Below are 72,089 nucleotides of genomic sequence, written 5' to 3' on the forward strand. Positions count from 1 at the left end.
ACAAAAGACATCTTGCTGACCCACAGGTGGCCCTGACCCACAGGTGATTCCTTCCTGATCAATAGATGAATCCTTCCTGACTAACACGTGACTTTTCACCAAACAGAATTCTACCTGGCCAAAAGGTGACCCCTGACCTACAGGTCACCTCCTCCTGACCAGCAGGTAACCCTTGACCAACAGGTAACTAACTACTCCTTGACCAACACATGCCCTGTCCTGACCTAGATGTCCACTTGACCAACAGATGACCTCTCCCTAACCAATTCGTGACCATTGTCCAGCAGGTGAAAACCTGACCAACTGGCAACCACTCTCTGAATAACAGGTTACCCCTGATGAACAGATCACCTCTCCCTGACCAACAGGTGACTTCGGAACAACGGGTGACCCCTGAACAACACATGACATCTGAATAACACGTCCCCTTCAAAAACACACTGGGGTGTAGGTCAATGGGGTGTAAGGACTTGTAGGACCGAATTGGTGGCCTGTTACAGTGCTGTTTGTCTAATTATAAAAATTAAAGAAAAACAGGTGACCCCCTCCCCAAGAGTTAACTCTCCCTGAGCAACAGAGTGAGGAGTCTGAGGAAATTTGAGATGTCACCAAAGACTTGCCAATTTCTACCGGTTGCATCGCCTGAGCTGCCAATACACAAGACAAGAAAAGGCAGCAGAATGTTGTGAACTCAGCCAGTGCCACCATGGGCATTAGTCCCCACTCCATCGAGGACATCTACAAGAGACGGTGTCTCAAGAAACCAGCCACTATCCTCAAGGACCCCCACCCCAGCCTGTGTCATCTTCTCACTGCTACCAATGGGACGGAGGTACAGAAGCCTGATGAACACCCAACAGCACAAGGACAGCTTCTTCCCCTCTGCCCACAAGAGCCCGATAGCTATTTAATTAACACTGTTCTGGAAGCTTGGGGTGGGGGGAGGGGGTGTCAGGCAGAAGGTTTGTGAACTACGACCACCTGCAACCTTGAGGCATGGCCTTGTGACCCTCGCTCTGCCAGTGCTGTCAGGCATGGGGTTGGCCATGGTTGGAGCATGCTGGGAGCAGCACCGTGCATGCTGAGAGCAGTGCCAGGCATTCTAAGGGCAACAAAGTGCCGACTGTGATGGCTATTTTTGTGAGAACAGCCTTCTACTCAAAACAGAGATGCTGCATGAGGGAGAGTTGAATGTTGAAGAGGTTTGTCAGTTGTCACCTCAGTGGCTGGCATATTCAAAGTGTTTTATTCTGTGTAACAAGGCAATAAACTGATAACATCTATGAAGAAGGCAACAGTATTGCGAGCCTGCATCATTTCAAAGCCTCTGGTTCCTTCTGGCTGCCTTGCCGACTCCTGATACATATTTTTACAGGATGCAACTTCATCCACTTCTGAGTGGTTCCCTCAATTCCAGATCTCTCAAGGTTGCCCTTGCAGGTTGATAGGATCGTTCAGAAGGCTTATGGTATTCTGGCCTTCATTAGTTGGAGATTGAGCTCAAGAGTTGAGAGGTCACGTTACAGCTAGAGAAAACTGGTTAGACCACAATTAGAATATTGTGTTCAGTTCTGGTTTCCTTATTACTGGAAGCTTTGGAGAGGGTAAATGTAAATGTTTCACTATCATCATGTAACACTACATTTAGAATGTAACATACATGAAATTCTTTAACTTTTTTCTACCGGAAGGCGGACAGAGTGTTGCCCATTTCTCCAGCGCCTCTTAGAATCCTACAGCACCGGGTGTCCCTAGGCAGTCTCCCCTCCAAGTCCTGACCAGTCCTGAGCCTGCTTCGCTTCCAAGATCAGGCAATCTCAGGCATATTCAGGTTATTAGGGTGCAGAGAAGATTTATAGGAGGTTGCCTGAACTGAAAAATGAGGCAAGCTTAACAGAGCTAGGGCTTTTCCCTTTGGAGTGAAGAAGGATAAGTGGTGACAATAGAGTCCTACAAGATTATGAGGGCATTGGTAGGGTGGACAGGTGGCAACATTTTCCTGGGGTGAGAGGAGCAAATACCAGAAGACAGAGAGGTGTTAATGAGACTCTTTCTCAGAAAGGATGTGATGTTGTTGGAGATGGTGCAGAGATTTACTACGATGATTCCTGGAATGCAGGGGCTGGCGTATGAGGAACATTTGGCACCACAAGGGTTGTATACGTTGGAGTATAGGTGAATCTCATAGAGATCTTTTGAATATTGAAAGATTTTGACAGAGATGTTTCCCTTGATAGGTGAATTGAGGACAAGGGTCATCGTCTTAAAATTAGAAATTATTCATAGAGGAGGAACTTCTTTCGTCAGAGGGTCGTGGATCTGTGGAAGTCACAGCCGCACAAGGCAGTGGAGGCCAGATCACGAGGAGAATTTAAATAGGAAATAGATAAGTATCTCATTAGTAAGGGTATCAAGGGACCTGGGGAAAAGGCTGGAAATCAGGAGTTCAGCTGAGTGTAAGTCATGGAACAGACTCGATGGGCCTAATGATCTGCTTCTGTCCCTTTACATTGTGATCAGATTTCCGAATGTTCAACAAACCATAGACACGATCTCATATTCTCTTCTTTTGAAAATGTAATTTATAGCAATATTTGCACCTATGATACTGCTGTGGAACAATAAATTGAGTGAAATGTTCATGAGAATAAATTCGGATCTGGATTCTGCATTGTTCCAAAACAAGGTCTAATTAATAGAGTAGAGATACATGCTCCATTTGTGTCTGGTGGACTTTGCTTATTGTTGTACACTACTCTGATCTCAAATGATGGATGCCAGTGTAAGTTTGTTGTCTGTCTCAGTTGCTATTGTATGTGTGTCGTCAACTTCCAAAATGGCTATCCCCATGGTTTGCACGCAGTCGCCGTTGGAGTTGACGTTAACCCTATCCGTCGTGCTCGGGCCCCCACTATGCTATTTTCCACGACTAGAAATGGGGCCAGAGGTGACACAGTCCAAGTTGGCGATGGCCGTTGTTCACATGAAGCACTGGAAGGGTAAGATCTGGCCTTACGCACTTATGCTTAGGGTCCCTTTCTTCCGCAGCTGAAACTGGCTGCGCTTCTGGCATGTCAGCTCTTTCATGGATGCTTTATCTGGGAGTGAGGTGGGTAGAAGTTGGGGAATATCTTTGATAGGGTTAGACCATAAGATTTAATGCATGCAGTTACCAGATTCTGGAGTTCTGTTTTGATTTTCAGAGAGATTTTGTGACCCTTTTGGCTGTGAAGTTCCTGCTGCATTTCAGTCAATGGAAATCATTTCTAGACTGGACTGGGGCTGTGCCAACAGAGAGGCTGGGTCGAGAGGAACTGTTCGCCCTGGAATGACAGAGGCTGGGGGGTGACTTGAGAGAGGCTTAGAAAATAGAAAGGACATGTGCCAAGCATAGAGAAATGTAATGTATTAATATGAACGTTACAGTCTGGTGTCCCATGACACACTTGACTCCAATCACACCCAATTAACCTGCCAACCCTGTATGTTTCGAAGGCTGGGCGGAAACCGGAGCACCTGGCAAAAAGTCACACAGGTCATGGGGAGAAAGTACAAACCCTTCACAGCCCAACCAGGGGACACAACACAAACTCTGCCCACGTCACTCTTCACTCTGTCCTTTCATTTACACTTGTGGCTGCTCTCACTCAATCCCTCTGTTCATTAAACAGTTCTCCTGTCCCATTTCAGATTCAAGATTCCTTTGTTGTAATATGGCACGAGATTTGCTTTAATCTGTCCTAATTCGCAGAACAGCAGTAATCATCAAGAATCCGCACCACCCAGCATACGCTCTTTTCTCGCTGCTACCATCAGGAAAGAGGTATTGGTGGCACAAGCCCCACACCACCAGGTTCAGGAACAGCTGCTCCCCCTCCACTATCAGACTCCTCAACGACAAACTCAATCAGGGACTCATTTAAGAATTCTTAATTGTGCACTTTATTGAGTTTTTCTTTTATTCTCTCTGGATTGCAGTTTGTTTACATTTATTATTTGCTTACAGTTAGAAACATAGAACACTGCAGCACAGAAAACAGGCTGTTCAGCCCTTCTAGTCTGTTCCAAAATATTATTCTGCTAGTCCCATTGACCTGCACCCAGTCCATAACCCTCCAGATCTCTCCCATCTGTGAATCTATTCAATTTATTCAAGAGTGAGCAGGCATTCACCATGACAGATGGCATTTCATTCCACACTCCCATCATTTTCTGAGTTCCCCCTAATGTTCCCCCAATTCCTTTCTCCTTTCACCCTAAAGCCATGTCTTCTCCTAATCTGTGGAAAGAGCCGACTCTCATTTACTGTCTATTCCCCAGAATTTTGTAAACCTCGATCAAATCTCTCCTCGTTCTTCGACGCTACAAGCAATAAAGTCCTAACCTGTTTAATCTTTCCCTATAACTCAACTCCTGAAGACCTGGAAACGTCCTAGTAAATCTTCTCTGCCCTCTTTCAATCTTACTGATATCCTTCCTGTAGTTAGACGACCCAGAACTGCACACAGTACTCCAGATTTGACCTCACCAACATATTATACAACCTCATCATAACTTCCCAACTCCTCTATCGATACTTTGATTTATGAAGGCCAAGAATGCCAAAACTTTCTTTGCAACCTTTAGTTCTTTACATGAGAACATTGAGTCCAGTTGTGTTTGCACGACCAATAAGTGGTAATTCTGCCTGACCCACAAAAAAAATGATCTGAGGGTTGTATGTGATGTCAAAAAGGGTTCAAGGAGGAAGCCTGGCAACTATCGGCCTGTAAGTTTGACGTCTGTGGTAGGTAAATTAATGGAGAAAATTCTTAGAGATAGTACTTATAAACATCTGGATAGACAGGGTCTGATCAGGAGCACTCAACATGGATTTGTGGGAGGAAGGTCATGTTTGACCAATCTGATTGAATTTTTTGAAGAGGTGACTGGGAATGTGGATGAGGGTAGCGCAGTGGATGTTGTCTATATGGACTTCAGTAAGGCCTTCGATAAGGTACCACATGGAAGGTTAGTTAGGAAGGTGCAGTCTTTAGGTATAAATTTTGAGATAGTCAAATGGATTGAACATTGGCTGAAAGGGAGAGGCCAGAGAGTGGTAGTGGATAATTGTCTGTCAGGTTGGAGGCCAGTGACCAGTGGTGTGCCTCAAGGATCTGTATTGGGCCCATTGTTGTTCGTTATATACATTAATGATCTAGATGATGGGGTGGTGAATTGGATTAGTAAATATGCAGACGATACTAAGATAGGTGGAATAGTGGATAATGAAGAAGGTTTTCAAGGATTGCAGAGGGATTTGGGCTGCTTAGAAAAGTGGGCTGAAAAATGGCAGATGGAATTTAATGCTGATAAGTGTGAGGTGCTTCATTTTGGTAAGAAGAATCAGAATAGGACATATGTGGTAAATGGGAGAGCATTGAGGAATACAGAAGAGCAGAAAGATTTAGGAGTGACGGTACATCGTTCCCTGAAGGTAGAAACTCACGTGAATAGGGTGGTGAAGAATGCTTTTAGTATGCTGGCCTTTATCAATCATTGCATGGAATATAGGAGTTGGGAGGTGATGTTGAGATTGTATAAGACGTTGGTGCGGCCTAATTTGGAGTTCTGTGTGCAGTTCTGGTCGCCTAATTATTTTCTTTCTTCTTTCTTTGGCTTGGCTTCGCGGACGAAGATTTATGGAGGGGGTAAAAAGTCCACGTCAGCTGCAGGCTCGTTTGTGGCTGACCAGTCCGATGCGGGACAGGCAGACACGATTGCAGCGGTTGCAAGGGAAAATTGGTTGGTTGGGGTTGGGTGTTGGGTTTTTCCTCCTTTGCCTTTTGTCAGTGAGGTGGGCTCTGCGGTCTTCTTCAAAGGAGGCTGCTGCCCGCCAAACTGTGAGGCGCCAAGATGCACGGTCCGAGGCGTTATCAGCCCACTGGCGGTGGTCAATGTGGCAGGCACCAAGAGATTTCTTTAGGCAGTCCTTGTACCTTTTCTTTGGTGCACCTCTGTCACGGTGGCCAGTGGAGAGCTCGCCATATAATACGATCTTGGGAAGGCGATGGTCCTCCATTCTGGAGACGTGACCCATCCAGCGCAGCTGGATCTTCAGCAGCGTGGACTCGATGCTGTCGACCTCTGCCATCTCGAGTACCTCGACGTTAGGGGTGTGAGCGCTCCAATGGATGTTGAGGATGGAGCGGAGACAACGCTGGTGGAAGCGTTCTAGGAGCCGTAGGTGGTGCCGGCAGAGGACCCATGATTCGGAGCCGAACAGGAGCGTGGGCATGACAACGGCTCTGTACACGCTCATAGGAAGGATATAAACAGAGTGGAGAGAGTGCAGAGAAGGTTTACCACAATGTTGCCTGGGTTTAAGCATTTGGAGTATGGGGAGAGATTGGACAGATTGGGTCTTTATTCTTTGGAGCGTAGAAGGTTGAGAGGGGATTTGATAGAAGTATTTAAGATTATGAAAGGGATAGACAGAATGGATGTGGATAGACTATTTCCGTTAAGAGGAGGAAAGTTTAAAACAAGAGGACATGAGTTAAGAATTAAGGGGCAGAGGTTTAGAGGTAACATGAGGGGGATCTTCTTTACTCAGAGAGTGGTAGCTGTGTGGAATGATCTTCCGGGAGAAATAGTGGCGGCGGAGTCAATTGTATTATTTAAGAAAAGGTTGGACAGGTATATGGATGAGAAGAAGATGGAGGGTTATGGGCATTGTGCAGGGAGGTGGGATTAGAAAGGGGTGTTTGGTTCGGTGCGGACTAGAAGGGCCTAATGGCCTGTTTCCGTGCTGTAATTGTTATGTTATGTTATGTTATGTTTTGTACTCGGACAATAATTCTGAAATCTGAATGTTCCTGACACTGGGGCTTTGAATTAAAGGAGAGGTTGGATAGACTGGGACTGTTCTCCTTCGAGTGTAGGAGGATGAGGGGGACCTCAGAGATCTTGAAATCTTATGTTAATTCACCTTTTTCCCCAACATGTAACACCAGAGGACATAGATTTAAATTGAGAGGGGAAAGATTTAAAAAGGACCTGAGGGGCATCATTTTCACCCAGAGGGCGGCGGGGCAAGTGGAACGAGCTGCCAGAGGAAGTGGTAAAGCCGGGGACTATTGTAATGTTTTAAGAACATTTACCCAGGTACAGATTCAGACGGATACGGGCTAAATGCAGGTGAATGGGACCAGTTGAAGAAGACAACTTGGGTTTCAGGGTCGAGCTGGTCTGAAGGGTCGGTCTCTGTGGATTACAATTCCACGAGTCTCTGATATCAGTGACTGTACAATCTCTTCCATAGAAAACTCCAGCAGAACAACAGGCCTTTTGGCCCTTTTAGTCTGTGCTGAACTATTATTTTATACAGATCAAACTGACCTGCACCTGGAACATAGCCCTCTCATCAAGGTACAAGCCCAAAGTTTTATTAACTATTAAAATCAAGCCGGCATTCACCACTTCAGCTGGCAGTTGGTTCCATTCTCCCACCACTCTCTGTGTGAAGAAGTTCCCCCCAAATGTTCCCTTTCTACATTTCACCTTTCATTCTTGACCCATGCCCTCTGGTTCTTATCTCACCTTAACTCAGTGGATAAAAAGCCTGCTTGCATTTGTTCCATCTACATCGCTCAGAATTCTGTGTCGATGTAAGCAGAACAGTGCAGCGGAAGCGTGCTGGGCCCACAACCCAGAGGGCGATGGATCTAGATATTCTTTGGGTGCCATGGTTGGCTTAGCAGTTATCACAACTCTTTTCATCGCCAGCGATTGGGCCCAGGGTTCCAATCACGTGCTATCTGCAAAAAGTTTATCCTGTGAGAGATGATGCTATATTTTATATTGGTTATAGATATGTTTTAAAATGAGATAAATTGTGGCAGGTTTTTTAGTATAGGTCACATACAAACACTTCAAAACAGATCTCATTTAAAATGCCAGAGCTCTGCTCAAGGCAGACAGTCCAGGCTTCGGGTGCCTTTGCAAAAACTTTGAAGAATGACTATAAGGATTTCACAAGTACGGGTTAATTCGAACTGCTGTGGAGTGATGGATTATTGTTTTGGAAAGCAGCAGATGAACAAACTCAGAGGATTAGCTCTGGTGCCGCAGTCTGAGTGCAGTTGGCTGTTCCCAGAGGGTAATGTGGTTTTCTCTGTGTGAGTGAGAGAGAGAGAGAGAGAGAGAGAGAGAGAGAGAGAGTTGAGTTCTCCAGATCTGCAGCAGCTGGGACTGGAACAGGACAAGGTGGCAGCTTGTGGAAATCCCCATTTGGAAGATGGGTTGGGAGTCCTGACTTCAGCCTGGTCAAAGCCCTTGTGGTCCACACAAGAGGCGATGTCTGGCTGTATAATGTTTCACTTGAAATAAGGGAAACATAAAAGGAACAGTGTGGTGACCTGTCTGATGATATGCTGCAGTAGCTAACTCGGCCACTAGGTGGCGTAGAGACTCGGCACCCGGCCTAATGACATCCATCTCTCTCTCTCTCCCCCTCCCTCTCTCTCATGACCCCCGGGACCACTGTAAACACAGCAAGCAGCCAACTAGATCTTTATGTGAGTGAAATCAAGCTGTGTGGCCCCAAACACTATTGTGCCTGTGTTTTCCTTTGGTGCATCCTGCCACAATTTTTTCCACTCACATAAAATTTGAGTGATCACACCCAAGCACGACGAGGAGATCGAGGAGGAGGTCAAGCCTTTCATGGTTCAGATGTGTGCGAGCCCCCCCCAAACCTGATGGACTTTGGCTCAGACACGGGGATGAGAGTGAGGACGGCAGACCCTCAGTGGACATCTACCAGGTAACGCCAGTCACCAGGGAGTCCCACATCCATCAGTGGAAGCGACAGTCCCCAGCCCCAGCACAATCGGAGCACTTAGAAATGAATCAACGGCAGCACTGGATGCTACGGCCGGAAAGCCTGGAACTAGACCCCTGAGACCCCTGCATACGCACGCATTTCAGTCGCTGCAGACATTGTTTCCTGAATCACAGTCACGTGCTGATGCCCACTGCCCACCCAGAAGACCTTTTCATGCAGCTGGTGGCCCAGCTGGGAGACCACCTGTACACATTAGTCCAGAACTGTGCCTCATACAGGGAGGCTATGGACATGCTCCAGTCCCACTATCTCCAAGGGGGAGGTGAAGTTCACACGAGACACTGTCTCCTGACCAGAAGACAGCAACCAGGGGAGTCCTTCTGGGATTTCATGCTCTCAGTAAGAGCCCCAGCACGGGCATACAACTTCTGTGCTAGAATACCACAGCAAATAGCACAGGACCTGATGAGGGACACTCTGGTGGCAGGGGTCCGGTCAAACAAAATCCGCCAGCGGCTATTAGAACAAAGCACGGTGTCCCTGGAAGAGACTGTTAGGGTGGCAAAGGCAATGGGAGATGGCTAGAAACAACCTTGGGGAATACCTTCCCAACCACAGCGCCAAGCACATCATTCCAACTCTGCTAGATTCGCTGACACCCCGCCAAGATCGGGCCGAGAATATGGAGATGACAACGGCTGCAGCAATGGCAGCTCAGCTAGATGTGACCTATAGATGCCAGTTCTGTGGCCAAAACCCCCACCCCTAGGACGCTGCCCAGCAATAGACGCGGACTGCTCGAAATGTAGAAAACAAACCCATTATGCTCGGGTCTGCAGGAGCCCATGGGCGACCACCAAGACACAATGTCATGTAAATAGGCGGCAGGATAGCTCTGGTTCTTCCCCAGGTCAGCCAGGAAGGAATGTCATGTGCACCCAGAGGGAGCAGCTACCTTGAACCTTGGATCCAGAGGAGGAACGCCACCAAGACGGAGATCTCGAGGAGACCGAGGAGAGCACAATGGATTCCCTGAGGATCAATCAGATGAGTCCACACAATTTGTCAGAGGCTATGGTCTCCGTGCGGCAGTGACTGTGACACGAGGTACAAAATGGGAAGATGGACTGCAGACTGAGTCTGATACTGTGACACGAGGTTCAGAGTGGGGAGCATGTTTAATGGTGATGTACGGCAATCTTTGCCAGATACTGTGACACCAAGTTTAGAGTGGGGAGAAGGGTCAACGGTGATGTACGACACCGGGTTCATAGTGGGGAGGTTTATCAGTGAAGTACGAGAAACTGGCATATACTGTGACACCAGGTTCAAAGTGGGCAGAAGGTTTAAAGGTGTTACACGATACATTTTTGCAAAACCAGTGACACCGGTTTGACAGTAGTGAGAAGGTTTAACAGTGATGTACGATAAACTGCAGCAGAAACTGTGATACCAGGATCGCAGTGGGAAGAAGGTTTAACGGTGATACAGGATACACTGTTGCAGAACCAGCGACACCGGTTTTACAGTGGGGAGAAGTTTTAACCGTGATGTATGGTAGACTGAGACGGATACTGTGAGACCAGGTACACATTAGTGAGACGGTTTCACAGTGAGGTTCAATGAACTGTGGCAGGTACTGTGACACCAGGTTCACAGTGCGGAGGAGATTTAAGGTGACACACGATACGTTGTTGCAGAAACGGAGACACGGAGTTAACAGTGGGGAGAAATTTTAATGGTGAATTTCGGGAGATTGAGGCAGATATTATTTCACCGGGTTCACAGTGCGGAGAAAGATTCACGGTGATGAATGGTAGAATGAGGCAGACACTGTGAAACCGGGTAAACAGTGGGGAGAGGATTTACCAGTGATATACAGTAGACTGAGGTAGATATTGTGACACCGTGTTCGGGAGAAGGTTTATCAGTGATGTAAGATAAACAGGGGCAGATACTGTGACAACAGGTTCACAGTGGGAAGGAGTTTTAACGGTGATACACAGGAGACTGAGGCAGATACTGTGAGACAAGATTCACAGTAGTGTGAAGGTTTAACAGTGATATACAATAAACTGTAAACCGAACACCCAACCCCAACCAACCAATTTTCCCCTGCAACCGGTGCAACCGTGTCTGCCTGTCCCGCATCGGACTTGTCAGCCACAAACGAGCCTGCAGCTGACGTGGACATTTACCCCCTCCATAAATCTTCGTCTGCGAAGCCAAGCGAAAGACAATAAACTGTGACATATACTGTAACACCGGGTTTGTAGAGGGTAGAAGTTTTATTTTTGATGTGACAGTCGATTGAGGCAAATAGTGTGACATCGGGTTCACAGAAGTGAGAAGGTATAACATTGCTGTTTGAGACACTATATCAGATATTGTGAAAACAGGTACACAGTGGAGAGAAGGTTTAATGGTGATATACGGTAGATTGAGACAGGTAATGTGACCCTGGGTTCACAGTAATGAAAGGTTTAATAGTAATTGACGAAAAACAGTGTCAGATACTATACACCCAGGTTCATGGTGGGGAGATGGTTAAATGGTGATGTACAGCAGACTGAGGCAGATACTGTTACACTGTGTTCACAGTGGGGAGAAGGTTTATCAGTGATGTGCAGTGGAGTGAGACAGAAACTGTGACACCGGGTTCAGAGCAATACAAAGGTGATGAACATAAAACTTTGGCATATACTGTGACACCAGGATCAAAGTGGGGACTAAGTTTAATGGTGATACACAGGAGACTGAGGCTGAAAGAGTTTACATCGGGTTCACAGTGGGGAGAGGGTTTAACGTTGTGTGCTGAGACAAATACTGTGACACCGGGTTCAGTGCAAAGAAAAGGTTTAACAGTGATGTACGATAAACTGTGGCAGATACTGTGAATCCAGTTTAAAATGGGGAGAAGGTTTATCAGTGATACAAAATAAACTCTGGCATATACACTTATACACGGTTCACAGTGAGTAGAAGCTTTAACAGTGATGTACGGTGGACTGTGATGGATACTGTGAAACCAGGTACACATTAGTGAGACGGTTTAACAGTGAGGTTCAATGAACTGTAGCAGGTACTGTGACACCGGGTTCACAGTGCAGAGGAGGTTTCAAGGTGACACGTGATACATTGTTGCAGATACAGAGACACAGACTTAACAGTGGGGAGATATTTTAATGGTGATTTTCGGGAGATTGAGGCAGATATTATTTCACCGGGTTCACAGTAGGGAGAAGTTTTAACGTGGTGTATGGTTGACTGAGGTAGATACTGTGACACCAGGTTCACAGTCGGGTGAAGGTTTAACGGTGATGTGCGGTAGAAAGAGGCAGATACTGTGAAACTGGGTAAACAGTGGGGAGAGGATTTAGCGGTGATATACAGTAGACTGAGGTAGATATTGTGACACCTTGTTCGGGAGAAGGTTTATCAGTAATGTAAGATAAACAGTGGCAGATACTGTGACAACAGGTTCACAGTGGGAAGGGTTTAACAGTGATACACAGGAGACTGAGGCAGATACTGAGACACTGGGTTCACAGTAGGGAGAAGGTTTAACAGTGATGTACAGTAAATGTTGGCAGATACCATGAAAATGAGTTCACAGAAGTGAGAAGGTTTAATAGTGATGTATGATTAACTGTGGCTGATACTGTGACACCAGGTTCAGAGTTGGGAGAAGGTTTAATGGTGATGTATGGCAGACTGAGGCAGAAACAGTTACATTGGGATCTCAGTGGGGTGAAGGTTTATCAGTGATGAATGATAAACTGTGGCAGAAACTCTGAAAACAAGTTTCCGGTGGAGATAAGGTTTAACGGTGATGTGAGATAAAGTGTGGCATATCCTGAGACACCAGGTTAACAGAGGTGAGAATGTTTAATGGTGATGTATGATTGACTTAGGCAGGTACTCAGACTCCGGGCTTACAGTAGTGAGAAGGTTTAACGGTGATGTACGGCAGACTGAGGAAGATACTGATACACTGGGTTCACAAGGCTGCACCATTTCATCGGATGCAAGGATCGACAACGAGATAGACAACAGACTCGCCAAGGCAAATAGTGCCTTTGGAAGACTACACAAAAGAATCTGGAAAAACAACCAACTGAAAAACCTCACAAAGATTAGTGTATACAGAGTCGTGGTCATACCCACACTCCTGTTTGGCTCTGAATCATGGGTCTTCTACCGGCGTCACCTACAACTCCTAGAACGCTTCCACCAGCGTTGTCTCCGCTCCATCCTCAACATTCATTGGAGCAAATTCATCTCCAACATCGAAGTACTCGAGATGGCAGAGGCCGACATCATCGAATCCACGCTGCTGAAGATCAAAGTGCGCTGGGTAGGTCACGTCTCCAGAATGGAGGACCATCGCCTTTCCAAGATCGTGTTATATGGCGAGCTCTCCACTGGCCACCAAAACAGAGGTGCAGCAAAGAAGAGGTACAAGGACTGCCCAAAGAAATCTGTTGGTGCCTGCCACATTGACCACCGCCAGTGAGCTGATATCGCCTCAAACCGTGCATCTTGGTGCCTCACAGTTCGGCGGGCAGCAACCTCCTTTGAAGAAGACTGCAGAGCCCACCTCACTGACAAAAGACAAAGGAGGAAAAACCCAACACCCAACCCCAACCAAGCTATTTTACCTTGCAACCGCTGCAACCATGTCTGCCTGTCCCGCATCGGACTTGTCAGCCACAAATGAGCCTGCAGCTGATGTGGACATTACCCCTTCATAAATCTTCATCCGCGAAGCCAAGCCGAAGAAGAAGACAATAAACTACAACAGATGCTGTGGCATCAGGTCAACAGTGGTGAAAAGGTTTAACAGTGATATACGATATAATGTGGCAAATATAATGTGGATTCACAGTTGAGAGATAAATCAACGATGATATACGGTAGACTGAGGCAGATACTGTGACGCAGTGTTCACAGTGGAGAGGTGGTTCATCAGTGATGTACGATATACTGTGGCAGATACTGTAACACTGAGTTCACAGCCATGAGAAAGGTTAACAGTGATGTAAAATAAACGACAGCAGATGCTGTGGCATCAGGTCAACAATGGGGAAAAGGTTTAATGGTGATGTACGATATAATGTGGCAAATACAGTGTCACTGGATTAACAGTTGAGAGATAGATCAACGGTGATGTACGGTAGACTGAGCCAGATACTGTGACACCAGTTACACAGTGGGGAGAAAGTTTAACAGTGATATACAGTAGACAGAGGCAGGTAATGTGACACCGTGTTCACAGTAGTGAGAAGGTTTAAGAGTGATGTACAATAAACTGTGGCAGATACTGTGACAACAGATTCACAGTGGGGAAGAAGTTTAACGATGATTCACGTCACACTGTTGCAGATTCAGTTATACTGTGTTCACAGTGTGGAGAACGTTTAATGGTGATGTACGGTAGACTGGGACAGAAACTGTGACACTGGGTTCAGAGCAGTGAGAAGATTTAACAGTGATGTATATACAGGATCACAGTGAGGTGTAGGTATAATGGGGATAGAAACATAGAAACATAGAAGATAGGAGCAGGAGTAGGTCATTCGACCCTTCGAGCCCGCTCCGCCATTCAACGAGATCAAGGCTGATCTTAAAGTTCAGTACCCCGTCCCCGCCTTCTCTCCGTAACCTTTAATACCCTTATACTGAAGAAATAGATCTAATTCCCTCTTAGATAGATTTAATGAACCTGCCTCTACTGCCCTCTGTGGCAATGAATTCCACAGATTCACCACCCTCTGGGTAAAGAAATTCCTCCTCATCTCGGTCCTAAATGGTTTGCCTATTATCCTCAAACCATGGCCCCGGGTTCTGGATTTTCCCACCATTGGAAACATCCCATCTGCATCCATTCTGTCCAGTCCTGCCAGAATTTTATATGTCTCTATGAGATCCCCTCTCAATCTTCTAAACTCCAGCGAGTACAATCCCAATTTGCGCAATCTTTCCTCATAAGTCATTCCTGCCATTCCAGGATTCAGCCTGGTGAATCGCCTCTGCACTCCCTCCATTGCAAGAACATCCTTCCTTAGATAAGGTGACCAAAACTGCACACAATACTCCAGGTGGGATCTCACCAAGGCCCTGTACAGCTGCAGTAAGGTATCCTTGTTCCTATGCTCAAACCCTCTTGATATGAAGGCCAACATACCTTTTGCCTTTTTAACCACCTTCTGTACCTGCATGCTCGCCTTCAGAGACTGGTGTACAAGTACCCCGAGGTCTCTCTGCACTTCCCCATCACTTAATCTATTGCCATTCAAACAGTAATCTGCCCTCCGGTTTGCATTACCAAAGTGGATAACCTCACATTTATCCACATTGTGGTGCATTTGCCATGTATCTGACCAGTCCCTCAATTTATCCAAATCACACTGGAGCTTCCTGACCCCCTCATCCATGCACACAACCCCTCCTAGCTTCGTGTCAAATTTGGAGATATTACATCCAATCCCTTCATCCAGATCATTAATGTGAAGTGTGAACAGCTGGGGTCCCAGTACAGATCCCTGTGGCACCCCACTGGTCACCGACTGCCACTCAGTAAATGAGCCATTTATCCCAACTCTCTGTCTTCTACCTGTCAGCCAGTTCTCAATCCACATCAATACTTTTCCCCCAAACCCATGAGCCTTGATTTTGGAAGCCAGTGGTTTATGCAGGACCTTATCGAAGGCCTTTTGGAAGTCCAGGTACACCACATCCACTGGCTCTCCCCCATCTATTTTACCTGTCACCATCTCAAAGAATTCCAATAGATTGGTCAAGCATGATTTACCTTTTGTAAATCCATGTTGACTCTGTCCGATCCCTTCTCTGCTAGTCATATGCTCCACTATTACATCCTTAATAATGGATTCCATCATTTTGCCCACTACTGATGTAAGCCTCACCGGCCTATAATCCCCGCTTTTTCTCTAATCCCTTTTTAATAGTGGGGTAACATTAGCTACCCTCCAATCCATGGGTACTGATCCTGAGTCTATCAAGTTCTGGAAAATAATTCTTAAAGCATCTGCTATCTGAATGTCCACTTCCTTAAGTACCCTAGGATGTAGATTATCAGGCCCTTGGGATTTATCTGCCTTCAATCCCTTCAATTTCCCCAAGACCATGTCCTTAGAGATACTGATTTCTTTCAGTTCCTCCCTTGCATTAGTCTCTATGTTTCCCAACATCCTTGGGAGGTTATTTGTATCCTCTCTTGTGAAAACAGAACTAAAGTAAGAATTTAATTGGTCTGCCATTTCCTTATTCCCCATTATATATTCCCCTGATTCCGACTGCAAGGGACCTACTCTGGATTTCACCAATCTTTGGGAAATATATGGGAGACTGAGGCAGACACTGTTACATTGGGTTCACATTGGGGAGAAAGTCTATGGGTGATGTAAGGTATATTGAGGCGGATATTGTGACTCCAGGTTCACAGTGGGGAGAAGGTTTAATGATGTACAGTGGGCTGAGACATATACTGTGACACTGGGTTTACAGCAGTGAGAGCTTTAACATTGTTGTATGATAAACTGTGTCAGATAATGTGACACCAGGTTCACAGCAGGGAGAACGTTTAACGGTGATGTACGGTGCACTGAGACAGATATTATGACAGAGGGGTCACACTGGGGAGGTTTATCGGTGATGTATAATAACCACTGGCATACACTGTTAGACCGAATTCACAGTGGGGAGAAGTTTTAAGTGTGATGTACAGGAGACTGAGGTAGATACTGTGACACCAGGTACAAAGTGGGGATAATGTTTAACATTGATATAGGATAAATTGTGGCAGATCGGGTGACACCAGTTTCTCAGTTGAGAGAAGGATTAATGGTGATGTACGGTAGACTGATGCAGACACTGTGACACCGTGTTCACATTGGGGAGAAGGTTTAATGGTGATGTACAGCAGAGTGAGAGAGAAACTGTGAAACCGGGTTCAGAGCAGTACGAAAGTTAAGCAGTGATGGACATAAAACTTTGGCATACACTGTTACACAAGGATCTCTGTGGGGACAAAGTTTAATGTTGTACACGGAAGACTGAGGCAGATACAGTTACATGGGGCTCACAGTGGGGAGAGGGTTTAACAGTGATGTATAATAAACTCTGGTATATACTATGACACCAGGATCACAGTGGGGAGTAGGTTTATTGTTGATACACGGGAGACTGAAACAGATACTGTTACATCGGGTTCACAGTGGGAAGATTTAATGTTGTGTGCTTAGACATACACTGTGACATCGGGTTCAAAAAAAAGAAATGGATTAAAAGTGATGTACAATAAACTTTGTCAGATACAATGACTGCAGGTTCACAGTGGGAAGAAGGTTTATCAGTGATGTATAATAAACTCTGGTATATACTGATGTACCGGTTTCACAGTGGGGAGGAGTTTTAACGGTGAAGTCCGGTGGACTGAGACAGAAACTGTGACACTGGGTTCAGTGCAATGAAAAGGTTTAACAGTGATGTACAATAAACTGTGGCAGATACTGTGAAACCAATTTAACACTGGGGAGAAGGTTTATCAGTGATACAAAATACTCTCTGGCATATACACTTATACCGGGCTCACAGTGGGTAGAAGCTTTAATGGTGATGTACGGTGGACTGTGACGGATACTGTGAAACCAGGTACACATTAGTGAGATGGTTTAACAGTGAGGTTCAATGAACTGTGGCAGGTACTGTGACACCAGGTTCACAGTGTGGAGGAGGTTTAAAGGTGACACACGATACATTGTTGCAGATACAGATACAGAGATTTAACAGTGAGGATAAATTTTAATGGTGATTTTTGGGAGACTGAGGCAGATATTATTTAACCGGGTTCACAGTAGGGAGAAGGTTTAATGGTGATGTACGGTTGAATGAGGCAGATACTGTGAAATTGGGTAAACAGTGGGGAGAGGATTTAGCAGTGATATACAGTAGACTGAGGTAGATATTGTGACACCGTGTTCGGGAGAAGGTTTATCAGTGATGTAAGATAAACAGGGGTAGATACTGTGACAACAGGTTCACAGTGGGAAGGAGGTTTAACGGTGATACATGGAAGACTGAGACAGATACTGAGACACTGGGTTCACAGTAGGGAGAAGGTTTAACATTAATGTGCGGTAGACTTAGGCAGATTCTGTGACAGTGAGTTCAAATTAGGGAGAAGGTTTAACGGTGATTTTCGGTAGATTGAGACTGATACTATGACACAGGATTTACACTAGTGAGAAGGTTTAACAGTAATGTACGGTAAATGTTGGCAGATACCATGAAAATGAGTTCACAGAAGTAAGAAGGTTTAATAGTGATGTACGATTAACTGTGGCTGATACTGTGACACCAGGTTCAGAGTTCGGAGAAGGTTTAATGTGATGTACGGCAGAATGAGGCAGATACAGTTACACCGGGCTCTCAGTGGGGAGAAGGTTTAATGGTGATGTACGATATAATGTGGCAAATACTGTGACACTGGACTCACAGTTGAGAAATAGATCAACGTTGAGGTCCAGCAGACTGAGGCAGATACTGTGACACAGGATTCACACAAGTAGGAAGAAGGTTTAACAGTGATGTACAATATAGCAGAATCTGTGGCACTTGGTTAACAGTGGAGAGAAGTTTTAATGGTGATGTACTGTTGACTGATGCAGATTCAGTGATACCGGGTTCGTAGTGGGCAGAAGTTTTAACAGTGATGTTTGGTGGAGTAAGACAGATTCTGTGACATCAGGTTCACAGTTTGAGAATGTTTTACAGTGTATGATAAATAGTATAAGATACTGTAAAACCAGGATCAAAATGGGGAGGAGGTTTAATTGAGATATATGGGAGATATACAGTAGACTAATGCAGATACTGTGACACCATGTTCACAGTGAGGAGAAGGTTTTACGGTGATGTATGAAATTGAGGTAGATACCGTGACTCCAGGTGCACAGTTTGATTCGTTTTAAAAGTGATGTACGGGAGACTGAGGCTGATACTATGACACTTTGTTCACAGTTGGGAGAAAGTTTAACAGTGATGTCCAAAAAACTCTGGCATATACTGTGACACCAGGATCACAGTGGGGAGTAGGTTTAATGGTGATATACAGGAGACTGAGGAAGATACTGTTACATCGGGTTCACAGTGTGGAGAAGGTCTATGGGTGATGTAAGGTATATTGAGGCAGATATTGTTACTCCAGGTTAACAGTGGGGAGAAGGTTTAACATTGTACAGTGAGCTGTGACCTACTGTGAGACAGGATTTACATTCATGAGAAGGTTTGACAGTGATGTTCTATAAACTGTGTCAGATACTGTGACACCAGATTAACAGTGGGAGGAGGTTTAACGGTGATGTAAAATAAACTGTGCAGATATAGTAAAACAGTGGGGAGAAGGATTACTGGTTATGTATGGGAAACTGAGGCAGATACCGTGACACTGGGTTCACAGTGGGAAGAATGTTTAATGTGATGTACGGATGACTTTGGCAAATATGGTAACACCAAGTTCACAGTAGTGAGAAGGTTTAACAGTGATGTACAATAAACTATGTCAGATATTGTGACACCAGGTTCACAATGGCAATAATGTTTAAAGGTGATGTAAATTAACTGTGGCAGATAAAGTGACACCAGATTCACAGTGGAGAGAGGTTTAATGCTGATGTATGGAAGAATGGGGCAGATACTGTGGCACCGGGTTCACAATGGGGTGAAGGTTTATCAGTAATGTACAATAAACTGTGTCAGATACTGTGACATCAGGTTCACAGTGGGAAGAATCTTTATCAGTGATGAATAATAAACTCTGGTGCATACTGATATACAGAGTTCACAGTGGGGAGTTTGTTTACATGATGTACAATAAACTGTGGCAGATACTGTGACACCGACTTCACAGTAGTGAGAACGTTTAACAGTGGTATACAATAAATTGTGGCAGATAAATTGACACCATGTTCACAGTGAGGAGAATGTTTAACTGAGATGTACGTTGAACTGAGACAGATACTGTGACACCGGGTTCAGAGCAGTGAAAAGATTTAACAGCGATGTATAAAAAATTCTGGCATATACTGTGTGACTAGGTTCATGGTGGAGAGAAGCTTTAATGGTGATGTATGGTGCAGTGAAACAGATATTATGACACCGTGTTCACAGATGGATATCCAACTGCACGAAAACCAACAAGGTTGGGTCAGATACAGCAATGAGCTCTCCGAACCCTTCTCCATTAACAATGGCGTGAAGCAAGGCTGTGTTCTCGCACCAACCCTCTTTTCAATCTTCTTCAGCATGATGCTGAACCAAGCCATGAAAGACCTCAACAATGAAGATGTTGTTTACATCCGGTACCGCACGGATGGCAGTCTCTTCAATTTGAGGCACCTGCAAGCTCACACCAAGACACAAGAGCAACTTGTCCGTGAACTACTGTTTGCATACGATGCCGCTTTAGTTGCCCATTCAGAGCCAGCTTTCCAGCGCATGACGTCCTGTTTTGAAGAAACTGCCAAAATGTTTGGCCTGGAAGTCAGCCTGAAGAAAACTGAGGTCCTCCCTCAGCCAGCTCCCCACCATGACTACAAGCACCCCCACATCTCCATCGGGCACACAAAATTCAAAACAGTCAACCAGTTTACCTATCTCGGCTGCACCATTTCATCGGATGCAAGGATTGACAACGAGATAGACAACAGACTCGCCAAGGCAAATAGTGCCTTTGGAAGACTACACAAAAGAGTCTGGAAAAACAACCAACTGAAAAACCTCACAAAGATTAGCGTATACAGAGCCGTTGTCATACCCACACTCCTGTTCAGCTCCGAATCATGGGTCCTCTACTGGTATCACCTACGGCTCCTAGAATGCTTCCACCAATGTTGTCTCCGTTCCATATTCAACATTCATTGGAGCGACTTCATCCCTAACATTGAAGTACTTGAGATGGCAGAGGCCGACAGCATCGAATCCATGCTGCTGAAGATCCAACTGCGCTGGGTAGGTCACGTCTCCAGAATGGAGGACCATCGCCTTCCGAAGATCGTGTTATGGCGAGCTCTCCACTGGCCATCATGACCGAGGAGCACCAAAGAAGAGGTACAAGGACTGCCTAAAGAAATCTCTTGGTGCCTGCCACATTGACCACCGCCAGTGGGCTGATATCGCCTCATACTGTGCATCTTGGTGCCTCACAGTTTGGCGGGCAGCAACCTCCTTTGAAGAAGACCGCAGAGCCCACCTCACTGACAAAATACAAAGGAGGAAAAACCCAACACCCAACCGCAACCAACAAATTTTCCCTTGCAACCGCTGCAACCGTGTCTGCCTGTCCCGCATCGGACTTGTCAGCCACAAACGAGCCTGCGGCTAACGTGGACATTATCCCTCCATAAATCTTTGTCCACGAAGCCAAGCCAAAGAAGAAGAAGAAGAAGAAGAAAGATAATAAACTCTGGCATGTACAGTTATACTGAATTCACAGTGGGGAGAAGGTTTCAGTGTGATGTACGGGAGACTGAGGCAGATACTGTGAGACCTGGTACAAAGTGGGGAGAATGTTTAACATTTATGTAAGAAAATTTGTGGCAGATAGGGTGACACCAGTTTCTCAGTTGAGAGAAGGTTTAATGGTGATGTTCGGTAGACTGAGACATATACTGTGACACCGCGTTCACAGTGGGAGGTTTGTCACTGATGTACAATAAGTTGTGGTAGATACTTTGACACAAGGTTCACAGTGGGTTGAAGCTTTAACTGTAATATACGGATGTCTGAGAAGGATACTGTGACACCGGTTTACATGTGTGAGAAGGTTTGACAGTGAGGTTCAATGAACTGTGGCAGATACTGTGACACCAGGTTCACAGTGCGGTGGGGGTTTAATGGTGTCACGCAATACGTTGTTGCAGGTACAGTGACACAGAGTTCACAGTGGAGAGAAATTTTAATGGTGAATTTCGGGAGATTGAGGCAGATATTATTTCACCGGGTTCACAGTGGGCAGAAGGTTTAACAGTGATGAACTGTGTCAGATACTGTTACACCAGGTTCACAGTGGGGAGAAGGTTTAACAGTGATGAACTGTGTCAGATACTGTTACACCAGGTTCACAGTGGGGAGAAGGTTTAACAGTGATGAACTGTGTCAGATACTGTGACACCAGGTTCACAGAGGGGAGAAGGTTTAACAGTGATGAACTGTGTCAGATACTGTGACACCAGGTTCACAGTGGGGAGAAGGTTTAACAGTGATGAACTGTGTCAGATACTGTGACACCAGGTTCACAGTGGGGAGAAGGTTTAACGGTGATGAACTGTGTCAGATACTGTGACACCAGGTTCACAGTGGGGAGAAGGTTTAACAGTGATGAACTGTGTCAGATACTGTGACACCAGGTTCACAGTGGGGAGAAGGTTTAACAGTGATGAACTGTGTCAGATACTGTGACACCAGGTTCACAGTGGGCAGAAGGTTTAACGGTGATGAACTGTGTCAGATACTGTGACACCAGGTTCACAGTGGGGAGAAGGTTTAACAGTGATGAACTGTGTCAGATACTGTGACACCAGGTTCACAGTGGGGAGAAGGTTTAACGGTGATGAACTGTGTCAGATACTGTGACACCAGGTTCACAGTGGGGAGAAGGTTTAACGGTGATGAACTGTGTCAGATACTGTGACACCAGGTTCACAGTGGGGAGAAGGTTTAACAGTGATGAACTGTGTCAGATACAGTTACACCAGGTTCACAGTGGGGAGAAGGTTTAACAGTGATGAACTGTGTCAGATACTGTGACACCAGGTTCACAATGAGGAGAAGAATTAACAGTGATGTACAGTTGACTGAGGCAGATAATGTCACAGTGGGGAGAATGTTTAACAGTAATGTATGTTAGACTTTGGCAGATAATGTGACACCGAGTTCACACTAGTGAGAAGGTTTAACAGTGATTTACGATAAGCTGTGACAGATACTGTGACACCATGTTCACCACGGTAGGAAGAAGGTTTAACGATGATGTGAAATGAACTGTGGTAGATAAAGTGACACCAGGTTCACAGTGGGGAGAGGTTTAAAAGTGATGTATGGAAGAATGAGGCAGATACTGTGACCCCAATTTCACAGTGGGGATGAGGTTTAACAGTGATGAACGATAAACTGTGTCAGATATTGTGAAATTTGAACAGTAATATACAATAAACTGTTTGATACTGTGACACCAGGTCTAGTGGTTTAAAGGGGGAGAAGGTTTAACAATGATGTATGGTAGACTGAGGCAGATACTAAGATTATGGCTTCACAACAGTGAGAAGGTTTAACAGTAATGTACAATAAACTGTGGAAGATACTGTGACACTGGGTACACAGCACTGAGAAGGTTTAACAGTAATGTACAATCCTTGGGTCGTAGGTTTTATATCGGAGTATACTTCTCCTATCCAGGTTGCTTAACCGGGCTGGAGAGGCCTGCCTCCCCTCTTCGGCTGAACCATACCTGGAGATCCATGGCCGCTGTCCTCAGTCATGGGGTGGAGCCCCCTGGGCTCGGCCTGATTGCTCTATGCTTCCAATCTATATTGGTTCTGCTTTGTGTTCCAGGCATTAATTAAATGGCCCAGACCGGGGCCTCCGCTTGCTTCTCTCTGCCGAGGCCGGGTCCACTGCCTCCACCTCCCCTCTGCCTGGACCAGGGCCGCCGCCTTCCCTCTGCCCGGACCGGGGCCACCGCCTGTCCCTGCCCCTGGCCCAGGGCCGCCGCGTTACACTGCACCCGGAACAGGGCCGCCGCCTGTTTCCTCTCTGCCGAGGCCGGGGTCGTCGCCTCCTCCTCCCCTCTGCCCGGACCGGGGACTCCGCCTGCTTCTCTCTGCCGAGGCCGGGGCCACCGCCTCCACCTTCCCTCTGCCTGGACCGGGGCCGCCACCTTCCCTCTGCCCGGACCAGGGCCGCCGTCTTTCCCTGTTCCTGGACCAGGGCCGCCGCCTTTCACTGCACCCGGACCAGGGCCTCCGCCTGTTTCCTCTCTGCCGAGGCCGGGGCCGTTATCTCCTCCTCCCCTCTTCCCGGACCGGGGCCGCCGCCTTCCCTCATCCCGGACTGGGGCCGCCGCCGTTTTTCTGCCCTGACCGAGGATGCCGCCTCTTTACTTCTGCCTGAACCGGGGCCTCTGCCAGCTTTCCCTCTGCCGAGGCCAGGGCCGCCACTTCCTCCTCCCCTCTTCCCTGACTGGGGTCACCGACTTCCCTGTGCCCGGACTGGGGCCGCCGCCTCCTACTCTTTGCCCGGACCGGGGCCGTCGCCTCCTTCCCGGTACAGGGAAGGTTTTAAGGCCAAACAAACTGCTTTACCTGCACGGACGGCCGCACGGGCGCCGCCATCGAACCATGGGTGTAAAGGGTGGGGCCAGTACTGCGCACACTGTACTCTACCTAAAAGCTCCTTTGCGCAAGCCCAAGGACATATCCACGTCCTCCCCTTCCATGTCCTACCCTTCAAAAGATGCACACAAGCTCAAGCTAGCATGCTGGAACATCAGAACCATGCTAAACAAGGATGACAGCTACCGACCTGAACGTCGGTCTGCCCTCATTGCTCAAGAACTCCTCAGACTTGGCATTGACATAGCCCCTCTCAGCGAAGTCCACCTTGCAGATGCAGGCAGCCTCCAAGAACGTGGCGCGGGCTACAAGCCTATGGCTGAATAACGCCTATCCGGTGTAGGCTTCCTGGTCAAGAACTCCATTGTCTCCAAACTCGAAAACCTCCTGACAGGCCAATCTGACTGGATCAGGTCCATGCGACTCCCCCTTCAAAACAAGCGACACATCACCCTCATCGGGGTCTATACCCCAACACTCCAGGCGGAGCCAGCAGAAAAGGACAAGTTCTACACTGATCTGCGCAACCTCATCCAACACACCCCAACAGCTGACAACGCTCGAGTCGGCAAAGACTCAGAAACCAGGCCAGGAATCCTGGGCAAGCATGGTGTCGGCAAGTGCAATGACAACGAGCGCCTCCTGTTGCAGCTCTGCGCAGAACAGTGGCTTGTCATTACGAACACCCTTTTCCAGCAGAGGGAAAGCCTGAAGTCTACCTGGATGCATCCCCGATCCAAACACTGGCACCTCCTGGACTACGTCCTGGTGCGAGAAAGAGACAAACAAGATGTGCTCCACATCAGGGTCATGCCCAGCACGGAATGCCACACTGACCACCGGCTTGTCCGCTGCAAGCTCAACCTTCGCTTCAAGCCAAAGTTCAGGAAGAGTAGAGCCCCCAGAAAGAGGTTCAGTGTTGGAAACCTGCAGTCAGACGAGGTGAGAGGAAACTTCCAGGCAAACCCCCAAGCAAAGCTCGAGGGTCCAAACTGCCTCACGGACACGTCCCCTGAAACCCTCTGGGATCAGCTGAAAACGGCCATACTGCAATCCACTGAAGAGGTACTGGGCTTCTCCTCCAGGAAAAACAAGGACTGGTTTGACGAAAACAACCAGGAAATCCTGGAGCTGCTGGCAAAGAAGCGAGCTGCCCACCAGGCTCACCTTGCAAAGCCGTCCTGGCCAGAGAAAAAACGAGCCTTCTGTCTCACATGCAGCCATCTTCAGCGCAAACTCCGGGAGATCCAAAATGAGTGGTGGACTAGCCTCGCCAAACAAACCCAGCTTAGCGCTGACATTGGCAACGTCAGGGGTTTTTATGAGGCTCTAAAGGCTGTGTACGGCCCCTCACCCCAAGTCCAAAGCCCACTGTGCAATTCAGACGGCAAAGTCCTCCTCAGGAAAAAGATCTCCATCCTCAACCGAAGGTTAGAACATTTCCAATCTCTTTTCAGTGCCAACCGCTCAGTCCAAGAATCTGCCCTGCTCCAGCTCCCTCAACAGCCCTTAAGGCTAGAGCTGGATGAGGTCCCTACCCGGGAAGAGACATGTAAGGCAATTGAACAACCGAAAAGTGGCAAAGGAGCAGGTATGGACGGAATCCCCCCAGAGGTCTGGAAGGCTGGCGGCAAAACCCTGCATGCCAAACTGCATGAGTTTTTCAAGCTCTGCTAGGATCAAGGAAAGCTTCCCCAGGACCTTCGTGATGCCATCATCATCACCCTGTACAAAAACAAAGGTGAGAAATCAGACTGCTCAAACTACAGGGGAATCACTCTGCTCTCCATTGCAGGCAAAATCTTCGCTAGGATACTCCTTAATAGAATAATACCTAGCGTCGCCGAGAATATTCTCCCAGAATCACAGTGCGGCTTTCGCGCAAACAGAGGAACCACTGACATGGTCTTTGCCCTCAGACAGCTCCAAGAAAAGTGCAGAGAGAACAAAACAAAGGACTCTACATCACCTTCGTTGACCTCACCAAAGCCTTCCTTACCGTGAGTAGAAAAGGGCTTTGGCAAATACTAGAGCGCCTCGGATGGTTATCCAACTGCACGAAAACCAACAAGGTCGGGTCAGATACAGCAATGAGCTCTCCGAACCCTTCTCCGTTGACATCAGCATGAAGCAAGGCTGCGTCCTCGCACCAACCCTCGTTACTATCTTCTTCAACCTGATGCTGAAACAAGCCATGAAAGACCTCAACAACGAAGACGCTGATTACATCCGGTACCGCACGGATGGCAGTCTCTTCAATCTGAGGCGCCTGCAAGCTCACACCAAGACACAAGAGCAACTTGTCCGTGAACTACTCTTTGCAGACGATGCTGCTTTAGTTGCACATTCAGAGCCAGCTCTCCAGCGCATGACGTCCTGTTTTGCGGAAACTGCCAAAATGTTTGGCCTGGAAGTCAGCCTGAAGAAAACTGAGGTCCTCCATCACCCAGCTCCCCACCATGACTACCAGCCCCCCCCACCCCCCACATCTCCATTGGGTACACAGAACTCAAAACGGACAACCAGTTTACCTATCTCGGCTGCAGCATTTCATCTGATGCAAGGATTGACAACGAGATAGACAACAGATTCGCCAAGGCAAATAGCGCGTTTGGAAGACTACACAAAAGAGTCTGGAAAAACAACCAACTGAAAAACCTCACAAAGATTAGCGTATACAGAGCCATTGTCATACCCACACTCCTGTTCGGCTCCAAATCATGGGTCCTCTACCGGCATCACGTATGGCTCCTAGAACGCTTCAATAATCATTGTCTCCACTCCATCCTCAACATTCATTGGAGAGACTTCATCACCTACATCGAAGTACTCGAGCTGGCAGAGTCCAAAAGCATCGAATCCACACTGCTGAAGATCCAACTGCGCTGGGTAGGTCACGTCTCCAGAATGGAGGACCATCGCCTTCCGAAGATCGTGTTATATGGTGAGCACTCCACTGGCCACCGAGACAGAGGTGCACCAAAGAAGAGGTACAAGGACTGCCTAAAGAAATCTTTTGGTGCCTGCCACATTGACCACTGCCAGTGGGCTGATATCGCCTCAAACCGTGCATCTTGGCGCTTCACAGTTCGGCGGGCAGCAAGCTCCGTTGAAGAAGACCACAGAGCCTACCTCACTGACAAAAGACAAAGGAGGAAAAACCCAACACCCAACCCCAACCAACCAATTTTTTCTTGCAACCGCTGCAATCGTGTCTGCCTATCCTGCTTCGGACTTGTCAGTCATAAACGAGCCTGCAGCTGATGTGGACATACCCCTCCATACCCCTCCAAGCCAAAGAATGTACAATAAACTGTGGCAGGTACTGTAACACCAGGATCACAGTGGGGAGAATATTTAACAGTGATGTACGAAGACTGAGGCAGATACTGTGACACTGGATTCACAAAAGGGAGAAAGTTTATCAGTGGTGTACGCTAAACTGTGGAAGATACTGTGACACCGAGTTCACATTAGTGAGAAGGTTTAACAGTGATGTACAATAAACTGTGGCAGGTACTGTTACACCAGGTTCACAGTGCGTAGAAAGTTTAATGGTGATGTACAGTAGACTGAGGCAGATACTGTGACCCTGGGTTTACAGTACAGGGAATGTTTAAAAGTGATGTACAATAAAATGTGGCAGATATTGTGAAACCAGGTTCACAGGGGGAAGAATGTTTAAAAGTGATCCACATTACACTATTGCAGATACATTGACAGTGGGTTCACAGTAGGGAGGAGATTTAAGGGTGATGTATGGGAGACTGAGGTAGATACTGTGACACTAGGTTTACAGTGGGGAGAATGTTAAACGGTGCTGGACGGTAGACTGAAGCAAATACTATTACATCAAGTTCACAGTGGGGAGAAGGTTTAACGCTGATGTACTATAGACTGAGGCAGAAACTATGAGACAGGATTCACATTCGTGAGGTTTAACAGTGATGTACGATTAACTGTGTCAGATACTTTGACATCAGGTTCATATTGGGGAGAAGGTTTAATGGTGATGTACGGTAGAGGGAGGCAGATACTGTGACACAAGGCTCATTGTATTGTTCATTTTTCTTAATTACAACATCTAATTTATATCTCCATTTTTTTTTGTGGCAACTTCCAAACATTCCATAAACTTCAATTCTAATCAGATTTTGTTCATTTAAATAGGTCACCACAAAAATCCCAAATCATTTGGTCTCTTAAGTACGCTGCACAAAATTAAATTCTTTACCTGGGTTTGGGTTCAACGGCACTTCAGTCTGTTTCATTATTTTTTCAGCCCCACGTTTTGTGCTTTCTGCTTTGCCCAGCCGATTCGCCAAATGAGCATCCAACTCTGTCTTCTCAGCTTGACCCAACATCTCCTCTGTAAACTTAAGCAAACCAAGATGACTAAAGTTAAAATTTTCACATCTGCATTTTCAAAAGCAAAAATCACGCTGTGACTTGCAGTTTCACATCATAATCCCACTTGCTAAACTTGCAAGCAACTACACCACATCTTACAGCTGGAAAATTGCAAGAAAACTGCTTGGTTAAAGCAAAGATTCCACCCAGTCACCCCATTAAAGGCCTCCAGGTTAACAACAGATAGCAACCTGAAAGTTAAATACAAAGATCTGTATCAGGAATATTAACAGGGTTTTAAAAAAAATCATGTACATTATTGAAAGAAAACTCCTCAGGGAACACCAGACTCTTGTTGAACAATTCCTGTTGTATTCCTCAAAATGGTTTGAATCTTGATTTCAAGCAGAGTCAGTTGGTGAGATTGTTGGTCCAGAAAAAACCCTGCCCACACATTCCCTTAAATACCTGCAAAGTCCTGGCTCAGTTCTGCTCCATGCTAAAGCTATCAGAGCTTTTCTGAAGAGATAACGGACTTCAGATCCTGGTACATTGAGTCAAAAACACCCTAATGTTTCCCTGAACAACACACCTCTCTCTGAAAAACAACAAGAACCTTCCTGAGCAGTGCTCATTTACCTTTCAAGCACCAAATCCTGGTGAACTTTATACATATATTTTTATTTATATCTATATATATATATAGGTCTTTATTCTTTGGAGCGTAGAAGGTTGAGAGGGGATTTGATAGAAGTATTTAAGATTATGAAAGGGATAGACAGAATGGATGTGGATAGACTATTTCCGTTAAGAGGAGGAAAGATTAAAACAAGAGGACATGAGTTAAGAATTAAGGGGCAGAGGTTTAGAGGTAACATGAGGGGGAACTTCTTTACTCAGAGAGTGGTAGCCGTGTAGAATGATCTTCCGGGAGAAATAGTGGTGGCGGAGTCAATTGTATTATTTAAGAAAAGGTTGGACAGGTGCATGGATGAGAAGAAGATGGAGGGTTATGGGCATTGTGCAGGGAGGTGGGACTAGAAAGGGGTGTTTGGTTCGGTGCGGACTAGAAGGGCCTAATGGCCTGTTTCCGTGCTGTAATTGTTATGTTATATGTTATGTTATATGTTAAATTCTGTACACAGTATGAATGGCCTGAAACCAGTGAAGTTGGAGGAATGAGAAGTGAGATTGGACTGTGAACCAAAGAACTTTTCTGAACTTACACACACATTACACACACGTGCACTTAAATTAGAAGGTGGGTAAGTTAAGTAAATTAAGTTAAAGTAGTAAAATAGTGATAAGTTAACATGTAAATCCGTGTTCATGTTGAAAGATAATTAAAATCAGCTTTTGTTTAAGTCACCATTTGTCTTGGTGAATATCTATTGCTGCTGTGTTTTGGGATCCTCTGGTCTCGTAACACAGCACCAAGCTTCAGGTAATGATAATAGTCCAAAAAAGGGACCCGGCATCTTTTGAAAATTATTAATTGACTCTTCAATAATTATTGTAAATATTAACAAGACATAATATCATTTCACTGTTGTGTTTGTGTCGTTGGAGAATTCCCTTTCCATTCAATCAGAATTAGAGTTTTGGGTGCCGTATTTGAGAAAAGATGTGCTGGTGTTGGAGAAGGTCAGCGATGATTTACTGGAATGATATCAGGAATGAAAGGGTTAGTGTATGAGGAACAATTGTCGACTCCTCGACTGTACTAGTTGGAGTACAGAAGGAGAAGAGAGACCTCAGCGGCATTTCAAATGCTGGAAGGCTTGGACAGAGTACATATGGCAAAGATGATTCCCATGGTAGGAGATTCTAGAACAAGGGACATAATTTCAGGATAAAAGGGTGTCAATTTAAAACAGATGTGGAAAAATTGATTTTGTCAGTGGTTCATGGATCTGTGGAACTGAGGTCATTGGGTGTATTTCAGGCAGAGAATGACGGGTATTTGATTAGTCAAGGAATCAAGGGTTAAGGGGAGAGAGCTGGGCAGTGGGGATGAGTGGAAGAATGGTTGAACAGACTCAATGGGCCTATTTCTGCCCCTGTATCTTGTGATCTATATCCTGCGGAAGACCAAGACAACCCTCCTCTTGTATTCCATTATCAGAAAACAGTCTGCATCATGAGCTTATGTCATGTGAACCCATTTCCTATTGAATCCCATGTTACAAGTGACCCAATACAACTTCTGCATTGAGAGGACTACAGCTTCCTCATTTTTAAAATTGTTATTGAGCAGCTCAAATGAGATTTCTTGGTTCTTTTTTTGAAAGGGAAAAATTGCCATCAAATAAAATAGGAGAGAGAAAGCAGATGAATTCTATATGTGGGTGTAATGGAGGATTAAAACCATGTACCCAGATGCTTTTTGCTTATGTGGAACTGACGACACTGGGTCCACACGCAGGTCACCTTACTTTCAGAATTAGCAGATGTAATTAAACTCAGCCATGGGGACTTATCTGAAGATACACTTTGAAATGGAATTCCACTGTGAGGCCCAGGGAAAGCAGTTGTCAAATGCAACACTCTGAAATTGACGAATTGGTCACAACCTGTCTTGCTCGAGAAGTTTTAATAAGTCTTTGTATCTACGAGATAAACCAGGAAATCATAACATCCTGGTTCCATAATAATTAATCTTCTAAATTGTAGAATATAATGTTCAGTTTTGATTTTGACTGACAAATATTAGAAGGAGTAGGCGCATGATTAATTGTTTTTGGGGTATATAAGCCTGTGGTCCTGCTGCTGAAGTTTAGACTCTCCAAGCGCCCTGACAACCTACTACAAGTGTACAGTCGTTGCCTCGCTTCGGCAGTTGGGACCAGCCCAGGCATTGATAAGTATAGTTGGGAAGGGCTTGCATATTGTAGTGTGAAATCAGCTTTTGAATTAGTAATAAACATTAGTATAAACTGAACTGCTCTTGGTGTGTGTGTCTATTTTCTTTCGGTAGCTCAAACACTGTGACCAATCTAAAATGAACAAAATGAGAGGTATAAGTTTACCCAAGACAGTGGGATTCAAAATTAAAGGTCGGTGATAAAAATACACCATTGTTGAAACATATAATTAATATATGGAATAAAACATATGATTAATATATGGAATGAAATTGGTGTAAGTGGATGTACATCACCCAGGATGGCTTTGATTCAAAATCCTCGTATCTTTTTCCAAGGATCATCAATTTCTGGACAGCTGGTTTCATAAGGGAATTATAAATGTTGAAGATTGTTGTGAAAGTGGTCAATTAATGTCATTTGAGCAACTGAAAAATAAATATCGTATAACTCATCGCAATCTTTTTTGCTATTTCCAACTAAGAGCATATTTGAAAGCTAAGTTAGGATCAACCATGTGGTACTGAAATAGAAATTCCTTATAAAGAGGAATTGTTAAAAAATTTACTTCGATTATGTCCTCTTTATTACAAGTAGGAACTTTTAAACGAGGAGTTCATAAGTCGAGACAAAGGTGGGAAATGGATCTGAATATTTTAATTGATTGGCAAATTAGGGCAGGTCCATATAAGGATCTCAATGTAAGATAAAAATTAGTTCAGTTTAATTCTTTTTACATCCGTAATGTAGCATATGTCAGAAAGGATTTTAACTGAAAGCTGCACTTGGAGTCAGGTGACTCAGGCAGTTGGATTTAAAAAGCTCAACATGAAGCTGATTTGGGAATAGAGATCACGTGATCCAGAGGAGTTGTATTAATTCACTTCAACTCAGCATTTTGGATCGATTGACCAGAGTTCCACACTGCAGCAGTGAGGAAGGAATTCATAACTAGTTTTTCTTCTGCAGTTACTTCTTACACCAGAGAAATTGAATAGAATAAAATCAGAATTATCAGATCAATGTTTGAGGTGTGGTGAAGATGTAGAAACTTTCTTGCATACAACTTAGCTTTGTCTTAATGCAAGATCTTTTTGGGGAGAATAACAAATTTTTTTGGAACAAGTTATAGGAGCTGTTTTTCCACAAAATCCAACCTTAATTTTATTAGGAAATATTGAAGGAACAAGGCCCAAATTAAAACTATTAAAGTATCAATTGAAATTTGTTTAATTAATGTTAGCGGTGATGAGGAAATGTATTGCACTTATTGGATATCAGATATAATTTTAGGGATGTCAAGATGACATGCAAAAATTCAAAGTTGTCTTCCTTTAGAAAAAAATACTTCAAGCTTGAGAAATGTATACTCTATGCTTTTGCAAATTTGGCACCTGCATATTCAAATATTAGGCTTCAATTTGTAAAAATGCCCTTTCCATCCCTCTAGACATGCTAGATTCTACTCTAAGTTGTAAAATTTTTATTTAAATGTGTTAGATTTCCTCGCCACCAAGAACTCTGGTGAAGCGGAGGACTAACACAGGGGACCAGAAAACAGGAAGACCACACACCATCAACATCTGAGAAGCGGAGGATTCATTCCACAGGTCAGTGACCATGGAAGCAGAACAGTGAGGGGTCCTGCATCTGTAGGACCCACATATCTGACAGGCTGTTGGTAATTTGAGGAGAGAAACCCACGCAGGCTATGGGCTTCTGGAGAAAGCAGTCAAGGAACTCACACTAGGCTGTGGATTGCTAGAGACAGGTTCAAAACTGGCTAAAAGGGTATCAGGTATCAGACTTGGGATACGAGTGGGTGCTAAATGGTTCCTAATTGTGTCAGAGGTTCAAAACTGGATCTTGCATTGTCAATGACTTGGATTCGTCTGTGACCATTGATAGAGAATCCACAGACCCTCAGTGACTTGGCCCAGGGCTTGGGATGGTGGGGTTGGGCAGTGGGGTGGGGTGGGGGGAGAGAGAGAGAGAGCACGACTCTCTTTTGCTTCTTTCTCTCACTGCAAGAGGTATTTCAGGCAATTTCTACCAATGGCGAATGTCTGCCTTAAAGCAGGATAAAAACAATTTTGTGTGATATAACACTTTTAAATTACATGACAGTAAATTGTCTCCTGAAATAGAGAGGTTCAAGTTTCAAACTATTACAAATTCCACTCACCAGAGCTACCTGGATTATACCTCTTCCCACTTTTTCTTTTGCAAGGACACCATTGATTTGATCACAACTCCTCTGCTTCATCTGTCCTGTGACAGATTATATATTTTACATTGTATATAGATATGTTTTTGAAAGAGATGGATTGTTGGAGTCGTGGAGGTCACAAAAAACACAAACACTTCACAAAACAGCTCTTATTTAAATTGCAAGAGCTTTGCTGAGAGTGAGTCATGCAGGCGCCAAGAGCCTTTGCAAAGACAAAACAAGGAGACTGCTTTGCTATAAATTCAAAATTAGGTGTAAATGGATGATTGTTTTTAAAGCAACAGATGAATGGACTCAGAAGTTTGGGTCAGGTGCAGTCATCTGGCTGGTTCCAGTTTGCTGTTCTAAGAAGGTCATGTGGTTTTGCAAGCAGAGAGGAGAGGCCAAATAGGCTTTTTTTCTGAAAGAGAGAGAGAGAGAGATGGCAAGTTGACATCTTGTTGAAACCCCATTTTGAAGACGGGTTGTGAGTTCTCAGTTCAGCCTGTTGAAAAACCTTGTTGCCCATACAAGAGGAGATGACTGGCTAGAAATGGTGTTTCACCTGAAATGAGGGAAAGAAAGGAACTCAATGGTGACCTGCAGAAGAGGTTATCATTTGGAAAACCCTGATGGGGCTAGTTTCTTTGGCAAGACCCCAAAGTGAACGATCAGAGGGAATCAGATTTTGTGTGTCCAATGAGCAAGAAATCCCTCTCTGAAATCAACAAGCGCCTTCCTGGAGGGTAAACATTTACTTTTAAGCACCAGAGCTTGGTAAAAATTCATAAATGTTAAATCTGTGCATAGTATAAGAATTGATAGACACCGGTGAACTGGGGAGTTGTGTCAAAGAACTTTATACATATTAAATACACCTGCGCTTAGAATTGGAAGGGGGCAATGTAAGGCTGTTAAGTTAATAGTGATAAGTTAAAGTTTGAATCTATTTTTTTGTTTAAAGAAATTTAAAAACAACGTTTGTTTAAATAACCATTTGTCTTGATAATTTACTATTGCTGCTAAGGTTTGGGGTCCTCAGGGACTGTAACAGTCCCAGGATGAGGTCTTCTACTCCAGGACACCCAAAATGACTTATTTCTTCAATAAATGCAGATCCCCCATACTGTCTTTGATAAAGCCTACACTCTTATCTCCAATTCTTTTTCTGCCCTTCCCCCACCTCCTCTCTGGCAGAACAAGAACAGAATCCCTCAGGTTTCTCACTTACCACCCATCAGCTGCCACATCTGACACATTATCCTTGAATACTTCCAACTTCAGCACCATCCTCTAACCTGTTACATCTAACCCGCTCCACTCATATCCTCTTTTCACAGGGGCATGTCTTTCTGTGACTCCCTCGACGGCACTTCCCTCTCCACCCATCACCACCTCATGTAGTCCCCATTGGAACTGCAGAAATTGCCAAACTTGTCCCTACATCTCCTGGCACCTCTATCCAAGGCTACAATCAGACCTTCCAGGTGAGGCAGTGTTTCACATGCACCCCATCCAATTTAATCTCCCACATTTGGTAGACTCAGTTGATCTCATTATCAGCAAGACCAATACAGACTGGGTGGCCATTTTGCTAAATACATGTGCTCTGTGGATCTAAACTTGAGCTTCCTGTGACCTACCATATCAATTCTCTAACCCTTCCAGCAACATGTCTATTGGCCCCATCCTTCGCCAGGTTGAGGGCACACAAACTGAAAGAAAACACGTTATATTCCTCCTGGGCAGCCTTAAACTCTATAGCATGAACACGAATGTTTCTAATTAAAGCAGCCACTCACCTCTGTCTGATTTCATTGTTTCATTCTATTGATCTACTGCCCATTTGAATATAATTAGTCCTTTAAGGTCGAAAAGTTGACAGTGCTGTTTTCCCCATATATCTTGCCATTGAACAACTGGCAAAATTAAGTGGCATTTGTTGCGAAATGAATGGTGTTATTGTTCAAAATCTGCCTGTGATCGAAAGTATTCTTGGACTGAATAGACATCTGGGCCAAGTGGCTATTTAAGGTCAATCTGTACATGATTGTACATCCTAAAGTACAATGACTACTTCTATCCACTAAAGATTGTTAAAGAGCAAGAATAGACAATACAATCACATAAAATTTCCATCCATACAGCACACGTATTAATACACAAAACAATCACACCTCCTTATTGGTCAGGAAGTGCCTACACTTCCCAAGGAGACTGAGGAGGTCAAGGCCAACAGCTCTATTCCTGAGATTTTACAGGAGTGCAGTTGAGTCTCCTGTCTGGCTGCATCATTCGATGGTCTAGTAGTTGGTAAGCATCAGACAGGAATGATGCAAAGAGTTGTGAGTATCACTGAGGTCTCCCTTTCTCCTGTAGGTGACATTTACTGGGAGTGTTGTTCAAATAGGGCTCAAGGAATTGTAAAAAGACCATTTCCATCCAATGCACACTACTTCGATAGAGCTACTAAAGCAACACACACACACACACACACACACACACACACACACACACACACACACACACACACACACACACACACCAGGTTAGTCAACACAAGACTGCTTTATTCAGACTTTACAGACTTATTTTATTTACAGCGTGTCCCGGGCTCCATGGGATATCATTATGTGTTTGCTGCCAATCCACGGGACCGCAGGTTTATATTAAACCCTGTGAGTGTCCCGAGCCTTCTGTCAGGAGAGTCCACAGATCAACGTGTTGTTCCTCGGCACACAGCACCACGCGAGTATGGTCAATTAAATGGACACCTGTTTGTCTTATGATTTCACGTGCCCGCCAAAGAACCATGCCCACTCAGCCCATTACACAGCTGCTACCCGACCCCCCCCCGAACCGTCACCAGAAACTAAAGCACCAGCTGCATGCACCTTAGGTGGATGCCCTCGCCATCTGCACAGGGGGCACTGAATGGATGAAGTGGGATCCACATGGGCAGGCTTGAGTCTGTCCACATGAAACAGCTACAATGTCCCCCAATGTCCAAAGCATACACAACCCCATCCTTCTTCACCACACAACAATGGCCCTCATACGGTCGTAACGGCACTCGTGGAACCTGTCTGCACACAAAAACAAAATCAGTGTCCAGGAGTGATGGGGGCACATTCTTTTTAGAGGTTCCATGCCAGTGGGTATGAAAAGGTGATCGCGACACCACGTTGAAGCTGCTGAAGAACGTTCAGATCAGAGTTGGTTGTGAAATGAATGTCCCAAGAAACTGTAAGGACCATACCATAAACCAACTCTTCAGACAATGCAGACATGTCTTCCTTTGGAGCCGGGTGCACTCCCAATAGAACCCAGGGCAACTCTTCGACCTAATTGAGACCGGAGAATCGGGCCTTCAGTTGCCGGTGGAAACGTTCCACAAGGCCGTTGGACTGTGGGTGAATTGTGTTCCACGGACTGAAGTAATTGTGGGTCGGGAAACCAAACCTAGCCATCCAATTGATGATGAATGTTCTGGCCCTTGTCTCAGTGTCACTGGATGGCAATGGGATGGCCTCTGGCCAGCGCGTGAAACGTTCTATGACTGTTAGAATCTATCTCATGTTTTGAGATACTGGCAATGGTCCGAGCAGGTTCACTTGCACGTGTTACAACAACCTGTGTACCGCCATGAAAGGTTGAAGAGGTGCCTTAGTGTGGCACTGAATTTTGGCAGTCTGGCAGGAGGAACATGTGCAGACACATTGCGCAATGCCTTTTTTCAGACCATGCCATACATATTTATTTGACGTGAGCTTGACAGATGTTCTGATGGACGGATGAGACAAGCTGTGTATCTGGTCAAAAAGGCATTGCCTCCAAGATGGCGGAATCACTGGTCTAGTGTAGCCCAAAGACATGTCACAAAGTAAGGTTGGCAGCCCAGTTGTGCTGCCACCTGCTGTATGTCCAGGTTAGTCATGGCCGTACTGTATGCCTGAACATCGGGGTCCATTGCCTGGACACTGGCTAATTCCGGAATATCAATGTCACCCTGAATATGATATAGTCAGTCTGATCAGCATATTCGTGACGCCATTGTTTTTACCAGAAATATAGTGCACATCCATGGTAAATTCTGAATTGTATGACAGTGACCCTGCTGTCTTGCCGACCATGGATCCGTTATTTTGATGAAGGCAAAAACGAGTGGCTGGTGGTCTGTGAACACAGTGAAATACTGACCCTCCAAAACAAATCGGAAGTGCCGTGTCGCTTGATACAATGCACTGTATTTCATCTCCAATGGCTATAGATGTCAGCTAAAGAATGCGAGGGGTTGGCAATGGCCATCAACGTACTGCTCAACAACCACACCCAGGGCCGTACTCGAGGCATCAGAACTAAATGTCAAGGAAGTGTCGGGGTTAGGATGGGGGAGCATTGCTGCATTGACTAAAGCATCTTGAGCATCACAAATTCAACCTCTGTTGTCCAGGGAACGTCCCTGTGCTTTGTGGTGAGGATCGGAAACCGTGGACAAAGAATGTCAGCAGCTGTTGGAATGAACCGGTGATGGAAGTTTTTCCTGCCCAAGAATTTCTGCAGGCCCTGATCCGTGGTAGGTGTTGGAAAAGCAGGGACTGCCTTTACCTTGCTGGATAAGGGAAAGACACCATTGGCTGTGATCTTGTGTCCCAGGAAGCTGATGGTGGATTTGCCAAATTGACATTTGCTAGGGTTGATGGGAAGACCAAATTCCCCCAGCCCTTGGAACAGGCGGAGTAAATGCAGTTGGTGATATCCTGACTGGCTATGAGGACATTATCCAAGTAGATGTAAGGGAACTCTAAATCTCTGCCCAAAGTGCCTATCAGCTGCTGGCAGGTTTGAACGGCATTCTTCAACCCAAGTGGCATCCTATGAAATTCAAAAAGCCTGCGCAGTTTATCAGATGGAAGAGAACGAGTCCTGGTGTAAGTCGGCAGGCCTGAAGTGTCTCTGTAATGGGATACACCCTGGGCCATTTAGGAGGGATTGGAATTTGGTGAGAGAGTACAGGGAAATTCATTGAGGAGAGCAGCATGTGCATCTTTGTGCAGGGTCTGGACCCCGAGATGGGAAACACTCCCTTTGCTGCAGACCAGTGGGTATGTTTGAAAAGTGGTACATGAACCAATTTCCTCCACCTCACATCTACTAGAAAGTCACGGGACCTTAAAAAATCTGCACCCATAATGGGCTGTGTAATGGAAGCCAATACACAATTCCAATGGAATGTCACACCTCCTATCCAAATCGTGACTCGTCGTGTGCCAAAGCAGGCAATTTTCATCCCATTTGCTGTTTGAAGAGCCAGGTGTTGTTATTTATGTGGTTTTTTATTTCAAAATAGGTTGGGTGGGAGCTAACGGACCTCAGCACTCGTGTCTACACGAAACTTGTGCTTACCAGTGTCGTCTTGAAGACACAATGGGCCCGTACTTGTGCCAGATGCCGAGGCCATTAATGGTAGCCGGGTTTTTCATTTCCTACCTTTTTTCTGTAATAGGTACATGCAGGACACATTTATGGGCTTTTATCCCCATTGGCGATGGTAAAAACAGCATTCTCGCCACCCATCAGTGTGTTCATCCTTCTTTGACTGAACTGTAGATACAGGAGGCTCATAGGAAATGGGATATAGATCTGCTGCAAAAACAGTCTGGACGTGAGCAGACTCTTGCATTGGAGTATAATGGAGCCTATCAGCCTCCCGCGCTACATGGAAATCCATGTTAATGATTGGTATTGCGACACGACCTGGGAGTTTGGACAGGAATTGAGTCTCAAAAAGTATACAATGAGAATGACCATCTGCTAATGCAACCATCTCATTCATTAGGTCGGATAGATTCCTCTCACCCGAGCCCTCCATATTTAAAAGCCGCAAGCTGCGCTCATGTCTAATCAATTCCAGTGTGTCCAGGAGAAATTGGCTAAACCTGGTGTACTGGTTTTCCACCAGGGGATTGGCAACAAATTCTCTTACTTGAGATCCTGTAGCAGCGTCTAATGCACCTACTATGTACCAGAATGTCATGTCCTCTGCCATTATGCCACAACACAAAACTAGGTTTCAGCCTGATTAAGTTATACGCAAGGTTGATGGGTCCAGAAAGGAGGCAAGTGAAGTCCTAACATCGATTGGGAAACAGAGTCAGTGAGAGGTCAGGATGGCTTAGAGTTTAGATAACGTGTTCAGGACTGCATTTTGCAGCAGCATGTGGAGATGTCCACGAGATGGGGTCAGTGTTCGATCTGTGGGAAGAGAATGAAATGGGGCAGGTGGCGGAGGTGAGCGTTAGGGAGAACTTCAGATCCAGTGATCATGGGTCCTTTAGATTTAGCTTAATTATGGAAGGGGATAGGTCGGGTTCAAAGTTGAAGATCTTCGAGTGGGGGTAGGCCAGATTTGAAGAAATGAGAAGAGATTTGCAGAGAGTTGTGTGGGCTGATCTTTTAGTCGAAAATGATCTAGAAGAAAATTGGAGGGTATTTAAAAGTGAGATTTTGAGAGTAAGGGATCTTCATGTTCCAGATCGGCCGAAAGGCAAGACTCCAAGGAAGCCGTGGTTTTCTAGAAAAATTAGGAACGGTTCAGGATAAGAGGGAGGCCCATGCTAAATATAAGAAACAAAAGATTGATCCTTACTTAGATTGCAGAAAGAACTTCAAAAGGAAAATTAGAAAGGCAAAAAGATGGTATAAGGTGTCAATAGCTAATAAGGTGAACGTGAATCATGAGGGTTTTTACAGATACATGAACAGTAAAAGGAGGTTGAAGGATAGAGTAGGTCCACTGGAAAATGATAACGGTGGGCGATGTGTATGTCAAGAGCTGTATGAGATGGGGAAGATATTGAACAATTTTTTTTCTCTTCTCTATTCACGAGGGAAAGGAACACTGGACTATGTGAGATAAATGAGATGAATGCTTTAGTTATGGAAAGGATAAGGATTATTAAAGAGAGGGTTTTGGATCTTCCAGGGTCAATGGAGGTGGATAAGTCTCCTGGTCCTAATGGTACTTTTCTCAGGACGTTAAAGGAGGTCAGGGAGCAAACAGCCGGGGCTCTGATGGTGATTTTACAAAGATCACTGGAAGTGGGTGTGGTGTTGCGGGATTGGAGGGTTGCAAATGTAGTTCCGCTGTTTTAAAAAGAGCTCAAGGTGTAGGCCAAATAATTATCGGCCAATAAGTTTGAGTTTGGTGGTGGCAAAAGTTATGGAGGGTATTCTTCGAGATAGTATGTAAAAATATCTGGATAGGCAGGGAGGGATCAGGGGCACCCAGCATGGGTTTGTGAAGGGAAAATCATGTTCGATGAATCTTGTTGAATTTTTTGATGAGAAAAGTAGATCAGGTGATGAGATCTATTTGAATTTTAGTAAGGCTTTTGATAATGTTCCGCATGTAAAGTTAGTTAGGAAGGTTCAGTCACTAGGGATTAATAGATAGTGAGATGGGTTCAGAGGTGGCTGTGAAACAGACAGCAGAAAGTCATGGTGGACAACTGTCTGTCAGGATGGAAGCCTGTGACGAGCAGTGTGCCTCAGGGATCGGTGCTGAGTCCCCTGTTGTTTATCATTTATATTCATGATTTGGATGTGGGGGTGGTTAATTGGGTGAGAAAATATGCAGAAGATACGAAAATAGTGAGGAAGGTTTTCTTGGTTTGTTTGGAATAGTAGACTGAAAGATGCCAGATGGATTTTAATGTTGACAAATACAGTTAAGGGGAATGAAGAGGAACAGGGGGATCTTGGAGTTATGGTACATGGTTCACTGAGGTTGGATTCCCATGTAGACAGGGCATGCTGGCCTTCATAAATCCTAGCATAGTCTAGAGTATAGCTGTTTAAGGCATTGGTGAGGCCAAGTTTGGAGAATTGTGTTCAGTTCTGATCTCCATTTATTGGAAGGATATAGATAAGGTGGAAAGGGTGCAGAGAAGATTTACAAAAATGTTGCCTGACTAACAACATCAAGAGCACAGAGAAGGATTAAGGAGATTGCGACTTTATTCATTAGAATGTAGATGGTTGAAGGGGGTTATGATAGAGGTATTTAAAATTTTGAAGGGAATAGATAGACTAGATATGAGTAGAGTCTTTCCCCTGAGGGCAGGGGAGGTTGGAACAAGAGGGCATGAGTTAAGGGTAAGGGGTAAAGCTTTAGGAGAAATGTTGGAGGATGCTTCTTCACTCAGAGAGTGGTGGCAGAATGGAATGATCTTCCAGAAGAGATAATTGCAGCAGTGTCCATTCTGTGACTTAAGAGAAGGTTGGATGTGTACATGTATATGAAGGGGTTGGAGGGATATGGGCAGAGTGTGGGAGGGGGAAACTAGTGGAGTTTTTCATGTGAACTGGCACGGACTCGAAGGGCCGATATGGCCTGCTACCGTGCTGTAAACTGTCATATGGGTATAGTGTGCCGGGCTCCACGGGACAAGGTGGGACATCATTAAGAGTTTGCTGCCAGCAGGTTTAAATTAAGCCATGTGAGTATCCCGCGCTTTCTGGCCCATGTATCAAGGACTTCTCCGAGAGGCGGAGTCTCAAGAAAACAACCTCTATCCTCAGGGACCCTCACCACCCAGACCAGGCCTTCTTCACACTGTGATCACCAGGAAAACAGGTCCAGGAGCCTGAAGATGAACACCCAAAGGTACAAACATAGCTTCTCCCCCACTGCCATCAGATTTCCGAATGGACAAGGAAACACAGTCACTCTCACTTACTCTTCATTTTGCACAAATGAATTTCTTTTTTTAAAATGTAATTTAGAACAATATTTGCACCTGTTTTGTTGCCACAATATGACAAATTTTGAGACATGTTCATCAAAAAAAATTTAATTCTGAACACTGTGCATACATCAGAAAACAATCATAGCTCCAAAATCAATTTGAAAAGATTAATGAACAATTTCCATGCCCCCTCCACTTTTACATCTATTTTTCTAAATTCACTCCATGATTGAGACATCTCAACTTAACCCAACCCACATTTCTTCTCCCATTCAAAGCACTCAGTAATACACCAAGAAAGTAAAATAAAATCTCAATGCTGGAAATACTCAGCAGGTCATCTACTGGAAAAATAATCGGAATTAAAACATTCAGGTCGATAACCTTTCACTGGGATTCTGAAAGATATTCAAACAAACTTGATTCTCTTTGCTGAGAAAAAGAAGAGGAGAAATAACAAACTGAATACGTGGGATGAAAAGCCCGAGCAGCAGAAATGGCAGTGGTGCTGGATGAGTGGAGTCGACTCGTTGATCAGCACATCTGTCTGGATGGAGGGGGAAAGGATAAACAAGACAAACATGATGCCGTCACTGTGAGGTACAATACGACAGCTGCAGAGAATCTGAAATGAAGGAACGGTGAAAATATTTGTTTTTGGATCAATGTGACAAAATTTGACCTGACAAAAGAAAACAAAATTGCTTTGTTCTGCCAGAACGCTCTAGATCAAGGGGCACAATAAAATAGTCCAGAAGCCAACATTATGAAATTGAACAGCCAAGTTATGGAAATCGGCAGCAAGAGATAAAACACAGTTGCATAATTCCATGAAAGTGGTGTCACAGGATGACAGGGATCTAAAGCCAGCTTTTGTCATCTTGGCCTTCATTAATTAACAAAAAGAAAATAGGAGTTGGGAAGTTATGGTGAGGTTGTATAAGATGATGGTGAGGTCAAATTTGGAGTATTGTGTGCAGTTCTGGTCACCTAGCTACAGGAAGGGTATTAGTAAGATTGAAAGAGTGCAGAGAAGATTTACTTAGACACTGCCAGGTCTTCAGGAGTTGAGCTGAGGGAAAGGTTGAACAGTTTGGGACTTTATTAATTGGAATGTCGAAAAAGAGTAAGAGATTGCTTAAAATGGCACATGAATGAGAAAAAAGGCTGAGAAAGTTTGCTGTCGACCCAATTGTGTCGGAAAAATTTTCCTTGAGAAAAATTGTCATTGGCCCATTTCCTCTGGAGTTATGAAACCACGCACAGAACAAGTCAATGATGTACGATTAAAACAGTGGTTTTCAAACTTTTTCTTTCCAATCATATACCACATTAAGTAATCCCTTACTAACAGAGCACTTCTGGCACAGGGATTAGGTGGAATATGATCCAGGGGGTGGGGGTGGGGGTGTGGAGGAGGAGTTTGAAAATCACTACTTGAGATGAAAAGGTTTCTCCATCTCCATTTTGAGCAGATATCCTTTTATTCTGAGGTTGTGCCCACTGGTCCTAAACTCTCCCACTACTGGCAAAATTCTTTCTATCCAGCCCTTTCACAATTCGTCGGATTTCAATGAGGTCCTGCCTCATTCTTCTAAACTCGGGCGAGTCCAGGCCCAGAACCATCAAATGCTCCTCAAACATTATTCTTCTCATCCCCAGAATCATTCTTGTAAACCACCTCTGGGCCATCACATCCTCTCTTAGAAATGGGGCCTAAAATTGCTCACAACACTTACGAGATCAGGACAACCAGAAGGTGGTCACGTGAGGGAAGACAGCTGCAGGACTGCCTAGAGTCCGTGGATTGGATGGTGTTCAAGGAGTCAACTGAGAGGGGGGAGGGAGTGTGGTTGTGGCAAGATGGCGTAGGAAAAAGACATGAGAAGACATCTTTCCCTGACTGAACTGTTCAATACTCGAACTGTAGTGACTTCTTTGACTTTATCAATGTTTTGAACAGTAATTTACTACAGTAGGATTCTGGAAATGAAGAAAGGGAAAAAACAGTGTTGGGCACGACCAGGTGGCCCAATAATCACAGAGACAAAGGCCCAATAATCACAGAGACAAAGACTGAGGGGAACGATAGGCTTTATTAAACACAACAGTGCAGGCACCTGGGTCCAAGTGAGGGAAGTGAAGGGATGGAAGATGTGGGTCGACCTTCATGGCCTGGGTCACAGGGGAGGAGTCCAGGAGAGGATGACATCAGGGGGTGGGGGTGGATCAGCCCATGCCTGTACTGGTCAGTACATACAACACCATATCAAAACAAGCAACTTAGAAAAAACCTAGTTTTTCAACCTGTGAAAAGTGCAGAAGAAGCAAGGCCAACCTCCCAGAAGGGACCTCGGGATCAGTTAGACATGGATCCGAAGCCTCAACATGTAAGTCAGGACCAGCTGGAATAAACGTCTGCATTCTCTGCACATCCGGAGATGCAAGATAGCGCCAAGATCTTTGGCTGGGCCAGGAGGAGTGCAAGCATGGAATTCGACACCAGCCGGGCTTGACGAAGGAGAGTGTGGGGGGGGGGGTGAGTGCCCGAATGCAAGCACGTTTCTGGGAAGGGGTCTGCCTGTATGCAGCGGCACATCTGGAGATGCTCTCACTTGCAGGAAATTCTGGATCCGATCCACAGTCCGACTGCCAGGTATGAGGTGGAAGGGAAGAGGTGGAGGAGGACAACTCAGAGGTTCAAGAAGAAGAAGAGCAAGAATGACTACTTGCTGCAGTTGGACTCAATGAAGGGAGGCCTAAGGCTTGAAGAACATCTCCTTCTCCAATGAAAGCTGTTGTTTCACCACAGACACCTTCCCCAGACTTCAAGGCCCCTGTAACAGGGATGGAAGTCAACCTCATGCCTATAGAACTGATCCAACCAAATGAAAAGATGATGTCTTCTGTGAACTAAGGTTTTGAAACTTTAAATGATCAATTTGCTGTTATGGAGGAAATAAATGGCTGGTATGTGTGAAGAAATTACATTTATTCAAGTTGATATTAATAAGAGCTTAACAGCAGTAGACACTGGACAAGTTCAATTTAAGAGAATAGAAGTTTTTATTGACTGTGAGGACCATTATGCGGAGAGAATGGATCATATTGAGGATTTATTTCCAGGCTGGGATGTCCAGAAGAGAGATTTGTTATAAACATTGATTCGTTGGAAAATCAAAGTTGTCGTAATAACATTAAGAGAGTTGGTCTGCCGGAAGATATTGAAGGTTCAGATCTTGTAAAATTATTTTTGGAAAAGGATTCCAGAGATATTGGGAGTTGAATTTTTTTAGATCGGGCTCAGAGGCCTTTAAGGAGAAAACCTTTTCCAGGTTAAATATCAAGAGCGGTTCTTTTAAGATGTTTGCAATATCAGGATAGAGAAATGAATTTGCGGCTTGTGGTTCAGAAAGCTCGCCTTGATCAAAGCCCTACGATGTATCAAGGAAATAGAGTTTTATTTTATGCTGATTTAAGTCAGGAGATTATTAAGTGATGGAAAGAGTTTAATCTGGTCAAAGCAGAGCTGTGGAAGAAAGGGTATAAGTTTACTTTCGGTATCCATCGGTATTTAAGGTGATTTATGGGCCAGATCAGTCTCAATGTTTTGAGAGTCCTTATGGTGCATTAACTTTTGTGAATTCCTTCCCTGATTTGAAGGAATCGATGGGGAAAATGCCTGAGGTTAAGATTGGGAAGGGAACGGGGAAAAGAATTGGAATCAGAATCGGTGAGTGATGTTTGAAAGATACATTGAATGTAAGAGGAATCTTAAGAGAGGAATTAGGAAAGCTAAAAGAAGGTACGAGAAAACTATGGCAAGCAGGGTGAAAACTAATCCAAAAGAGTTCTACAAATATGTTAATGGTAAGAGGAAAGCTAGAGACAAAATTGGTCCCTTAGAAAATCAGAGTGGAAAACTGTGTGTGGAACCTAGAGAAATGGGGGAGATATTGAACAGTTTCTTTTCTTCGGTATTCACTAAGGAGAAGGATATTGGGAGATGTGGGATAAAAAAAGCAAATTGGGTAAATATGGGGAATATAGAGATTACAAAAGGTGTAGTTTTAAGGCTTTTGAAGAATATAAAGGTGGATAAGTCTCCGGGACCAGATGGGATCTTCCCCAGGACATTGAGAGAAGTGAAGGAGGAAATAGCAGAGGCTCTGGCGGTAATTTTTCAAATGTCATTAGATATGGCGATAGTGCCGGAGGATTGGCGCATTGTGCATGTGGTTCCGTTATTTAAAAAGGGTTCAAGGAGGAAGCCTGGCAACTATCGGCCTGTAAGTTTGACGTCTGTGGTAGGTAAATTAATGGAGAAAATTCTTAGAGATAATACTTATAAACATCTGGATAGACAGGGTCTGATCAGGAGCACTCAACATGGATTTGTGGGAGGAAGGTCATGTTTGACCAATCTGATTGAATTTTTTGAAGAGGTGACTAGGAATGTGGATGAGGGTAGCGCAGTGGATGTTGTCTATATGGACTTCAGTAAGGCCTTCGATAAGGTACCACATGGAAGGTTAGTTAGGAAGGTGCAGTCTTTAGGTATAAATTTTGAGATAGTCAAATGGATTGAACATTGGCTGAAAGGGAGAGGCCAGAGAGTGGTAGTGGATAATTGTCTGTCAGGTTGGAGGCCGGTGACCAGTGGTGTGCCTCAAGGATCTGTATTGGGCCCATTGTTGTTCGTTATATACATTAATGATATAGATGATGGGGTGGTGAATTGGATTAGTAAATATGCAGACGATACTAAGATAGGTGGAATAGTGGATAATGAAGAAGGTTTTCAAGGAGTGCAGAGGGATTTGGGCTGCTTAGAAAAGTGGGCTGAAAAATGGCAGATGGAATTTAATCCTGATAAGTGTGAGGTGCTTCATTTTGGTAAGAAGAATCAGAATAGGACATATGTGGTAAATGGGAGAGCATTGAGGAATACAGAAGAGCAGAAAGATTTAGGAGTGACAGTACATCGTTCCCTGAAGGTAGAAACTCACGTGAATAGGGTGGTGAAGAAGGCTTTTAGTATGCTGGCCTTTATCAATCATTGCATGGAATATAGGAGTTGGGAGGTGATGTTGAGATTGTATAAGACGTTGGTGCGGCCTAATTTGGAGTTCTGTGTGCAGTTCTGGTCGCCTAATTATAGGAAGGATATAAACAGAGTGGAGAGAGTGCAGAGAAGGTTTACCACAATGTTGCCTGGGTTTAAGCATCTGGAGTATGGGGAGAGATTGGGTCTTTATTCTTTGGAGCATAGAAGGTTGAGAGGGGATTTGATAGAAGTATTTAAGATTATGAAAGGGATAGACAGAATGGATGTGGATAGACTATTTCCGTTAAGAGGAGGAAAGATTAAAACAAGAGGACATGAGTTAAGAATTAAGGGACAGAGGTTTAGAGGTAACATGAGGGGGAACTTCTTTACTCAGAGAGTGGTAGCTGTGTGGAATGATCTTCCGGGAGAAATAGTGGCGGCGGAGTCAATTGTATTATTTAAGAAAAGGTTGGACAGGTATATGGATGAGAGGAAGATGGAGGGTTATGGGCATTGTGCAGGGAGGTGGGATTAGAAAGGGGTGTTTGGTTCGGTGCGGACTAGAAGGGCCTAATGGCCTGTTTCCATGCTGTAATTGTTATGTTATGTTATGTTGAAGATGAAGCTCAAGCTCAATGTGGGTGTTATCACTGGGATGACTGATGGGTTTTAATGTTCGGTTGGGGGCTGATGGTCATCTCTGCTACTTCTAAAGTCATCTGCCACTTGTGGAATTAACTGCACCTGGTTCACAGAGGGGGGGTCTGACTCTTGAACTCTTATGTTTTTATAGTGTTTTCTTATTGTTTCAAAATTGGGGGGGGGGTGTTGGTATTTTTTTATATATATAGTTGTAATTGCTGTTAGAAGTGTCAGTCTCAGGAGGAAATTAAGTTATGGCTCATTTAAATTTTGTGATCTTTAATGTTAAATGACTTAATAATCCGATTGAAAGGAAGGAAATATTAAAGAAAATGAAGGTTGATCTTGCTTTTTTGCAACAAACTCATTTGTCTGAGAAAGAACATATGAAATTGAAAAGAGATTGGGTCGGACATGTTTTTCATCTCCATTTAATTCGAAAGCTCGAGGTGTTGATACTTTGGTTCATAAGAAGATACCGTTTCAGTTGGAATCATTCTCTGCCACATCATTTTCTCGAAGACAATCAAGATAACTGACCTGTTCATGGAGCACTGTGCCTGGACTCAGATTCACAAACTCATCTGGCAAGGTCAGCATACACCCATAGACAAGCTCTACCACTAAACATCCATGATCTGCCCTAACAGCAGTAGGCACGCAAAGGAGAACCATGGCCAAACGTTCGCTCCATGGAGATGCATCACCACCTGCTTTCGATTGTCAATGGAAACGCTCAAAGAAGCTGTTCGCCTGAAATGCTCAGCAGTAATTCAGGTTGTGCCAAGAGGATCAGTGAAAGCTCGGACCAATACCAACTCGAACTGTGACCCTCAATCTGTTGTAATAGTGCCCAGAACACCAAAAGATGGAATCCACAAAAGCACAGGCATTTGTCTCTGCAGAGATGCCAATGTTAGGAATTTCATCCTGCCACCTGGTAGTCCAGTCCTCACACGTGAGCAGATTTGTACATTGCCGAGATGGCGGAAGTGGACCTTGCAAGCCACAAGGTGCACGTGCTGGAAATGGGAATCCAAAACAACAAAATCCCTCAGCTTGAATTTCATGTGCCTGGAGACTTTAGGGTGTTGACCCAGCAAGCGAGTCCTTGCCGATAATCCAACATTCTGTTTAACATAAAGCCAGGTAAAATGTTCCTTAACCAGTTTGATTGATGTTCTTCTACCAGGAAGAGATAGATTGTGAAGAGAAAATCTCCTGCCTCATAGCCACCACACAAACGGCCGAGTCCTTCCTGTTGGGGGAAAAACATCACAGACCAACTTTTCACCCGATTCATCCAGCGTCACATCTTGAAGATGGAGACCAGAGTTGATCTGGTTTCACCGGATGAAATCAGGATCAATGTGCCGTGCATGAGCCATGGCACTGAAATCGATGGCAGTAGTTGTATGTAATGTCGTGCCTGAATAGAGCACCAGCCACAGCATTCACTTTTCATCAGATATGCTGTGTGTCTGATGAAAACTGTAGGATGAAGTCCGAGTGCTGAATCTCTCTGGGCAAGTAGAGATGTGTGCTTCTACTTGCAGTATGCAGAAGAGGCTGGTGGTCTGTACAAATGGTCAAAGAATGACCTTCCAATAAAAAGCTGAAATATCGAATTGGAAATTGGGATTCATGAGAGAATGACAAAGAAATTTATTTCAAAATTGTATCTTCTATTTCAAGAGGAATCTCCAAACCCAGACTTGAATAAATCAAAAGAAAGATGGGAATTGGATTTGGGAACTGAAATTGACCCTTTTTGCTTGTCTGACATTTGTTGGGACAGTAATTAATGTTTTCGATAGATTAGTTAATTACAAATTTATTCATCAATTATATTTAATGCAACATCAATTAATTTATTCCTAATTTTTCAAATTAATGTTTTAGATGTGGCACAGAAATTGGTACATTTATACATTGTCTCTGGAGATGTCTCAAGGTGACATCATTTTGGAAAGATGTGGCCAAGTTTCTGGAACAAATTATAATAATGTTTATCATTAACACCTGAGCTTTTACTTTTGGGAAATGTATATGATTTGGAAGCTGAATTCAAGTTCTTAAAAAAAAAACATTAATTATTTTTATAAATTGCATTGGAAATGGCCTGGAGAAGTATAACAATTCCATGGAAATCTGAATCCCATCTTAAAATTGATCATGGGGAAATGCAAAATTGTATTCCCTTAGCAAAGGTGACTAATAATATTAGAACTGGGTATGTTACATAATTCAAAATATGGAAACCATATTTAAAAATAGGTTTATATATCTAATGTATTCACTTCTCCACCCCACCACCACTTTTCATTAATCTTAATGGTTGAACCTTATCATGTTGGTCTAATTCTAATATTTTATTAATATCCTGCCTTTCCTTTTGGGAAGGAATAGTTATCACAGGAGCTTCGCACCTAGATCTGCATTTTTTTCTTTTATACTTTTATCTCTTCTCACTTTTATGTGCAGTACAAAATTTATTTTTTATTCTATTTTGATAATTGTAAGTATCATTTGGATATGATTCTATTATTATATTGAACTGCATACAAACTATAAATATTTTTTTAAATGCTGAAATGTTTCACTGCCAGATAGATAGCTAAGAGTTCTTGCCCAATTGTACGATACTTTGCCTGAGCTGGTGACCGCTTGGCTGAAAAAAAAATGCCAGAGGTTCTAATTGCCCACAGACTCGTTGTTCGAACACTGCTCCCCACAGCACTGACAGATGCATCTGTGATAAGAGAGCAAGGTCTTGCGCATTTGATGTACAACCTTAGTGACATTTGTAAGAACAGTGTTCACATCATGGAAAGCATAAACAGCATGGTCTCCCAAAGATAATGTCTTTTTGAAGCATACATCAGAGCCTTTGAGTCATTCAGCAGTAGGTGCTGTGGCATTCACATAGACCCTGCCTTTATACCATGGCTTATTGCATGTCTGCACACCATTACGATGGGGTCACGAGGCGAGGAAAACACTTGAGCAAGGCTTGGAAAGGGCAGGAGCCAGGTTGAAGGCTTGTCAAACAGCAGATGGCATTGGAAGGACAACAAATGCAGCTCACTTGCATTCAAGAGCTGCAGTCCACACAACAGCATTTTTTTTCCAAATACATCACTGAAAAATGTGACAAGAAATCCACTCCCAAAAAGGAATTTGCCACATTTACAACTGAAAATCCGCCCAAAACGATTGTGAAGCTGAAATGAAATGCGAGTGACCTCTGGCCATGTTTGAATAAGAGAATCATTTGTCACTGAAAGAACACATGACATATTAGAAAGTCTATATTCCTCATGGGTTGGAGGGACAGGCACCACTCCAAAGTGACAGATAGTTTTGGAGTTTTACATAGAGATGTCAAACTAATAACCTACTCTAACAACTGCCAAGAATTATTCCATTTTTCTCAGTTGCCTTCAATAAACTCTCTCAAATGAGAACAAGATCTCAAGGCAAAGGACAGAACCAGGCCACAAGTCCCATCGAGTCTGCTCCATAAACCGACACGAAACCACTCTGCACTCCTTCCAATTTCTGGACTTTTCCCATATCCCTTAATGCCCTTACCAACGAGATACTTGTCTATTTCTTGTTTTAAATATGCCCAGTGATCTGGCTTCCACTGCTGTATGAGGCAGCGGTTCCTCAGATCCATGACCCTCTGGCTAAAGAAGTTCTTCCTAATCTCTGTTTTATATAGATAACCTCTAATTTTCTTGTCCTCGATTCACCCAACAAGGGAACCATCTTACCCGCATCCACCCTATCTAAACCTTTCAATGAGATAACTTCTTTAATTTCCTGTACTCCACTGAATTCTTCACTACCAATTTCACCTGGTCATTAACTTTTAGGTTTCCTTGCACAAGGACACCCAGGTCTCTTTGCACATCCAAGGTCTGAATTTTCATCCCATCCAAATAGTATGCTTCCTGTTTATTTCCACTGCCAAAATGTACAACTGTACATTTCTCGGTGTTAAATCTCATCTGCCATCATTTTGCCCAGTTTCCTAATCTGTTTATATCTTTCTGCAACTTTACGGTTTCTACACTTCCTACTCTGTCCCCTATCTTGGTGACCTCCACAAATTTGGCCACAAAACCATTTAAACCACAATTCAAATCATTAATTTCTTTTTACTTGGAATATATCTATCCTGCATTCATTTTATTACTGTCACATGCCATTCCAGAATCGATCATTACTGAACCTGAACATATTTATTGTGATGAACATCTTCCAATAAATGTTCTGGGTTTAATATTTTTAAATCTTGTTGTGGTTCCTCTTCATCACCTCTTTGCAAGTTGAATTCACAAAATTTTCCAAATATTTTTTCAGCAATAATTCTGTGGTACAGAGGATTACTCATCTTTCCTAAAGGTTAAAAGTTGCATTTTGATTTTCTTGTCTCAACTGAACATTGTACAAGGTGAAGGCTGATTAAAGTGGATTCAGTAACGATGGCCTTCAAATTTTGCATTATTGCTATGGCTACACAGCTTGAATGATAAACTGGTGTTTCTACAGGGAATTAACTCATGGAAATGTTCTAAATACATTCACTGGAGATAGACCTCTGTGAAAAGTTTACTGCCCATTGGCAACAATCCTTGAAAAGAGATGAATCATCACCCAACAGAGCAGCCCAGGAATAGGCCATTTGGTGAACAATGTCTGTGGTGACCATGATACTCATTAAATTAATCCCATCTGTCAGCACATGGTCCAAACACATCACCCATTCCCTCTTGTTCATGTGCCCAACCAAATGCCTCTTAAATCGTGGCGATTTCACCACTATCCTGGCAGCGTGGGCCAGACCCCCAGCACACTGTGCAAAAACCTGCCTCGCTTCTCTCCTTTTCCCCTCTCATGTTCAATATAAGCATCGTAGTATTTTTACATTTCCTACAGGGGGGGGGGGGGGAAGAAGACATCGACCTTCTCCAGGACTATAATAATTAGATAAATTTCAACCAGGTCATCTCTCAGCTTCCAAAGCTCCAGAGAAAACTATCCACATTGCCACTTTCAAGGAGCTCGCGCTTGCACCCCAAGATCCCTCATTGCAACACTACTATAAGTCCTCTCAAAGTGCAAGACACTTGTCCAGATTAAACTCCATCTGCCATTTCTCTGCCCACATTAATAAGTCATCTGGTTTGGAAGGGATAATATGAGGGGAACTGGGTGGATCAACAGGTCAGAGAGAAAAACATGGGGGGGGGGGTGGGTGGGCAGATTACATGAACTTGGAAAATTCCATATTCATACCATCGATTCACAAATGCAATAAGAGATGGTTCCTCTGTATTTGACCTCACCCAGACAATGGAGGAGGCAGAAGACAAAGGTCAGTATGGGAATGGAATGGAACTTAATACAGCTTGTGACCATGAGCCAAGATGGCCATTGTGATCAAAGTGGAGGTGCTCAGCCAATCTATCATTTACTCTGCATTGGGTTTCCTGCCACAGAGGGCACGGACATGGTTGGAGTAGGTTGCTTCGAAACTTTACCCTGCATGAGAATCCCTGGATGGTGTTAACTGATGTAGATTGCAGGAGAAAATGCCCGAGGATGGGGAGGAATTAGGAGTCTGTAATTATTTGAAAGATCTTACTGCAAGATTCATCACCAACGAGGAGGAAAGCAGCTTCAGTCTATTCTCCCTCTCAGAAAGATTTATGTAATAAACAAAACAATCTTTCAGTACAGCCAGAGGCAAAAGGGCTTTTAATTTAGTCTTACAATCAACAGACTTTGAAGTTAACCAGTGTAAATGACTCAAAATTCAATTCGAGATTCACTTCTGGTGGAAATATAAGAGCCAGTGGCTTGCTTAATCAGATTAGTCTTATTCTGAGTTTCCATTTCTACTTTCACACCATCAAATGCAAGCCTCAGTTGTTGATCCCCAACTATTTTCTATCCTTACCCACTTTGCAACTACACCTACCTGAAATTGGGACAAACAACAGCTAATTTTTCCACGTATAAATCATATACAAAATAATTTACAAACATTTTCACATCACTGTAGCCACTGATTGATAAGTTGTGCCCATCAGAAAATTGCACCAACCACTACAGGGTGCTATTTACCTTGGTGTTACTGACTCTTTTCCAGTGTTACTTGCAGACATAATGACATATTCAACATGCACAATATTTCTTTTCTTACTGACCAGAACTATAAAGCATTGTGTAAAAAAGAGAAAAGCTCAAGTCAACCAGGATATACAAACTCCAGACTGCAATGTTTTCTGTGCACATTTGCTACATTATTGAAGTCTCACAGAGCTTACAACAGATATTCAAAGTCAAGCAATAACAGAAATAACAGAATATTACAGCACGGTACAAGCCCTTTGGCCCACGATGTGTTGATCTTGATATTTCTAATAAAAAAATAATACCCTGTAGCAGCTACTGCGGTAGATGCTATTCAATAAAGGCAAACACACACAAAGGTAGTCAACTCAAGACTGGTTTATTGCAGACATACACAGACCTTTTATTCCCTGCCTGTCAATGAGAATATTAGTGAAAACATTCTGGTCCACAAGATCAGCTGGTTAACGCTACGAGCCAATAGCGCCCCATGCCTTTCAGCAGGGGCTTCATCTTATCCACTCACTGTACTTTGGTGCCCAGCGCTGTTAGCCCGTGATGTGTCAGGTAAGTCTGGGACCTGATGGTGGTGGTTCGTAATACCGTGCTATGCGTCCGCTACAACCCTGTTTTTCTTTCCCTGTATGCCTGTCTCAGAGTCTCTTAAATGCTCCTTTCGTGATATTGTAATAGATAAATATATTTGGAGAATTTGGTAATATTTGGAATTTTGGTAAGATTTCGAGTAGGTTGCATACACATACACACATACATTTTAAAACATCTTATTTGAAAGACTGAAGAAATATTGAAGATCTCTGGAGAATGTTATTCACATTCACAAGTAGCTGTTAATCAAACTGATGTCATAAAATGAATGACCATTGTTTGGAAATGGAGCCACGATGACTACAAGTACATTTCTGCAGGGTGCTTACAGGAAAGTTCTTCCTAGGTTTTGTTTATCTAACAATAGCTTGAGCAGAAGAAAGAACTCCTGTTGTTTCAAATAAGAGAAATAGAACTCTGTAGTAGCTTTGAGAAAGAAGTTACCATCTGGAAAACCCTCACGGGGCAAGGTTCATCAGTGAGACATTGAGGTGACTAATGGTGGTTCTTCAGTTGTGGAAATCCTGGAACAACAAATCTCTCTCTAAAAACCCTACAAGAACTATCCTGAGCAGTAAACATTTACCTTTCGAGCACCAAAACCTTGTGAAATTTAGACACATTCAATTCTGTGCACAGCAGAAGAATTACCTGCACCAGAAAACTTGGAAGAAGGAGAAGTGAGATTGAACTGTGAACCAAAGAACTTTTCTTAAATTTATACACATTACAAACATGTTCGCTTAGAATTAGAAAGGGGTTAATTTGGGTTAGTTAAGAATAGAGTTAAGTTAAATTTTCATTCTATTTTCAGGTTTAAATTTGATTAAAATAAATTTGGTTTTAAAAACCACTTGTCTTGCTGAATGTCTCTTGCTGCTGGGTTTTGGGATCCTTTGGGCTCATAACAATATCTGCTTGGATAATGACATTGGGCCTGTTTAAAGTAGGAAATGGCTTCTACCAGCAGGAGTTTCTATTTGTGGAAAATATTGATAGGTGGCTGGCCACATACGTTTCCTAAAAATGAATACCCTCTCTCTCCCTAAACCACATTCAGCCCAGTGACATCTTTCTGCATTGTCTTCCTGGGACCACCAAGGACCTGATCCATTTCCCATCTCTCCTTGCAATGCCAATATGGCAGTTGCCATTAAGAACTGACGAATCACTTTTTAATTAAGCAAGCAAGATGAAAATCATCCTGACATACTGCTTAAAAAAGAGTCAACAAACCTTCCTAATTATATTACTTCATTTTTATTTCGATTCCCATGGGGCATTAGTAAAAAAATTATGAGTAAAATCATGATCCCTGTTGATGAAAACCCATAACATTCAATGTTACACATATAATCTAGGAAGAATTCTGTAATAAAGGTGAATGAAACATTGAAAGAATTTCCCCCTTTAAAACATTGAGATTGTAGCGTACCAAGTGAGGAAAAAAAGCCAAATCACATCAACACTTGGAGAGTCCAAGATGGCACGGACTCCCCTTCACTACCAAGAAGGAGCCCACGCCTAGCACCAGGTATGGGCTTAGGAGCCCTACACTTCTGCGTAGCTGCCAGCCGGCCAGAGAGTGATGCAACAATGTCACTGCTGGAAGTCAGGGGTACATCACCAGAAGTAGTCGGGCAAGCGAGCAGAGGTGGGGAATTTAAAACAGTAAAGCCAGTCTTTGTTTTACACTCACCTTGGGTGTCTCTTTATTTGGTAGCGCTGCTGCAGCGGACGCTGCAAATCGATAACTTCTTACTTGCTGCAACCAAACAGGTCTGCAAGATACACCAACCTAAGCAGAAAACATGACCAGAAATCCCAAAGATCATAAATTCAAAAGGATTGGTGAAATCTTTACTCTGTATTGTTAACACCAAAGTCCCTATATTTTTCAAGGCATTCAGACAAGTAACTGTGAATCATTACATTTTAGACAAATGGTACGTCAGGATCAGAAGGATTGGAGCATTATTGTTCAAGTGACACAACTTTAAAAAATAACATCTAACTTGATGAAGAATGTGATGCTACAACAGGAAAAACGGATGGAATCAGACACATTCTATGAGCATTGGGAAGCAAAGAAAAATGGATTGGTTTTCCATCCCTTCCTTAGCGACCCAATGACCCCGACAGGTCCTCCTCGACTTGCGACCGTAATGGAGTCAGATCCCACAATGGACGCAAGTCGGAGTTTTGCCCCCGTGCGAGGACACCTGAAGTCTTAGAGCCTATTTTTAAAATCAAATGATTTGACAAACGCGAACAGAGACACAGGGCACGTAAAACCGAAAATGTGCGGATTGACTCAGCGCCTCGGGGTCCTTCGGCTGGGGGCAGCCATCTTAATATCTGTGCGCATGCGCCAGTCGTCAGTTGGGTTCGCTTTGTTGCCCTTTCGGCACATCCAAATCAGTCGCACATGCGCGAACTCACCACGCATGCGCCAACCAGACTTGCCAAGCTCCTGCCCCCGCCCCCTCCCTCTGCAAGTTACCTCGCGGCCTCCGGCCTCGCCCTGTCGGCGCCATCAGGCCTCGCACCGACTCCTCGGCTCCACTCAAACACCTCGCCGGTACCGGCCACTCCTGGGTGGGGCCCAGTGGGCTGCTGGTCGCCCGTTTTCCCTGGACCGCGCGGCTGACGATAATCCCGGCGCCGTCGCCAACTTCTTCTCTTTAGCGCCCGCGGCGACGCGATGGATCCCGAGCAGACGACGACGACGCCAACGTCCCGCCTCCCCACTGCACGAGCCAATCAGCCCGCGAACCTGCCCATCAATCCAACCCGACTTCAGCGTCCAATCAAATAGCAGCCCCTCCGAATCATCCCATTGGATGGCGCATCTGAAGCAAGCGAACACACAGGTGCATCTGAGCGAGCGAACACTCAGGTGCACCCAATCAGCTTTGCAAGACAGAAGACAGGCAGTCGAAGGAGCAGGAGCCCCTTCGGCCCTTCCATTTCCAACTACCCCAACAACAATCAAATCCTTAGATTTCATAAGATCACTTTGTCCTGGCTCCAGGATTCCTCTGATCTGAAGAAATACAAGGGAGACTATTTATTCTCAATCTTTCCTTCAAATTTATTACCGCTTCCAATTTAATGTCTGTTACTTTTTTCAAACTATCTGCATCTCAGTTCGATGGATCTGATCCCTCTATGAATTTGTATGACAGTAAACTCATCCCATGGATCCCAATTTTAAATGAACCTTCAACAGGGTAGAGAATTCCAAGGATATTACATTTTCATTGAAGACATTAAAGTCCAAGCAGCTGATCGGTTATTGGGAAATTGTGACACTTGGTGTTCGGCTCCTTTGCATGATCCTCTCTCGATCCGTGCTGCTGTGTCCCCTCATAATGTTGTAATGCCATCTTCCTTTTTTCCAATGAGAAAGAGATCCATATTCAAACTTTCCTTCTATCACCCGGTTAAAACATCCCAGAAACAAATCTGATAATATTTGTGCACTTCTCATTCTTCAGATAAGGAAACTGGACACATGATTCCCGATGTAAGATGAGCAAGACCATTCGATGTGAAATTGGAGTGTGCGCGCTACTGTGAAGGGTGGAAAGAAGGACACACTCTCAAGAAATCAAAGTTAAAGACTCCTTTATTACACTGACAGCTCTACTTCTATTCTCTCCCCGCTGCTGTCGACTGGAATTGTGTCATATCAGCGCCGGCCTCCAATTAGTCAGTATTCCTGTCCTTGTTGGTTACTGTTGTGTGGGTTGTCCCCTAAGTCGAAAATTGTTGGTCCCTGTTGATTCTGCGTGGTCATCAGGTTCGTCAGTCATCTTGTGTACAGGGAGGATCCCAGTTAGCATGATCCCCCACCTCCCCAGAACCAGTGATTCTGTTCGCTGCTTTTCGTCGCCTATATCTGCGTCGTGGGGGCTGAGTGGAGACCAATTTGCTGGCTTGAGGTGGTCGATGGTTAAAGTCTCTTGCTTCGCACCAATATCCAGCACACTTACCGTGAAGTGTGGAATGAACGATACACACCCAAGAAGTCGAAGTCGAAGACTGGTTTGTTGAACTGGCAGCTCTGCTTATATGCTCTCCCACTGCTGAGGACAGGTCTTTTGAGACGGCAGAGCCAGCCTCGGATTGGTGGGTGTTCCTGCCATTGCTCATTGCTTCCCGCCGTGCAGGATGTCACCTGGGATGAAGGTTGATGGTTCTCGAGGGATCTGCTCAGTCACCGTGTTTGTGAGCCGTAACAACCATATATTGTGGAAGAATATGGAGCCCATATTTACAAAGGGTGGGTATGAATATTTAAATGAAACTCTGACATTCCCTTTCTCCTTAAGGCCTCAGTTTATGAAAAGGAACATTAAAGTAATCAGCGCTCCTGTTTGGGGGGTCCCTTGTTCTCATTTTTCTTCTTTTTTCCTTTCGCACGGGGATAGAGGGGGGATGGGGTGGTTTATGGGGGGCAGGGCGGAATTTCTTTATTCTTTCTTTTAACATGTATTTATATTTGATTTGTATTATTATTAATTGTGTGAATTCTTTGTGGATTTATAAATTATTTTTTTAAATTATCAGAGGTCATTCCACGGGACGTAAAGTGGCCTAGAGCAACACTGGGGACACCCTCCTGCCCCCCACCACCCCAAATATCAATGTGATCCACTACGATCATTGACAAAATCATCGAGGACCCCTTCACCCGGCCAACAGCATCATCCAGCTATTCCCGTCGGGAAAGAGATCCAGGACTTTCAGAGCCGGTAACACCAGGCCCAGGAACAGCCTCTTCCTCAAAGCAGGGAGAATGTGGAATGATTGATGAGCTGCTCATACAAATACTCCTCAACTCTGCTATTTATTCAACAATATTGAGTTATTTTTCTGGACGTGCTCCACATGTATCATTTGTCTGTTGTATGAGGGCTTGGTTGTGTGTTTGCGTGTGTTTATCCCAAGAACGCTGTTTCATCAGGTCGTTCTTGTGCTATCTAAGGGTAATAAATTTGACCTTGTACTTTGGAGTGGGTGCAGAAGAGATTTCCTGGATCGGAGAAAGTATCTCATGAAGTAAAGTTGACTGAGTATGGCTTTTCTCATCCCACTACCACCACCCACCCCCCACCACTCAGCAAAATTGACTTTATTCACAAATTATTTCCAAAGAGGAAGACCGTTCCAAGTCTTTTCTCCTCCTCCTGTTGTATCCAGATATTCCCTTCACTGCACATTGCTGCATACGTCTCTGTTTACCTTCATTGCCACCACTTTGATACCGTGTGGTTAGTGCCCCCCTCTGCTGTTGGAGGAGTTCCCCTTGGTCTCAGCCTCTCAATACCCGGTAATGAGAGAGTTATGATCCATCCCCATAGTGCCTTCGTTTTGGCTGTGCCAAGCCTCCATCCATCCCTCAGCATGTACTTCTGTAGCCTGGAATGTGCCAGTCGGCAGCGTACCCTCCCCAACATCTCCTCTTGCTGAAAGACCGACAGGTTTAACATAGAACACGAGAGTACAGTACAAGCACTTCGGCCCTCGATGTTATGCCGACCAATGTATTCCAACCAAAATAAAAATAACTAACCCCTTCCTCCCTCATAACCCTCCATTCGTCTTTCATCCATGTGACTCAGAGACTCTTAAATGCCCCAAAGGTTTCAGCCTTCACCACCACCCCAGTTCTTGGGCTCGTCCTATGTCCCTGACCTGGTAGGCATACACTGAATCCCCTCCCCTTGTCACCCTCCTGCTGCCCCCACCCCGAGCCAGAGGTGAAGGTGATTTGTCAGCCAGGGAGCAGATCCGGGAGATGAACCTCAACTGCATCGAATTCAGGTTCCCGCAGATCAAAGCAGGTCCATGGGCCAAGGTGAGTGACCCGATGGCGAACTGGAGCTCCAGGGGTGGTCTCCTTCCTCTGGCTCCATCCCCAATACTGTCCCCTGTCACCCACCAGGCCCATCCCCAAATCACCCATCTCCTACCAGGCCCGTCCCCAAACCCCTCCCCCTGCTGAGATTGTCCCCAAATCCCTCCCCCTGCTGAGATCGTCCCCAAAACCCTGTTCACCACCGGGCCTGTCAATAAAGTCCCTATCCCCCACCAGTCCCGTCCCCAAAGCCTCTGTCCCCCACTGGGCCCGTCCCCAATGCTCCGCCCATTGCTTGGACTGTCCACAGAGCCCCTGTCTCCCACCAGTGGCTTAAACAAGCCACTGTCCCCCAACATGCCCAGCCCGTCCCCGCAGCCCCACCCCAAATGGCCTGCAACCAAAGGCCCATTCCCCATCAGGTCTGTCCTCCCACCAGACCTGTTCCCTCACTGGGACCCTCTCCAATCGATCACCCATCACAACTACCCCACCCCAGTTCTTGAACCTCCCCCTTCCCCACCCACAGGCCTTGGAATATGAGCTGCTCCTGGGACACCCAGACAGTGGAGATGTGGGGAGGGCAGTGGTCCATCTCCTTCCTGGTGGCAGCATTCCATACGTTCACCAAGTTGGGGAATCCCCTGACCCTTGGCACTGGGTCAATTGACCCATCTGAGCCAGTCCTCTCCCCCCACCCTGGAGAATGTGGCCCAGTTCAGTTGGCTGCTATAGTACACACTGCCCTTCACCTCTTGTCCCAGGACCCCTGCTCCCACTTGTCCTTCAATGAGCTGTGTGACCACAGCCAGGAGCTTCCCCCTCCTCATTACCCTTGGCCCTGTGGGTGTGTGGCATGACGAGGGGGTTGTCGGTCATGGAATTGGGATAAGAAAGTTTGGTTGAAACCTGGGAAAGAGAGTGGTGATCAGCCGGCTGTGATCATCCAGTAAAGATTGTGTCAGGCATTGAAGACGGAGTCAATGCAGTCCCCTGCCGGGTCCATCCCCCACCGGGTCCATCTCCAAAACTTTCCTCCACCAGGTCGATCCTCAATATTATCCCTCGCCTGGACCATCCCCAATCACGTCTTCACTGGGTCCAACCCCAATACCGTCCCCAGCCGGATCTGTCCCAAATACAGTTCCCTGCCGGGTCCATCCCCAATCCTGTCCCTGCTGGGTCCACCAAATTCCCTTCAGCCGACAAGTCCGTCCCCAATCCATTCCCCCACTGCATCCATCCCTAATCTCTTCTCCCACTGGTTCCATCCCCAATTCTGTCCACCGCCGGATCAGTCCCCAATACCATCCCCATTGGATCCGTTCCCAATCGCATCACCAACGGGTCCATACAAAATCCAATCTCCTGTCGAGTCTGTCCACAATACCATTCCCAACATGGTCTGTCACTAATTCTTTTGTTCAACAGGTCCTCCCACAAACGCTGTTCCCCACTTGTCCCTCCCCAAAGCCCCTGACCCCTGCCTGGTCCATTCCCAAAGCCATTGTCCCTCACTGGCTGGTCCCCAAAGCTCCCGCCTCCCCACAAAACTCGTCCTGAAGCCCCAGCCCTCCCCTGGGCCTGTCCAAAAGGCCCATTCCCCATCATGTCTGTCCTCCCACTGCACCGATACTCTCAATTGGCCCATCTCAAATCGATCATGCATCAGAACTGCCTCACCCCAGTTCCTGAACATCCCCCTTCCCCCACCGACAGGCCTTGGAACCTGTGCTACTCCTAGGACCCCAAGACGGTGGAGATGTGGAGAGTGCAGTGGTCCAATCTCCTTGCCGGTGGCAGCATCCCAGACCTTCACTGAGCTGCTGAGTTCCCTGACCCTTTGCACTGGGACATCTGTCCCATCTGAGCCAGTCCTCTCGCTCTCCCCACACCCTGGAGACTGTGCCCCTGTACAGCTGGCTGCTACAGTACACATTGCTCTTCACCTCTTGCCTCAGGACTCCTGCTCTCACTTGTCCTTCGACAAGCTATGTGACTACAGCCTGGGCCTGCTCCCACCTCATTACACTGGGTCCTGTGGGTAAGTGGGTGGAACATGACAAGGGAGTTGTAGTTGGTGGAATTGGGATGAGAAAGTTTGGGTGAGAGCCAGGAAAGAGAGTGATGATCATCCGGCCAGTGAGAGGCAATGGGGACAGAGTCACTGGGGAGGGGTTAGAACCTCAGGGAAACAAGGGCACTGGATTTGGAAGCAATCACAGCTCATGGAAAGAAGGAGGAAGAACCCTGGGAATCATTGAGAGTGGCAAGGTTAGCGTCGCGGTTAGAACAACGCTGTTAAGGGGCCAGCAAGCCGGGTTCAAATTTGACACTGTCTCTGGGGAGTTGTACATTCTTCCTGTGTCTGCGTGCATTTCCACCAGTTGCTCCTGGTCCTTCCACCATTTAAAACGTACCGGGGGTTGTAGGTCATTGGTGTAATTGAGTGGTTGTGGCTCATAGGCTGAAAGGGCCTGTTCCCGGGCTGCATGTGTCAATCTAAAATTTCCATCTAAAATGATACTCCATCCTGTCATGAATTTTTTAAAGATTCAATTCAAGACTGGTCCAGATAGACAACTCCGAAACAGTCCTTTCAGCCCGTCTTTTCTGATGGCCAAGCTGCTTGCAAACAGTCCATATCCCTCTCAACCTTTTCATTCCACAGACCCATTCAACTCACATTACATTGTCAATCTCACAGCCTGTGGGAAGAAGTTATTTCCCTATCTGATAGCCTGATTTTGTTCCTCCATATCTCATTCCTGATGGTAGTGGGTCAAAGATGCTGTGTGCTGGATGTCTGCGGGTCTATTTACAGGCCCCATCCCTGGACAATCAGAGGCTCCTTGTCTCGAAGTCCCATCCATGTGACCTCTCACTCAGCTATCTCTGGTCGGTACACAACTACCCCCTCCTTACCTACCTCTACCAGTCCTTAGTATCCTCATGACAGTTCCAGGCACCTGTTATGTCGACCCTTGATGACCTGTGCCAGCTCTAATTTGGACACTGCCTCACCTAAAATATTGGAATAACCAGCGCCTTCTACCCTCGAGAGCCCGAGGGAATCCGCACCCTCAGCAGTGTCCTGTTGGTGCACCATCGAATGCCCTCCATCCCCCTTCCACGGGTTCCCTGCTGTTATCAGGCTCCTGGATGGACCCCACCCTGGCAAAACTATCCATATTTTCACTGATCCCTCTGTACTTCAACATTCCGTCCAGGGGTCAGGGTTGTGTTGTGGGACTGGTGGAGAAAAAAGCACCAATATCAGGAGACAGGGCGCAATGTAGAGACCCCCAGCTCTGTGAGATGGGGAACATTGCAGAGACTCCCAACTCCAGGACACAGGGACTAGCACAGAGACCCCCAGTTCTGGGAGAACGGCTGAGTTGTACACAAGTCTGGAAGTGGCTGGGCCCAGAAGTATACAATGCTATTTTCCAGGGTAAACTGGAACAAACGCGAGGCAATACACTTTGGTAAATCAGTCCACTGTCCTCTTCACAGTCAGATCTGACTACCTGAATGTGTCGGGGAACTGGCTTGGAGGGGCCGAGGCTTGCAACAAGAATTGGTCAGAGCCAATTGTAAAGGTTCACCAGAAATTGGGTCTGTGGGAATGACATTCCCTCTCAGTGATGGGGAAGAACCTGGTCATCAGGTGCAAGGTGCTCTCGGTACTGCTGCATGTGATGCAGGCGTGGCCCATCCCACACACCTCTGCCCTGGCTATTACTCACTGTTATATTTAACACCGGAAAAACTCAAAAAGTTTGGTCTTAGTAAGTCGGATTGCTGTTTCCGTTGTGACCAGATGGCTAATACTTTTTTGCATACTAAGACCAAACTTTTTGAGTTTTTCCAGTGTTAAATATAACTGATGTATAAAATTGTAATTAATCATTGCTAATCTAGCATTAACAAATTTCCTAATAGTATTCTGACAAATTTCCATCCAAGCTTCTTCACCTATTATAAAACCTAAATCTTTTTCCCATTTCAACTTATCCTTATCCCAATCTTTTTTACTATCAATTTCTTGTAAAATACAATACAAATCAGATATATATCCCTTTTGTGGTATTGAAAGTACATATTCCTCAAAATCAGAATCAGGCGATAAAATCATATGTTGACCACATTTCTGTTTTACAAAAGATCTTAATTGATAATACACAAATACAGAGTTTCCACTAATACCGAATTTCCTTTGTAATTCATCAAAAGAACAAAAAAATCCCTCAGAAAAACAATCGGATAAATTTTTTATTCCCTTCCTTTCCCATTGTTTCAAAGTAATATTGGAGACTGTAAAAGGAACAAGTTGATTGTTATATAATGGCAATCGTCCAGACCATTTATTTTTGAGCCCCAATTTATTAAGTTTACTTCTCCATAAATGTAATAAATGCTTCAATATTGGGACATCATAAGTTCGTAATAAATTTTTATTCCATCGAAACAAAAACTCATGAGAAAATTTTTCTGAATTAACCGCCATTTCTATCTTTGCCCAACTGGGCGGATCATCCATATTCATTAATGCACTAAGAAATTTAAATTGAGCTGCTTCATAATAATGTTGAAAATTCGGTAATCTTAAACCTCCAAATTGAAAATCCCACATCAGCTTTCTCATCGCTACCCTCGGAAATTTTCCCTTCCATAAAAAGTCTCTAATTGCTTTATATAGATCGTTAAAAAATAAGGAATTGATTGAAACAAATATTGTATTCAGGGAAAAATATTCATTTTTATAGTATTAATGCTCCCTAATAGACTCAAAGGCAAATCCTTCCACCTAGTCAAATCTAATTTAATCCTTTTTATTAAAGGAAGATAATTAATTGAATATAAATCTTGAAATTCCGTATTAACATTAATTCCTAAATATTTAATTTGTGTAACGCACTTCAAATTTGTAATACTTTTATACATTGAATAATCATTTTTACAAATTGTTAAAATTTCACTTTTGGTCCAATTTACTTTATAACCAGATAATTGACCATAAATTTCTAAACCTTCTTGAATTGCTGGTAAAGAAATATCCGGATCCACCAAATATAATAAAACATCATCAGCAAATAGATTAATCTTATATTCCTCATTCAGAACTCTCATGCCTTTAACATTTTCATTTTGACGTATTAATTGTGCCAAAGGCTCAATAACTATAGCAAATAAAGCAGGTGACAATGGGCATCCTTGTCTGGGAGACATTATTAAATTAAAAGATTCTGAAATCTGCCTATTGACAGTAATTCTGGCCTTCGGACTATTATATAAAGCCTTTATCAATCCAATAAATGAAGAACCAAAACAAAATTTCTCAAGTACTTTAAACAAAAACTTCCATTCCACTCTATCAAAAGCCTTTTCTGCATCCAGCGAAACCACTATTGGATAATTCATCTGAGATTTAGATTTATTTATCAAAGTTATTAAATGCAAAATATTATCTGATGCATATCTATTTTTTATAAATCCCGTTTGATCACTATGTATTATTTTAGGCAAATATTGAGCTAATCGATTAGCCATAGGTTTTGCTACAATTTTATAATCTACATTTAACAACAATATTGGTCTATAAGAAGAAACCTATAAAGGAACTTTATCTTTTTTTGGTATAACTGTAATTATTGCATTGGAACAAGACTCGGGTAATCGAAAAGTGTCATAAATTTGTTGTAAAACATTCTTATATATAGGAAATATATCAGCATAAAAAGTTTTATAAAACTCTATAGAAAACCCATCTTCACCAGTGCCTTTCCATTTGGCATATCTCTTATCGCCGTTTCTATTTCCTTTTCTGTAAAGGATTTATCTAACTCCTGTCTATCTTCTTGATTCAATTGTGGAAATTTAATATTTTTCAAAAAAGAATCTATAGCATCCTCAGTTACATCTTTACATTCCGAAATATATAATTTTTTATAAAAATTACAAAATTCCTCATTAATTTCCTTTTGACTAAAAGTAATACCTGATTTCTTTCTAATTACTGCTATAATTCTAGATAATTGTTCCTTTTTTAACTGCCATGACAGAACTTTATGAGTTTTCTCACCCCATTCTTAAAATTTATCTTTAGTTCGGTTCATTAAACATTCAAACTGATAAGTTTGTAATTCATTATATTTAAATGTTAAATTAGTTAACTGATTCTTTTGCATTTCAGTAGCATTTTTAAAAAATTCTTTTTCAGTAACAGTTATCTTTTTCTCTAAATCTTCAATCTCTTAAATTCTCTCTTTCTTTACTTTAGAAGCATAACTAATAATTTGACCTCGGAAAAAAAGCTTTCATTGCATCCCATAAAACAAATTGACTGGAAACAGAATTAGTATTATTACTAATAAATACCTCAATTTGTTGTTTTAAATAACTAATAAATTCCGTTTTTTGCAGTATTGAATCTCCATCTTGGAGCTCTCTGAACATCCTGTGAACTCTGATATTCTAATAATAATGAATGGTCCGAAACCAGTCTTGCCTTATAATCCACAGATGTAACCCTATCCTGCAAATGTGCTGAAATTAAAAAATAATCAATTCTAGAAAAAGAATTATGTCGTGACAAATAAAAAGAAAAATCTTTCTCTGTAGGATTAAATCTTCGCCAAATATCAACTAAATTCAAATCTGACATCATATTAGTTACTTGAACTGCCATCTTCGATTTCTTAATTACTCTTGGATACTTGTCTAATAAAGTCTCCAATACCACATTCAAATCTCCCCCAGTCATCACATTAGAATTTGATTGTCCAAGTAATAAAGACATATCGACAACAAAAGCTGTATCCTCAACATTCGGAGCATAAACATCAAGCAAAGTCCAAGTTTCATTAAAAATTGTACAGTTCAATTTTAATAATCTTCCACCATTTTTCTCTTCATTTTGTAACTGAAATGGTAAAGTCTTGTGCACCAAAATTGCCACTCCTTTTGCTTTTGAATTAAATGAAGAATAAAAAAACTTGTCCAACCCATTCACGTTTGAGTTTCAAATGTTCCTTATCTGTCAAATGAGTTTCCTGTAAAAAAGCCACATCAACTTTTAATTTTCTTAAGTAAGCAAGTACTTTCTTACGTTTAATGGGATTATTTAAACCCAGGACATTAAAAGAAGCAAACTTCAATTTAGACATTCCTTACAACAACTCAACACAAGACAATAAAAGAAAGAACAAAAAGAAAAGAAAGAAAAAAAAGAAGAAAAGAAACCCCCAAAAGAAAAAAAACCCTTCCTCTTATTCCCTCGTAAAACTACAATCAAAAACAAATAAAAAAAAAGAAAAAAAATTATTTAAAAAAAGTAATAAAAAAAACTTCACTCCTTAACCCAAAAATTAAGAAAAAAAAAAACAGGCAGGAGGTTACTACTACCCCCTCCTGTTTAAACTGCACAATGCGGTAACTCCCACAAAGCACTGGGTGTGAGATAACTCACAAGTAGCTGATGACTTCTGGAAAATAGTGCCCACCCTGTTCCCTCTCCCAACTCCCATTTCATATTAAACTATCATTAATGACTAAGATCTAAAAAAAAATTAAAAAAAAGGTGTATTATTTTTTTAATCAATTTTATCACTTCGACCACCATTGTTTCCATTTCTTCTTGGAATCTGATTCCCATCTTGTATCTCCACTCTCTTTGGAGACCGAGGAGGACTACGTCGTTCTTGAAATTGTGTGATCGGTAAAGATTGAGCAAAGTCCATAGCTTCTTTAGGATTATCAAAAAACTTTGGCTGATATCCATCCTGAAAAATCTTCAATGCCGCAGGGTACCTAAAAGTTGCCTTGTATCCTTTTTTCCACAACAACTCTTTCACAGAATTAAATTCATGTCATTGAAACATAATTTCTTGACTCGCATCCGGATAAAAAAAAACACGATTATTCCGAACCATCAAAGGAGATCTATTTTGCTGAGCGTTTCTAATAGCCGCACATAAAATTGTCTCTCTATCACAATAATTTAAACAATGGACCAGAACAGGTCTCAGATTCTGCCCTGAAAAAGGTTTCCTTCTTAAAGCTCTGTGAGCACGTTCCAATATTAAACCTTAAGGGAACTTATCTTGCCCTAACTCTCATGGAATCCATTTGGTAAAGAATTTTCTTAGATCTGGCCCTTCTATATCTTCTGGCAAACCAACAATTTTTACATTGTTCCGTCTAGATTGGTTCTCCAAATAATCAACTTTTTTTGCTAGATTTTTATTCTGAATCTGCAATGTTTCAATTGTTTTGTTTACATCTTGCAGTTGGTCTTGTACATCAACTAAACCTTGATCACACATATCAAGTCTTTCAGTGGTTTCAAGTTTAAATGCTCCGTAGTTGAGTATTGATATTCACCAATTCATTAAGCTTAGAATAGACCTGGGTCATAGAGCTACCGAGCTGTTTCATTGAAGAATACATCTTAAATTCAAGATTCTTAACAATCATATCAGCAAAAGTAGATTCAGACATGGTAGGATCCTGCTGTTTCTGAGAAACCAAAGGATCTTCTGTCCCTTCCCTTGGTTTAGCAGCCTTTCTTGCAGTATGGCTCCGTGTAGAAACTCCTGCCACAGCCCCCTCAGCAATATCAGGAGGCTGATAATCAGGGTTATCCTTATCCTTAAGCCATATGTCATCAAAAGCCTCCATTATATCCATACCTGGGGAAAATGTCATGACTGGTGGTGCATTTCGCAGCGTCACCGCTATATCAATCGGAGGTCGGCTCTTTAACTCTCCAGCTGGCAGCGCCCCAGCTGATTCAGCTGTCAATTTCTCGGTGACAGCACTCACAGCGGCCGTTGTCTGAAATACACGCACCCGGCCAGCCCTTTGTTCTAAAGGCTGCCGATTGCCATCTTTAGAGAGCCCTACCGGTACAGAGCGGAGCTCCAGTGCTGAATCCTGCATTTCTTCTCCTGGATCCATTCCACGCTGAGTCATGGCTTCTTGTAAACAGGTAGGCTCAGATAATTTCGGGAAATGTAATTTTTTAACAATCTGTTGGTGTTTTCTTTTACTTTTTTTTTTAACAAATGTACCATTAGATATTAATTCAACATCTCTTACTATTTTAAAACTTTTTAAAGAATTTTAACAGGCACTTAGAAACAAAACAATAAATCAGAGTCAGGAGAGGACTGGAAGGCATGTCTGTTCCTAACGCCATCTTGCCACGCCCCCCGGTTGGCAGGATATTTGTACTTACCAGCGTCGTCTTGAAGATACAATAGGCCAGTCGGTACTTGTGCCAGCTGCCAAGGCCCCAACTGGCAGCCGTTTTTTAAATTCCCTGCCTTTTTCCTCTAATAGATAAATGGCGGGACACATTTATGGGCTTTTTACCCCATTGGCGATGGTAAAAACACCATTCTCACCGCCTGTCCATGCATTCATCCTTCTTTAACTGAACTGTAGAAATAGGAGGCTTGTAGGACACAGGAGATGGATCTACTGATCAAAGCGGCTGTTTGTGAGCAGATGCTTGCATTGCAGTATGATCAAGCCTGTCAGCCTCCCACGCTACATCATGGAGATGGCAGAAATCCATGTTAACGATTGGTATTGCGACACGACCCGGGAGTTTGGACAGGAATAGAATCTCAAAAAGTAAACAATAAGAAAGGCCATCTGCTAATATGAGCATCTCATTCATTAGATCAGATGGATCCCTGTCACTCAGGCCCTCCATATTTAAAAGCTCATGTCTAGTCAATTCCATGAGAAATAGGCAGAACCTGGTTTAACTGCAGCCGTGGTGGCAGCTGCTGCAGTCGTTGTGTCCATGATCACTGGAGATTCAAGCTTCGGCTGAATCTTGCATTCGGGGGGTCACCATTTCTGGCGGAAACTTCAGTACACCTACTAAAGTCATATACATACCCACGTTAATCAACACAAGACTGCTTTATTCAAACTTTACAGACTTCTTTTATATTCCGCATTACTTGTCAGGGAAGATATTACCGCGGTGCTCAGGCAAGAGACTGGAGGTCTCATCGAGGAAGGCAGTGTGGGCAAAACTAAAAAATAAGAAGGGTGAGGTTACTATTATAGGGGTACATTATAGTCTGGCAAATGGGAAGGGAGAACTTGAAGAGAAAATGTGCAAGGAATTAGCTGACATCTGCAGTAGGAATAGGGTGGTGTGGGTTGGGGATTTCAATTTTCCTAACATCGATTGGGAAACACAGTCAGTGGGAGGGCAGGATGGCTTAGAGATCATGGGTCCATTAGCTTTAGTTTAATTATAGAAGGGGATAGGTCAGGTTCAAAGTCAAAGGTCTTCGAGTGGGGGAAGGCCGCATTTGAAGAAATGAGATTTGCAGAGAGTTGTGTGGGCTGATCTTTTTGCCGGAAAGGATGTAGAGGAAAATTGGAGGGTATTAAAAGGTGAGATTTTGAGAGTACAGGATCATTATGTTCCAGTCTGGCTGAAAGGCAAGACCAAAAGTTCAAGGGTTTTCTTCGAGATAGTATGTACAAATATCTGGATAGCACCCAGCATGCGTTTGTGAAAGGAAATTCACGTTTGACAAACCTTGAGTTTTTTGAAGAGGTGACAAGAAAAATGGATGAAGGTAGGGCGGTTGACGTGATCTCTTTGGATCTTAGTTAGGCTTTTGATAAAGTTCCGCATGCAAGGTTAGTTAGAAAGGTTCAGTCACTAGGGATTAATACAGAGATAGTGAGATGGGTTGAGAGGTGGCTGTAAGATAGACAGCAGAGAGTCAGGATGGAAGCCTGTGATGAGAGGTGTGCCTCAGGGATCGGTGCTGGGTCTCGTTGTTTATCATTTATATTCATGATTTGGATGAGGGGATGGTTAATTGGGTAAGCAAATATGCAGATGATACAAAAATAGGGGGAGAGATGGATAGTGAGGAAGGTTTTCTTGGATTACAGGATTTGGTTTGTTTGGAAAAGTGGACTGAAAGATGGCAGATGAAATTTAATGTCGACAAGTGTGAGCTGCTGCATTCCGGAAAAAAATAACCAAAATAAGACATATGCAGTTTAGGGGAGGGCGTTGAGGAATGCAGAGGAACAGAGGGATCTTGGAGTTATGGTACAGAGTTCATTGAAGGTGGATTCCCAGGTAGACAGGGTGGTTAAGAAGGCACATGGCAAACTGGCCTTCATCCATATGTACATGGATACGAGAGGGTTGGAGGGATATGGACGGAGAGTGGTGGGGGGGAACTAGTGAGTTGTTCAAGTGAACCGGCGCGAACTCAAAGGGCCGATATGGCCTGTTTCCATGCTGTAAACTGTTAAATGGTTAAATGTGCCTGGCTCCATGAGACATGGTGAGACATCATTAAGAGTT

The 72,089-nt window shown here is 44.0% G+C and overlaps 1 long non-coding RNA gene across 1 annotated transcript; it reads right to left on the bottom strand.

Annotated features, from left to right (window-relative positions):
• Positions 1-28,573: 28,573 nt before the first annotated feature.
• On the bottom strand, positions 28,574-57,620 carry LOC138745322 (uncharacterized). The gene is made up of 3 exons (XR_011346169.1): positions 57,365-57,620; positions 56,561-56,659; positions 28,574-28,616 (listed from the first exon to the last, which is right to left on the bottom strand). It is a non-coding gene; the product is annotated as an uncharacterized lncRNA (long non-coding RNA).
• Between the last annotated feature and the right edge of the window lie 14,469 nt (positions 57,621-72,089).

The sequence above is a fragment of the Narcine bancroftii genome, chromosome 11 (assembly GCF_036971445.1).
Source record: "Narcine bancroftii isolate sNarBan1 chromosome 11, sNarBan1.hap1, whole genome shotgun sequence".
Classification (NCBI taxonomy): Eukaryota; Metazoa; Chordata; class Chondrichthyes; order Torpediniformes; family Narcinidae; genus Narcine; species Narcine bancroftii.